Source organism: Apium graveolens, chromosome 2, assembly GCF_009905375.1.
Source record: "Apium graveolens cultivar Ventura chromosome 2, ASM990537v1, whole genome shotgun sequence".
NCBI lineage: Eukaryota > Viridiplantae > Streptophyta > Magnoliopsida > Apiales > Apiaceae > Apium > Apium graveolens.
In genome coordinates, this window is record NC_133648.1 from 86,353,664 (window position 1) to 86,425,752 (window position 72,089).

Consider the following 72,089-nt stretch of genomic DNA (forward strand, 5'->3'; position numbering starts at 1 on the left):
ATCAAGTGTTAGCAGGGTCTCCAAACATGGCTTAACGTGATGTAATTAAAGAAAAAAATTGAAAATGCCGAACGAGATTCCATGTTCCTCTTTTAACAAAAACGGGATTTGAAACTTGGTTATAGAGTGACATTTGGGGTCATCTTTTTAGAAAGTGACATTGAGAGCCATTTGTATCAATAAAATGACATCCGGGACCTTTTTTTGAAAGCATAAAGCAGTACCCTTGGATGTCGTTGCCCCCACGTTTCTCCTCCATTGACATGAGATCATTAAAATCTCCAATTATACACCAAGGCAAAGATGATGATACAGATAAATCTCGAATCATATTCCAAGCTTCACACCTTCTCCCTCCCCGTGGAAACCCATAATAGCCTGTATATCTCCACCTGCCCATAGTTTCATGCACACATTCAAAGTCAATAAAATTACTACAACTATTGACAATACTGATTCCTCCTTCATTTTTTTAAAGAAGTGCAAGCCCTCAACCATGTCACTGGGCCTCAACAACCAAACATCCCGCAAAACCTAATTTTTTCTCATTATTTCTACTTTATTTTTTTATCCAAAGTCTCGCTTAAAAAATTACATTGAACCTAAGTTAGATTGTGATTTTATTAAGAAATCTAACTATTCATGGGTTGGCCAGCCCACGACAGTTCCAAACTAGAATACTCATACTCCTTGGCGGCCTGGTTTCCAAGACTTGCCACTAACAAATTTTTTGGCCCAACTTGATGTTGGTTGTTCAAATTCTCCCCACTTACCCGACCATATTCTGCTCCCATTATATCCTCATCAACCCGCTTTCTTTTAGGATCAATAAATGTATTTCCTTTTACACTCTCCTTATTTTGTACACTCACAATCTCTTTCTTTTGCCCAATCAATACATCATCCCAACCACCTACTAACTTCCCCATATCTTCACGTGATTTGACTCTAATCTCGTCCAAGTCCTCCGAAATTATCGCATTATACCATCAATTTCCATAAACCTCTCTACCCCCTATGTGCCACCCTGCACGGTGGTTGCTGCCCTCCTTGATGAATTTTGCTTTCCCCACATGCCACTTCCCTCACCTGCATTCCTAAGCCACCTAACACCTGTGTAATTCTTCACATTTCGAGGTGGTGCTCGGAGCCAGACCCTATAAGCCTTCTCTACCACCTTTTCCGGATTGGCATACACAATATTACAATCTCTTTCAGAGTGCCCAATGATTCCATAAACAAAATAAAAGGTTCCTACGCGTTCATTCTTAAACTTTAATCAACTCCAATTATCTCCCTCTATCTTAATTTTCATCCACCGTCTTAGTGGCTTTTCCACATTCATCGATACTCTAATGCTTACATAAGGTTTCCAACCTCCCTCAACCGTTGCCGGATCCGATTCTATATATCTGCCAAGAGATGAGCCAACGCTTTTAAGAATGCTCTCAGACAAGAATCCCCTTGAAATATCATAAATTTGCACCCACATTTCAACTTCATGCAGTTTAACTATAACTGGATCCTCCCATTCATCCATTTGAGGATAAATCAAGATCGCCTGCTCAAAAGACCAAGGCCTTCAATCTATTACCTTATGCATATCCATTTTATGGAAGAAAACAAACGAATATCCGACACCCCCATATCATACACCTCCACCCTCTCATTTGGTCTCCACAATCCAGTCATTACATTTTGCATAGCATTGTAGTTAATATTTTTCTTCGTAAAAAACTTACCTACTAACATATACGTCTGTTTTGGAACCACCACCTCATTGTCTTCCACCAGTATACCTCCCTCTTCTTCATCTTGTATCACCAGATTAACATATATATCGGCGAGATCAGATTCAAGTCCTGCCATTTTCTATATCCCAGTGTTCCGGACTATTCAATGCTACAATGATGCAATCTATACATTAGATGACTAATTGTAATTGAAAGAAAAATAATTAAAATTGGAAGAAAAACTGTCACATAAACAGAGAGAATGAACTTTCAATCATGATAGACTGCTTGCTGAGTTTGTACTTCTTTTGAGGGCTACATATTTAAATTCTTAGGTCATCTGCAATTGTGCCTTTAAAAGCACCTTTATCTTTGTTTTTGAAGTTAAAATCTAGAAAATCATCTCCAATAATGATCAAGTCTATCTTTATATTTGAAATAATTCACTGTGCAATTTCAAATTTGAAACAATACAATAGTGATAAAATAATATTAAACAAAGAAGCTTCTACTTGAAAGAGGAAGACATCTTATTATTTACCAATATGCTTTTACAAATTTCTAGACTATTACGTGTATATGTTTGTGTGTGGAAGCACATATGTAACTAATGTTTGGAGTAAAATTTGAAGAAATAATTAAAGTAATGATTGAAAATGTAAGAGTGATATGAAGTAAAAAAAGGAGAAAATTTGAAAATAAATTTGATATAAAACAGAGTTGTGATAGGAGATAGGCCTTAATCATTGAAGTCATTTTAACCATAAACCCTAGCCAAAACCCTAGTCAAAACCCTGGGGTATTGACCCTTTTTATCACAATTTTATAATAAATGACCCAAAATCTCACAATCCGGGAAAATGACCCTTTTTATCACTTGAAAATGCATATTTTATTTACGTTTCTATAAAACACATTTTTTTATTTACGTTTATATAAATTTTAGAATATAAAAGAAATTTTATAAAAGTTAAAAAAAAAATATTATGGGGAGGGTAAGATGTACGTAGCCTTCCCCTCTTCCCGAAGAATGAAGATGCTGTTTCCCAAAAGACCCCCGGCTTGTGTGTGCATGTCAAAAATACGAAAAAGTGAAAAAAATAATATAACATATACGCAAAAATCAATACTTATTTCAAACAAACAAAAAATCTGATCACTTAAATTGAAAAGAGTCGAAACAAACCTTAGCCCATGGTATAATATACACGGGACTTACCAAATTATTTATTGCTTGTTGTTTGATCTTGTAATAAGTAGTGCATGAAAAGTTGAGGAAAAGTTAAAGATGATGATGGCAGTTATGTGAGACGAGAGAGATAGTTTCCCCGTATATTTGAATTTTGAATCTTCACCCAATTGTTGCATATGTTAATCGTGGCTCAACAAATTTAAACCGATCCCGATGAATAGAAAAATAATGGGGCTGGGGCAATCCCGTAAACGTTGAATTCTGAAACAAATAGTGGAAATATATTCTTTAATTTTCTTTTGTTTTCTGTGCACAAAATGTTTTGAAACACAGTGTAAAGCCTATGGATCTGGGTATAAAAAATAAATTTTAAAAAAATTAAAAAAAAATATTCTGAAAAAGCATTTGAAAAATGCGTTTATGGTTCAAATGCATAAAAAACATGCGTTTTCATGCTAATAACGCATGAGAAAGGACGTTGCTTTACTTTTTTCGAGGCCCAACTTGAGGCCCAACAACAAGAACACTATTTTTCAGTTTGATTATTTGCATTTATGTGTGATATTAAAGGCCATTTTTTCGGTTTGTGATATTTTGGATCATTTGTTACTGAATTGTGAGATTTTGGTTCATTTTTCAAACCATGTTGTCCACCCAAACCTATAAATAATGCAAAATTAAAAAACACATTGGCGCCATTTCTCTCCAATGTTTTCAATGCCAAAACATACTCAACTCAAAACCCTCACTAAAACAACCTTCCTCTCTTTCTCCACATCTACTCTCACCACCACAAAATCATCACTCACTGCCAAACTAACCCATCAACAACACATTGTCCGAGGCCTCGCAAACTCAGACCCCATCACCATCATCTCAATCTATACCCATTCAAACTCACGCGATTACGCAATTAAAGTTCTCGAACGAGTCACCCCATCTTCGTCTGCTGTGTACTGGTGGAATGAGCTTATTAAAATACGCCTGCCCTTTATGCCGAATGAGTCAATTGAGATGTTTGTGAGGATGTTGAGGCTTGGGTGGGAGCCCGATGGGTATACGTTTCCGTTTGTTCTTAAGGCTTGTGGGGAGGTTAGGGGGAATGGGTTGGTGGGGTTTTGTGTTCATGCGGTTGTGGTTAAGAAAGGGTTTGTGGAGTGTAATGTGTTTGTTTGCAATGCGCTTGTGATGATGTATTTTAAGAGTGGGGTTTTGAGGGATGCACGGAAGGTGTTTGATGAAATGTGTGAGAGAGGGGTTGAGGATGTTGTTTCGTGGAATTCGATTGTGGCTGCGTATGTGCAGAGTGGGGATGTGAAGGGTGCGTTGAGGTTGTTTCAGAGGATGGGGAGAAGGGGGGAGTTTGGGGTGAGGGCGGATGCGATTAGTCTTGTTAATGTTCTTCCTGCTTGTGGGGTTGGGAAAGCATGGAGGAGAGGGAAGGAGGTTCATGGGTATGCGGTTAGGAGTGGGCTTTCTGAGGATGTGTTTGTGGGGAATGCTATTGTGGATATGTATGCCAAGTGTGAGTTGATGGATGAAGCGAGTAAAGTGTTTGAGAGGATGAAGGTTAAGGATGTTGTTTCTTGGAATGCGATGGTTACAGGGTATTCTCAGGTTGGGAGGTTTGAAGATGCTTTGAGCTTGTTTGAGCGGATGAAAATGGAGAAAATTGATTTGAATGTGGTTACGTGGAGTGCCGTGATTGGTGCTTATGCACAGAGGGGACTTGGTTATGAAGCTCTTGATGTGTTTAGGCAAATGCAGCTCTCTGGATCGGAACCGAATATTATTACCCTTTTGTCCCTGTTGTCAGGTTGTGCATCAGTGGGAGCTTTACTTCAAGGGAAAGAGACTCATTGTTATGCCATGAAAGAAGTTTTAAATGTCTCTACAAACGATCCGGGTGATAATATGATGGTGATAAATGGTATTATCGATATGTATGCCAAGTGCAAAAGTGCCAATATTGCTCGTGCGATATTTGATTCTATTGACCTAGAGGATAGAAATGTTGTGACATGGACTGTCATGATTGGCGGATATGCACAGCATGGTGAAGCCAATGATGCTTTACAACTTTTTGGGGAAATGCTAGCACAAAATAAGTATGTTATGCCAAATGCATTTACTATTTCTTGTGCCTTGATGGCTTGTGCTCGTTTGGCTGCTCTTAGATTTGGAAGACAAATCCATGCTTATGTAATCCGTAATCATTTTGAATCATCTACATTTTTTGTTGCCAACTGTCTCATTGACATGTATGTCAAATCTGGGGATGTTGATACAGCTAGAGTTATCTTTGATAATATGGACAATAAAAACTCTGTCTCTTGGACATCTCTAATGACGGGTTACGGCATGCATGGTCGTGGTGAGGAAGCTATCAGGGTTTTTGACAGGATGAGAAGAGCAGGTATGCCTATTGATGGGGTAACTTTTGTTGTTGTGCTTTATGCATGTAGCCACTCAGGGATGGTTGACCAGGGAATGGAATATTTCAATAGAATGGAAAGGGAATATAGTGTTATACCCGGGGTTGAACATTATGCTTGCATGGTTGACCTGTTAGGTCGTGCAGGTCGCTTGAATGAATCAGTGAATTTCATTAAAGAAATGCCTATGGATCCCAGCCCAATCGTGTGGGTGGCATTGCTTAGCGCGTGCAGACTTCATACAAATGTGGAGCTTGGGGAATTTGCTGCTGCTGAGTTGTTAAAACTAGAGGCTGAGAATGATGGATCTTACACTCTTCTTTCAAACATATATGCAAATGCCAGGCGTTGGAAAGATGTTGCTAGAATAAGATCTTTGATGAAATATTCAGGTATCAGGAAAAGACCCGGCTGCAGTTGGGTCCAAGGAAAGAAGGGTACAGCAACTTTTTTCGTGGGGGACAAAACTCATCCAAGGTCTCAGGAGATATATGATCTACTCGCAGATCTAATTCATCGAATTACAGCTCTTGGTTACGTTCCAGATACTAGATTTGCACTTCATGATGTAGATGATGAGGAGAAAGGTGGTCTTCTTTTCGAGCACAGTGAGAAGTTGGCTCTTGCATATGGAATCCTCACATCACCTCCAGGGATGCCCATCAGGATCACAAAAAATTTACGGGTGTGTGGTGATTGCCACACTGCCATTGCTTACATTTCTAAGATAATTGATCATGAAGTTATAATACGGGACTCAAGTCGCTTCCATCAGTTTAAAAATGGATCTTGCTCTTGCAAAGGTTTTTGGTGAAGAACAATTCAAGCACGGGGATAGTGGATGGTGAGAATCAGGCAGACTGCAGAAGAGCAAAAGGTTGTAGTTTAATCATTCATGCAGAACTAGGGTCCTTTTCGGCCTCTTCATCTGCCATACTCACATGGTCGTCAAATGATGTGGATGAGGATAATCTTTGCAGGGGGATCTAAACTCTGAGCTGCAGGAGAGAGCACCAGAGTCAAATTTACACTCTTCCCTCTTGCAGACTCCCTTATCAAACCAATGCAGTCAAAACCTAATACTAATACTTGCAGAAACAAAACAAAGAAGCAACAAAAGGCTGAAGCATTATACCATCTACCAATTACTATATTCTGAATATCACCATCAAGATTACGTCTAATTGGGACTGAATTCCCATTAGAACTCTCCTTATAAACTCGAATTCGACCAAGGCACACAACTATCTGCCTCGCCGAAACAATGAAAAGTAACACAAGGACCAGTGTCAAGTTGATGCAGATTGATGATAGTTCCAGTAGAGGCAAACTTTCAATAGTCTCAAAAAGGTTGGTATTCGTCAAAAACTCTCTGTTCTTGGATGATATATCGGCTATTGTATTAAGCAAAAGACTGATACCCATCATAGATACCAATCCTTATGTGAATGAACTGAATGATATTCGTAAGTTGGTTCGGTACATATATAATATGGTTCAAGCAAGAAAGATCTAATCTTATGAGAGCATTTCAACATCTGTGTACTTGATTACATATACGGTGACAAACAACTAGGGACACTAGTGAAAAGATAATCTGCAAAAAAAACATAAGCAAACAAAAACCAAAATTTCATTAACAATTCAAAAAAAGTAGAATAATACTAATACAGATTGAAAAAACTGCAAAACCCATGTCTCTGTTTTCATCCTGTCTCCATAATATCATCACAGTACACAAGTGACAAACAATGATTGTATAAAATCAAAATCTAAAAGGAACACATTACATAAAATCCAAAAAAACTGACCTGGGTTTATATTGCTTTTTCCTGGGAAAATCGTTTAGTGGGCCATGTAGAATGCTGAGGCAAATAATGAGACACAAGTAAAGAAGACACACGAGTGTAATGTAAAATAGTAGTAATAGTATGGACAAAGAGATGCGTACAGTGAAAACCTTGGACCCTACTTGTACCCTCGCATGGTCGTCAACTGATGTGGATGAATATAATCTTTGCAGGGGGATCTAAGCTTGTTCAATCAGGGAGAGCACTGAGTCCTGAACCCAGAGGAAGACAAAACCTTCCAAGATCTGACCAATTTGTGAAAATATTTAATTGGGTGCCATGCCCATTACTGAGAAGGCCAGCAGTTACTGATTGTTTTTGAAGTATTTTATGGTTCTGTATTTGTACAGATTATGAGAATTACTTTTAAGATGGGATTTTGATTGTGCAAGTGAAAATATGCAGGTATTACGACCAGCCCTCTCCCAGTGTATCTACCAAGCTTGAGGTGCATGTAACATAATTGGTCTTTTGTTTCTCATTTTATATAGTTGATTTGTGGAATGGAATGCTGTTTGTCAATTCCAAGACGTGGCAGATATTTTTGGAGAATAAGATAATTGAAGCTTGGAGGAGCACAATGTATGGCAGAAGCACAAGATTTATTATTGTTTCCTCTGCAGACAACGCAACTGGAAGCTGGTTACCAATACTTGTTGGGAGGTAAGTTATGTACTTTTGTCCTAAAAAACATTTCTGATCAATGTTATTGGGATTTACTTAAAAGTTGGTTTTAGTCTACGAAAACAAGGCCTATAAAATTTAGCATATCTTCCTAGGAAAGCAAAATTTGCTTGTAAATATAAAATATAAAGAGAAGGTAAGATCGGAAAGTTGCATTCTATTAACTGATAGTATGAAGGGTCAAGACAGTTGAAAGTTTAGAATACATTATAAAATAGAGCTTGATTCTTGTATTTCTCGATTGACATTATGTAAGGAAATGTACAACATTATTTGCAAGAAGAATGGTCCCTTACTAGATATATCAGCTTCAACTTAAAAATCTTAACCCTCTAGATTAAAGAGTATTGGAAAATAAAAAAATAGTAAATCTACATATAATCGAACAACTAAATAGATGAACATCTAAATGCATTGTCCTTCTCGTTACAGAAGGCCATTTACAGGTGAGGTGCTGAAAATTGGCTTGTCTTTGTTAGCTGCATTTCCAGCACTATTGCTACTACTTTTTCTCCTAGGTTTTGCCTCTCCAAGCATTGTTATAACATCTCTCATGGAAGGTCTGTCCTTGGGAAGCTTTGCTGTACAAAGGATAGCAATTCTGAGCACTAAAAGCATCTCTTCTTGAACATGTTGGCAGTTTCCTACGCTAGGGTCTAGTGCTTCTTCTAAAGCTTTGTTATCTAGCCTCTTCCTTCGTATCCATTCAACTATGTCAACAGATTCACCAAATCCTGGATCTAATGGCCGTTTTCCAGTTAGAAGTTCCATCAGAACCACTCCGTAGCTGTAGATATCGCTCTTCTCATCCACTTTCAATGTGTACCCATATTCTACAGTTATTCACGTCATACAAAAACATTATTGTTTATTCTGTAAATAATCTTGAACTAGGTATGCTACTATGCCTACATTATCTATTGCCGATCTGACATCATGGTATGTAGTGCTTCAGTTCAATTTATATTTGTGATATATATTCCTTAACTGTTGTATTTCAGTATTACTTTTTCCTTTCCTGTACTCATTTGGATAGACACACATGCATGCGCCGCACACAACCAGACACGGGTATTGTGACCGATTCTTACTTGATTCTCATGGGAGATAAAACATTGAAATTATTGGAGTTAATATTGGTGGTGATAGAAGCTTACCAGGTGCTATGTATCCATAAGATCCTGCAACCATTGACACTGTCTCATTCTTCTTAGGCATAAGCTTTGCTAATCCAAAATCTGCAATTCTGGCTTCCAAATTCGCATCCAGTAGTATGTTATTTGACTTGACATCTCGGTGAATTACCAAGGGGTGACAGTCATGGTGTAGGTAAGCAAGTCCTTGAGCAACCCCAACAGCTATATTATAGCGCAAAACCCAGTCCACAAGCAATGTCCCTGCTTCTTTTCCATGTAAAGCTTCTCCAAGACTTCCATTCTGCATGTACTCATATATAATCATGGCATTGTCGTTGTTATGAAGAAACCCTAATAACCTAACAATATTTCGATGCCTCAACCTTCCAAGCAAATTCACTTCTCCTACAAGATCATCACTACCTCCCATTTCAATATCTGCTGTACTTTTCCAAAGTTTTTTAACTGCAACAACAGTGTTCAGCCTTTGCATTTCGGCCTTATATACTATACCTGTCGCCCCCATCCCAACCACATTTGATTCCGTTATGGATGCTAAAATGTCAGTGCTTGTGAAACCAAGCCTCTGAAAGGCCATTAATCTCCATGGCCATTGTCCTTTGCCCATTTCATATCTCTCTTCAAAGCAACTCCCATTTGTGTACCATTTGTTGTAAAGAGTTTTTGCGCCTAAAGCTGCTATAACAAGAGCTAGTAGTGCTGCAATTCCAATGACCCATCCGCCAATGATGTGTTTCGCGTGAAATCTTCCTTGCCCGGATGTATATGCCATGTTATGTGAGCATGGAGGTAGTATGCTACCGCAAAGACCAGCATTGCCCACAAGATCATTTGGATTGGCCGTTTTAAGGATTCCATTTACTGGAACAGGACCCTCTAGCTTATTGTAGGATACATTTAGCACTTCTAAAGCCGGAGAATTTCCAAAATTTCCAGGTATCTCACCAGTCAGTGAATTGTTAGAAAGATCAAGAATTGCCAATGTTGGCATCATTGCAATTGCTTTAGGAATTGGTCCAGTTAATTGATTGTTTCCAAGATCAAGAGTAACTAGTTTCTCACATGAAGCAATACTAGCTGGAATGCTTCCAGTAAAATGATTTGATGACAGGTCGAGTTTTGAAAGTGAAGGAGAGTCCTGGAATTGATCAGGGATTTCGCCTACCAATTCATTGTCAGATACCAGGAAATTTTGAAGATTGGGTATTGAGAGAATGGAGGAAGGAAGAGAGTTTTGAAGATGGTTGTGTGACAAGTCGATGGAAGAAATAGATGTTGAAGAAACAATATCATTTGGGATTTGTCCGGTGAGACTATTATTAGCTAATTCCAGCCTTTGAAACTTAGGAAGTTTCCCAAATCCCACTGGTATTGTTCCAGAGAGGTTATTATTTTGCATTCGAAGACGAACCAAGGACATACAACTTGATAAACCTGCAGGAATTGAACCGGAGAATCCGTTGTTGAAAAGAATGAGCTTAGTAAGATTACCATTATAGCACAAACTTTCTGGAATTGGTCCTGTAAACGAATTAGACGAAATGTCTAACCACTGTAATGGCGGATTCCTGCCAAGATCATTTGGCAAAGGACCTGAAATTGAGTTGTTCCATAACTCGAGAACTTCTAAAGCAGGCAATCCTTCTAGTCCAGAAGGGACTGAGCCAGACAAGTGGTTGCACATCAGGTTCAAGAGCTGCAACTTCTTCAAACCAGCTATCTCTGCTGGAATTTCTCCTGATAACAGGTTATCAGAGAGATCTAAGAACGTCAGTGTTGAAATGTTGCCTATTTCAGGTGGAATCTTTCCTTCAAGATTGTTGTTATACAGGTAAACTGTATCAAGTAGCTGCAGCCTCCCCAATTCGGGTGGAATTGAACCTTTAAGATTACCAACAGCCAAGTCAAGGTACTTGAGATTAGTGAGATTCCCAAACTCTGCTGGGATTTCGCCTATAAGATCATTGTATCCAAGGATAATACTCTCTAATGAAGAAAGTTGGCCTAGCTCTGGAGGTAAATTGCCAGAGATATTATTACCTGAAAGGCCGAGAAACTTTAGTTTACCCAAGTTCTTGAAAGACTTTGGAATGGAACCTTCAAAAAAGTTTCCTCTGAGATCAAGACTCTCAAGGAAAGTTGCATTTCCAAGATCCTCTGGAAGGTAGCCTGAGAAGTTATTACCAGACGCATTCAGTGCGGTCAAGCCAACATTTCCGAGCCCCAGAGGAAAGCTTTCAACAAAACTGTTCTGGCTGAGATCAATGATCTTAAGTGCATTGAAATCTGAGAAAGATCTTGGCAATGGTGATGAGAACGCATTGCAGCTAAAGTCAAGAAAAGTAAGACTCTGCAGTTTCTGAATGTCACTTGATACAATGCCACTGAGATTCTTGTTAGAAAGATCAAGCTTTTCAACAGCACCAAGAGAGTTGCAGCCCACTCCAGTCCACTTACAGTGGACATAATTGTGCTGTATATTATTGTCTGGTGATGTCCAATCTTTCAGCTGATCCAATGGATCAATCAACTTCTCTTTTATCGACAGTAAAACCGACACTTCATTATCAACCTCAATCTTCCCAACCACCTTAGCATGACTATAATTGTTGCTTAAATTGTAACAGCAGAATAACAAGAAGAAACAATGGAATTGCCACTTCATATTGCCAATTTATTCAAATATTTTGCTTAATTCTTGTATGATTAACCAGTCTCTTACCATTTCTCAGAAGAAGGGGTTTTTTTTTTGGGGGGGGGGTTAGTAGTGTAGTAAGTACTGAGTTGAAAAAGAAGTATGACGTGAAGATTGGTGAGTGAGTTGTTAATATACTTGTGTGAGTGTGTCTCTATGGTTTCTGTTTGATTTGATTAATGATTATGGGAGTTATTTTATCGAGTAGAAGCTGGTGAGATCTTGGGTTTTGCAGTAGCTGTTAATGTGTAAGTGATGCTGGAAGGTTTGGACATATTCAAATGACTTCCGACATCAAACATGGAGAGAATGTGTTCTTACATACTGGTACATTGTTCCTTCTCCTTTAAATAGTCAATTTGATTAATTTATAATAATTAAATTCTTGTTTATCCTTCTTTAGTTAATAGCTAAGCAACCTTTCTATATGTATATATTGGCCATTTAGCTAGCGAACTGTTACCCATTTGTTAAAAGTGTGTGTCTGTGGTAAATTCTATACATAGAAGTAGTTCTAAAAGGACACCTATAGAAACTAGAAAGCACAATAGTTCTAGTAGATTGAATCAGTGCATGTATTCGTAAAAGGTAATGCATAGTACACTTTTAGTACTCAAAAGCTGCATGATCTAAACATAGTTGTTAAAATATCCTAGATTTATAATCCTTATCGTAGCCCAAATTAGTGTAACTTCCAAGTATGACAAAGATGTTTGGTTTATGAGTTAAGACTACTCAATGTTAATCTTTTTGGTCCACAATCAAGCATATATTATGCTCGTATTAATGTATAATTAGTTTAGTACTCAGATTAAAAATGTTAAACTTTTGTCTTTTCATTAGTTTAGTAATTACTCTGATAATTGTAGAAACACAGTAATTCCTCAAGAGTGAAAAGAGGAGGCAGAAAAACATAATGCAGGCAGTTTTTGACTTATTCCAGGTGATTCAAAAACTGTGCTTTTTGCCTCTACACATGACACTCATTTGTATGCAAAAAGCATCACTAGGATTTTCTTCTCTGGCGTACAAGAATTTGGAGTCGATAGGTTTCGGATTGCATTCATATCCGGTGCACACACTTCAGAATCAATAGGATGGGGAGAATATTCAACCAATGAAACATCACCCAAGGTCAGTAAGCTGATAAATTTTGAATATTGTATTCTGGTTCAAAATTTACCCTGTTATTATTTCGTTATCAACACATATTAAAGACAGAGATAGATATAAACTCTTCTGATTGATGTATTAAAGATATACCAACAGATCGATATCTTTCTTGGCTATAATCTATTGATATTTTGACAAAATAAATAACAATTCATATGTATTAATAGCTATGGTTGAGCTAAGAAAATGGTAGCATCTTTACATGTTACAATTAGTAGCAAAACTATTTGTAAGCTTTGTTGTTCACATAATGCTAACTATAAAAGGATTATATTAGCATAGAAAGTTAAACTTCCAGTCATCTTCTTCTTATTATGTTTATTCTTGGATAGAATTATTGTTATGACAGAGGATAATTGTGTAAAAAAAACCAAATAAGAAGCTGCACTTTTTCACATGTTTCCATGTGAAGAAATTAAAAAATAAAAATGGTGCTGTGTTGTGTTGTGGATGGATGGATGGAGAGCATGTGAATCCGCAGCTTCATAGGGAAGCTCCTCTCCCCTCTCTGCCTTCTGCCTTGCTATAATTAAGAGAGAACAACATTATCACTATGGACTAGTATATGCCACATACATACTTGCCAAATTATTCATTGGGCTGGTTGTGGCTGGTGAGAGTTACCTACTGTGATTGTAGCATATGATTATGAATGGTGTATATTTTTCAACAATGGCCGGGGATAAGTTCCCTGCATACATATGTCACGCTGTAATAGAAAATTCGATATTGAAATTTAAATTGGATAATTTAGGGGAAGCAATGGGCATGAATGATGAATGATTAGGTGCTGCACATGGGGATTTTGTAGGGAATCTGGAATCATACTTGCAGTGATTGCACATGCGCCACTTGGGGCACACATTTCCAAGTAGGCCCCACATAAGCATGTATCTTAAAGTTTTTTGTAGTGCAAATTAAAAGTTACTAGTAGGGGTGTACACGGATCGGGTTGGGCGGGTTGGGAGAATTTAGCAACCCAACCCAATTAGTTCGGGTTTTCAAAATTTCAACCCAACCCAAACCGTTTAAATTTGTAACCCAAACCAATTTGTATACTTCGGTTTGGTTCGGTTTGGATCGGTTTGATCGGTTTATTAAATATACAAAATTAAGATAAAAAATTATAATAAAACATAAGGTTTCAAAGTTTAAAACACTTGAAAATAGTTCAAAACAATATTACAATCCTCCATATTGAATAGCCTTAAGCATCTAATTTTCGACATCAAAAGTACTAATAATATTGCTTACGTTTTAAATATTGGAATGAATCATTAATGCAAAAAATATAACACTAATCAAATATCTATTGTTGTTACGAAATGAACTATGAACATAGAGGTTATAAGTTACATTTAGAGTTAGAGATATATGGATGTATGTAAATGACCTAAATATAATTTTGAATTAACTTATTAGCATGTACATATATATTTTAATCGGGTTGGGTTGGATTGGTTTAAAATTATCGAAAACCATATCCAACCCAATTAAATCGGGTTGACATTTTTTCAACCCAACTATATATCGGGTTGAAAAAAATCGGTTTGGTTCGGCCGAAATAGGGTCGGTTCGGTTTAGATTGGTCGGGTTGGCCAAACCGTGTACACCCCTAATTACTAGTCATTTTGAACATAGAACCACCTTAGGTATAATCAAGAGCAAGATAATTGAATTAGTACCCTGATAAAAAAAAACTAATTTTTTTATCCCAAAATACTAGTAAATTGTATAAAATTAAGTTTAAAAATTCTAAAAAAAAATACAACATGAGTTTAAGCTTTTAACTAATCAGCCTTGACGTCTTTAGCTCAGGCACTTTTTCTTCAGATAATATGAAATTTGTTCGAAATTTAGTTAAGGGCTTGTTTGACAGTCCACTTATAAGTCACTTATGACCTGTAAGCTCGTAACAACTTATCGACGAATGTTTGTCGACCCAACTTATAAGCTAGCTGAATTTACAACTTATAAGCTTATAAGCTGATAAGTTGAATGTTAGTAACTACGTACTTTTTCTCAACTTATTTTAATTTTTCGTTAATTTATTAACCTCAATTTTAAAATTTATACTTTTAATTGTTAATCTAACTTAAAATTCAAGAATTAAGATAATTATATTTAATAATTATATATTTTCGTTCATTTAAGAGAAAAAAAATTCTAACTTATAAATAAAATTATCTAAACACTTATTTAACTTATAAGTATTATTTTACTTATCACTTATAATTCACTTATTTATTTTAAATCATAAATTATTATTTTCAGAATGCTCTGAAAAGAGAGCCCAACTAATCTGTGTTGATGGGCTAGCTACTTTTATGAAATGCCTGGCTCTCTCTCTCTCTGTATTCAAGAATCACCCTAACATGTACTAGCAGTTATATTATTATTTTTTTATAGATTTTCGTACACATTTTCTGACCATAAATACATTATTTGTTTTATATAAATTCTTAAATTTTAAATGATAAAATAAGTCGAATACAGCGATACTGTAGGAGTAACATGGCCCAAATATTTGCTTTGGTTGCATGATTTTTGGTAGCATTCTTCTGGTGATCAATTTGCAAGTACAGGCAGTATTGCACACGATGTATAACAAGAGTTTAAGTTTTACACTAATCAGCCTTAAATTCCTCAATTTTTTTAGCTTAGACTTTAACTTTTTAGGAGAGACCCACTGAGAAATTTGTATCATCTGATTCATGCCAGCCTAAGATCATATGCACCCATTCAGACCATCAGTTCATCAATTCATTAATTCAATCAACGGAGTCAATTACTATATATAATAAATTAACCTTTTTTCTTAATTTTAATATACCCATAAAACTCTATCAATTCATCAATTACTATTCATCCCATAATATTTATATAATATTAATTATCTTTCTTACTGATATAAATTAAATATTATATATTTAAGTTCAGCTATATTATTTAATGATTGTACAAATAATATTATTTAAAATAATGATAGATTGTTAATAATTTTTTTTAATTTTATATGCATATATATTAGAGAATATGCAAGAAATATGAGTGTGTAAAATTTTGTGTGGCAAATTGTTATGGATTATAAACTAAGATATATAATTGTTATATTTATTACTAAGGAACGTGAGTTTCGAGGCTCGATTTGACTACTCTTGTGTTTCGTGACTCAATCTGCCTTGACAAGATGCCTACGTACCTTGCTGATTGCCAATGATCAAGTCAAAAAACGTATATCTAATTTGTGGGGTGAGGCCCCTTATATAAATGTTGGGAGTCCTCGAATTGGACTTGGTATAGGAGACTTGGTGGTCAAGTCTCTGAATTAGAATGGACTTTGGAGTCCTAGGAAGTAGGAAGCTGATTCCTTATCCCACCAGGTTCCTTGGAGGCCAATCTACAGGGATTTATTTCCTTATTGGGACTCTTCTCAATAGCTGATTTATCCCTTATTAATTAATTACGAAATTAATTAATAATCAGGGTTTTGGGCCTTTTTTGTTCCATCAGGCCTGATCTGGTCCATCAGGCCTGATCAATGTGTTAACCTTTTTGGTCTGAATATCATACATCTTCCTATTGGGCCTTGCAGCCCAAATCATGTGTCATTAATACAACATTTACTACGTAATCAGGATTTATTTATTCCCTATCATTTGCCCCCCAACTTTTGGGAAACAGTGACTAGGTTTCGTAGAAGTTAAGTTCATTTGTTCCCTTTCAGGGTATCGTTTTTGCGTAAAGTGTAGAGCGACCTACACATTTACAACGATTTTCTTTCATTCCTTTTATTCAGGAATTATCTTAATTTTCAGGAATTTTTCCCTTAACTCTGGGATTTTTCCTCAATTTCCAGGAATTTTTCCCTTAATTCTGGGATTTTTCCTTAACTTCCAGAAATTTTTCCCTTAATTCTGGGATCTTTCCTTAATTTCCAGGATTTTTTCCCTTAATTATGGGATTTTTCCTTAATTTCCAGGATTTTTTTCCTTAATTTTTAGGAATTTTCCCCTTAATTCTGGGATTTTTCCTTAATTTTCAGGAATTTTTCCCTTAATTCTGGGATTTTTCCTTAATTTCCAAGATTTATTCCTAATTTTCTGAAAAATATTTACATTTTCATAAAATATTTTTAAGGAATCTCCTTTAATTATCACTTTTTTCCAGAATTTTTCTTCCTTCTTTTTCTTTTTTCTTCCTTTTTCTTTTTTTTTAATACCTGGTTCGACCAGGAATCCTGTTCGACCAGGATCCTGGTCGAATTAGGCCTCTCATTTCCCTGGTCGAAAGAATTTTGAGGAGGAGGGGTTCGAGTAGGAATCCTGGTCGAATTTCGGCCAAGATTTTTTCCTTTTTTTTTTGATTTTCGAGCAGGAAATTTTTCGACTAGGATTTTTCTTCCCTTTTCGGTCAGGATTCCCGTTTTTGACCGAATTAGCCATCTTTTTAAGCCCTGGTCGACAGAAATTCGGGCTCAAGGATTTCGATCAGGAATTCTTCATAGTTCCTGGTCGAATGTTGTTAGGTCACACACACACTGTAGAGGGAGGTGAATACAGTGTATAGTACAATCAAATCGAACTTTAATAACTCAAGTAAACTTTATTGAAACAATAAACTCTGTTACAGTATGGAACTGTTCTCTCTTAGTGATGAACAAATATCACGAGAGCTGCTAGGGTTACAAATGAATAATCTTCTCGATTGTGATAACACTTATAGTGTAAACCCTATGTCTGTGTTTATATACTACACATTTACAAGATAATCGCTAATTGATATGGAATATAATTCTGCTTCCTAAAATATATCAATCAGATATCTTTTCTTCCAGGTATTCTATTCTTCATAGAATTCCTTCTTCATGCATATCTCTTTTTATGTTTGTCTCGATCTTCTTTCCTTTAACCAGCTGCCTTCCTTATCTGAACGTCCTTCAGTACTTAAGTTCTGATATCCATCTTCTGATGATTATCTCATGATAATATAAGTACTGATATCCTTAAGTCCTGACTTCCAGTAAGTACTGATTTATCCTGTTTAAGTAAGATCTGAAAACTAAACATAAATCACATTAGCCATGACATTATCAAATATATCTAACAAACGTGTCTTAATTCTGGTCGAATTAAGCCTGTTATTCAGCCCTAATCGACAGGATTTCGATCTCAGGAATTTCGATCAGGAATATGATGCAGGTCGTGGTCGAATTGGGTCAAGAATATATTGCTTTTTTGCATATATATTTTTTTGTAATTTCACATATTTGGATTTGGGCCCTTAAACCTGAGCTGGATTTTTTCATGGGTACATATTATTGACCCTGGGCCTTTTCTGAACTGGGTCTGGATTCTCTTGGGCCAACCCTTTAGTGGGTTTTAATCTTGGGCCCATTTCTTAAATCTGGGCTTTTCCTTTTGGGCCTTTGATTTTCAACTAATTGGGCTCTTTTCTGGGCTTACCTCTTATTGGGCTGATTTTTGCCCTAAACCTGGGCTGGTTTTATTGGGCTTTTACTTTGGGCCCATGGCTTTTAACCGAGCTTCTCTTCCACACCTCTTTCTTCTTTTTTTTTTTTAAAAGTTTAAGCTTGGCCCTGAGCTGGGCTTGTTTTATCAATAGGATTTGGGTTGGGCCTCCAAAACCAAGAATTTTCTGGGGTTTTCCAGAATGTTCTAGAGTCCCCTTAATTCTTTTATTTTATATTTTTAATATATATATTCCCTCTCCAGAATTCTCTAGATCTTCTAGAATATTCTAAATTTGGGCCTAATGGGCTTTTTTCAGGCCCATTTAAGGGATAATAGTGGCTATAAAAGGAGAGGGGAAGTGAGGTGAAGTCTCATACTTCACTTTCACATTTCTCACCTCTCTCCAAAAGTTTCCTTCTCCAAAAGTCTCGGATATCCATATCTTCAATAGGAAGAACCTGCCCCCCAACTCCATCTGCCCTCAAAGAGGCTACATAACAGCTTCTAGCCATTTTTTGATCTCCTCTCTCTTCTCCAATCCCATTTCGGGTGGGAAACTTCATAACTGAATGGTAGGAAAAAGGGACTGCCTTGAAGGCATGTATCCCTGTTCTCCCCATGATAGCATTATAAGTTGAACTCGCCTTTACCACCACAAAGTCCAACATCTGCGTTGCTTGCCTTGGTTCCTAACCTATGGTGGTTAGCAACTTGATTATCCCTTCCACGAGGCACTCTACTCCCGCAAATCCATATATCGGCATGTCGGTTGGGGTCAATTGGGAGTCGTTATATCCCATCCTTAGAAAGGCGTCATAGAGCAAGATATCCACTGAAGCACCATTATCCACAAGGACTCTCTTGACCGGGCTATTTCCTATTATTGGTGTTATGACCAGCGGGTCGTCATGAGGAAATTTCACACCCTCTAGGTCAGAATCATCAAAATCCAATGTTACTTCTGTCCTGGCCATCTTCGGGGCTTCTCCAACAATATGCATAACCTCTCTAGTATATGCTTTCCTGGAGTTCCTGGATAATCCAGCAATAGTTGGTCCTCCAAAGATTGTGTTTATCACAGGCCCTCGAGGTCGCGACCCTCCAAAAATTGTATTTATAACCGGTCCTCTAGGCTGGGGATTCTGCCCCTGATCGTCTTGGTTCCTCCTACGATCTTCAAAGTTTTTCCTTCCATTATTAATACTATCCCCTCCTTCTCCAGTATATTTGTTCAATCTTCCTTTTCGAATGAGGAACTCAATTTCATCTTCCAGCTGCCTACACTTATCGGTGTCATGACCAACATCTTTGTGAAATCTGCAATACTTGCTCTTATCTAGCTTGGCAGGATCAGCCTTCAAGGGCTTAGGCCAACGAATATCTCCATCTTTCTCGATTTCCATCAAGATCTGGCTTCTAGGGGCATTCAGCTTAGCGTATTCGGTGAACTTTTGCCCAGGCCCTCCCTTCTTGGGGGTTGAATCAGGGTTTTGCTCGGTTCTAGGATACTTGTTGTAAGTCATATGTCATAGCCTATTTGTATATTCGAGAATTCAACTCAACTCAAATAAGAATGTAATAAGTAAATAGTGGATCTACCGTCAAAGAGATCTCGCAAAGTAATATCTGTCAAAGGATTCAGAAACAAGGTTCATCTACAGACTTGAGGAGTTAATTCACTGGAAGAAGTTCAAGAAGTTGATCATGCCTCAGTGATATAAATCAAGATCGCAGATTTAATCAAGTGACAGAGATCTCGTCAGAGTATCATTAATTACAAGGATTTAATCTGAAGAAAATCAAAGTGTCAAAGTCAAGACATGAAGAAACGTCACGGAAGTTAGTCACTCATGAACCAGACAGTACATCGAGTGTCAACATTGAAGTGGTGGAATTGATTCATAATTTCAGTGATTTTCAGAAGATATTCAGAAGATTGGTTGTTGCTCAGGATTAGTATTAATTATCTATTAATTAATTAAGTCATATAATTTAATTAAGAAAATAAATTACATCTGCAAAGATTAATTTATTGATTAATTAAATTAATTGATTAATTAATTTTGAATTAATATTTAGAATTTTCAGAATTTTTAATTGGTTAAAATCTGTTTTAATTCCAAAAAGACAACTGATTGTATTAGTATGACAATCGGTATGACAATCAATAGTCATACCGAAAGTCATGCTAATTCAGTTGATTGTCTTACCAGAATTATTATTAGATTAAAATCACTTATTAATTCAGCAAAAACAATCTGCTTGAACTACTATGACAATCGGTATGACAATTGATTGTCATACCGAAAGTCTTGCTAGTTCATTCTGATTGTCTTGCTAGTTCTAAGGATAGTCCTACCGATTGTCTTGCTGAGCTCAGGATTGTCTTGCCAGGTCAATTCTATTCTGTTGATTAAAAAGAAGCAGACAAACAGCAGTTCACTACAACTCAATCATCCAAAAAACAAAAAACAAGAACACAACAGCCGCAGCAAATATTTCATTTTTCATCTGCTTATTTCAAAGATCAATTTCTAGATTGCAAAGTTAAATCCAATCAACTAGAAATCTTTATCTTGTTCTTGTGTAACAATCTAGCGGATCAAAATCCCTAGAACTTAATATCAAATCGCGTTTAGCATTTGATTCTAATTATTGCAAAAATAGAAAAAGTTCATGTCGAATTTATTCTAAATTTGTGATAATTAATTTGAGATTAATTCCTTGTAATCGATACAGTTGTTGTAACACCTTTCAAGTTTAATAATATTCTTATTTAACTTGAATTTTGTTTCAATTTTTTATTCCGCATTTATCGATTATTTGGTGCTGTTTGTATTCAACCCCCCCTTCTACAAACACATTGGGACCTAACAATTGGTATCAGAGCCTTCTGATTAACGTACAAATCAAGATCCTAGACTTTTGTGATTTTTCAACTCCTTGAATTTTTATTTATTCAAAAATTCATAATGACTTCACAAAAAGTTGGAACCGTTAAAATTCCACTATTTGATAAAGAAAATTATATCATGTGGAAGAAGAAGATGCTATTATTTTTACAAGTTGCAAATCCCAAATATTCAAGCTTGTTAAAGAAGGGTATAAAAACTCCGATGGTTATTGAACCGGAGGTAATAATAGATGGTGCGGTGACTACTAAAGCTAGAACCTATCCAAAAGAGCCCGAAGACTTCTCTCCTGCTGAAATAGAAGAAGCTTCCCTGTATGCTAGCCTTCAATTAATCTTAGTAGATTCCCTTAATCCCCTGATGAATAGACATGTGATGAATTGTAAAGATTCCAAACATATCTGGGAAACTATTGAGATTATTAATGAAGGCACAGAGGAAGTTAGGGAGAACAAACTAGAAATCCTAACCTCTGAGTATGAATACTTTAAATCCAATCCAGGAGAAGGAATCACTGAAGTGTTTGAGAGGTACAATGCATTGATCAACAACCTGAACATTAATGGTAAATACTATTCCATCAAGGAGGTCAACAAAAAGTTCCTTTTAACACTGCCAACTCATCTCGAACATAGAATCACTGCCATAAGAGAAGCAAGAGATCTGAGTGAGATTTCTTTGGAAAGGCTCTATGGTGTGTTAAAGACTTATGAGTTGGAGCAGATTCAGCAGAAGGAAGTTTACGGGAAAGGAAGAGTGGTCAGCACGTCTACTGCTCTAGTAGCTGATGAACAACAACAACAACCACAATATCAACAACAATCTCAACAGTCAGAAAGAATGGTACAGTCTTCCAAGGTTGAAGATAATGTGATAGTAGCAGAATTTGATTCTCCTACTACAAATCAATCAGGAGATGATTATTATTCCTTGGAAGAACTGGAGCAATTGGAGGATGAGTCAATGGCCCTGATTGTCAAGAGATTCTCAAATGTCAGATTCAAAAGGAATCCCAAGTTCAAGTACAAGTCCAACTACAACAGATTTCTGAAAGGTGGATCTTCATCCTCTAACACCAGCAGTGGTGGGTATAAAACAGGGATGGTTGATCGAAGCACCATTCGATGCTTCAACTGTAATGAGTTGGGACACTTTGCCACAGAATGCAGGAAGCCAAAACAAGCTAGGAAGAACTCTTACGATTCTAATCAGAAGAGTAAATCTGAAAGGGCGTACCTGGCAAAGGGAAGAAGCTGGGATGATACTGACAGTGAAGATGAAGAAGTTGGGAATCTTGCTCTCATGGCTAGTAATGCAAGCACCTCATCGTCAAGAAAAGAGGTAAAATTTACTGATGCTGAATTAGTTTATCATCTAGGAGATTCCTTAGATTGTGCTCGTCGTGATAATGAATTGTTAAATCAACAAATCAAGACCTTGAGGAAGAGGTCAATGAATTAAGACTTGTGCACATTAATCAAGATAAACTAAAAGAACAAGTATCTTTTCTAGAGAATAGAGTTGACTGTTATAGACAACTCGAAACTATTCTCAAAGACAAGATCACCGGTCTTGAGGCTAAGGTTAAAGCTTACTTTAATTCTTGTTCGAAGTCCAAAGAGTTTTACAATAAGCAAGCTGTTAATCAAACACATGGAATAGGTTATGATTACAATGCTGCTATTGGAAAATTAGGCATAAACTCCCCTCCTCATGTATGTGCTAAAGGCAGGGAAGTACCACATGTGCTTAAGGGTGTTGATGAACCCCTCTATAAAGAATCAATTGCTGAACCATTTGATGAGACCTCTTTTATTATTCAAGAAGAAATCCGTGCTGAAGATAATGCTAATGGGAAATATGTCTCCAAGTCAAGTGTGTCAAAAGTTCCAGTCAAGGTTGTGAAAGCAACTGAGACTAACTCAGACACACATGAGTTGGATAACACAAATGCCATGTCTACCATGCATAAGTTGCCTATTGTTAATCCTTCTCATAAAGCATGTGGTGTTCCTGATTGTATGTCTTGTGCTTTTAATCTGTTGTTTGCTTATTTTAATGGTAAGCATGTTTCTAATGATAAGACTACTCCTCGTCAGCATGTGAATAATAGAAAGCATGATAGGTCTATGACTGCTAGTCCTCCTAAAGCTAGAAAGGAGACATTTATGCCTAAGCCTAAACAGAAATTTGTCAAGGCTGTTCACAAGGTCAAATGTTCAGTCATTGAGAACGTTGAGAATATTGAAATTAAGAATGTTGTTTTGCCTGATAAAGGCCAATTTTACAAGTATGCCGGACCCAGCCAAGCTTGGGTTCCGAAGAAGGTCTAATCCATTTGTATTGCAGGGCATTAAACAGGTACAACCGGTAGTGTGGATTCTTGACAGCGGATCGTCAAGACATATGACCGGAGATAGAGCCCTGCTATCAAATGTGGATTGAGAAAGCTGGCCCCCTGGTTACCTTTGGAGATAACAGCAAAGGTTTATCTGAGGGATATGGCTGTTTGCAAGCTGGATATGTTATCAGTGAAATTTTGTATATTGTGCTAGGTTATTATCAGGAAGCAGTATCTAACATATAGCACCAGTAACGAGACTTGAGAATATTACGACATATCAGGCACCTGCTGCACATTACACTTGGAATTGGACTCTAGTAAGATGTGTACAAGTGTACTCCTGATTGGTGAGTCAAAAGAGGAAGTCAGTGCACCACAGTTCATGGACTTTGCAGCTGCAGATCTATTGGACTATGCAATCTCTTCTTCACAATCTCACTTCAGGTTGGTATGAACTAGTGTACTACTCAAGCAATCGTCAAGAACATGGTATGGCACTCTAACTGAAGTTATTGTTTAATATGAACTAGTAGAGTCGTCATATTTTTAACTCTCTTATCATTAGGCACAATCATATTGTTTTATATGTGCAGTGATATATTGTTTATGCAACATAACAATTAGTATCTAAAGTACTTGACAAGTATCGGTCAATGATATGTTGTTAACATTATGTTACAGATATTTATAAGCTTTTGACATGAATTAGAATTACTTAGACTTTACCCTAAGTGATCAATGTTTTATCAAAAACTCATTCATATTAAAAAAAAAACAAAATCAAACTTCTTTCTACATTAGTGATTTCTTATTTCATGTAAAATCCTTTGAAATCACTATTGTACATCATTACTCTCAAAAGATTAAATGTATAATTTTCATTCATTATACATCTTAAATACATTTTATCTCTATAGTGCCATATATTCTGTGTTACAGGTTCAGTCTCCAATGACTTTCTTTCGTTGACAGTCATGAGGTTGAAAACCCACAACATCTATCCAGATTGTAAAGACAAACACAGAAACAGAACCAACCAACACTCTCTTACCACTAAATGTAGTATGAATGAGCGTGAGGGAGATAGTGCCTTAGTGCACCACATAAGGAAGGTTCTGTAGTCAACCCAGTAGCTCTGTCTCCTACATAGATGAGTAGTATTTAAACCGAGACAACTGCTAGCCCCCATACATCTTCTCAAAAAGATGTAATGGCTGAAAAGGCACAAAAACAGTTACTAGATTCATTCTCTCAACAGGGTGCGTCTATTGAATTTTGCCTGTCAGCCAAGGCATCCGATGTAGTGTCACCACTTCAAACATAAACAATTCTTGATGCACAAGGAGAGGTTACACACACAAAGGATGAGTTGACGGAAACAAGAGTTTCGACCATTTTAAGGTCAGATTCGATTGTTTAAGGTTCGTTAATGGACCAATTGCCTTTACAGGTGTTAGGAGAGGATACTGATCCAAAAGCCATATGTCAGTGGTCAGTGTCTACCTCCCCAGGCTTAAATCCCCTGGATGCATCTACGGATAGTGGATCTGACATAGGTGCAGATCGGCAACTTGTTGACAATTATTCAGATATTACCTGATGAGTCACAAGGAAATGTCTTCACAGACATTAGAAGGGAACTTTGATCTTTATGCTAAATTCGTTGGATCATTGTTTACCTTCCCAGAATTCAAATCTAGAACCCTAAAAGGGAAACTAGCAACTTGTAGATTATGACTCAGATTCATCTGACGAGTTTAACAAGGATGGGGATTTGTGAACTCCCATTGCACCACCTGTGACCTCCTTAAGGATGGCTAAGGTGATTTTCCTTGCAGGTACAGCTGGATTATGGAGCTATGAGAGAAGAGTGATACACTTGTGAGAATGAGTGTAAACACGAGTGGAGAGAAGAGCGAAACACATGTGAGGTACACTAAACAGAAGCACACACTCACAGTGAGGAAGAAAGAGAAACTACTTGTTATTTCTTTTCCAACCAAGTGATATATGAGAACTCCTTCAGACGACGGCATACATTCCTTCTTTAAGGGGGAGATAAAAGCTTAAGTAATAGTTTGGAGGATTCCTCAACTAAGGGGGAGAAATAGCAGGGAGTAAGAAAAAGATCCTACATGTACACTACACCACACCATTGTTGTTTGTAACTACGGATCCTATTGTACGGGAGAGGTGGTAAACACAAGGTGATTTTCTAGTAAGGGAAGAAGCTGTTTTCAAAAGGGGAGTACCATTGGTTTTTATCTGCGGATCCTATTGTATGGAAGAGGTGGTAAACGAAGGTAATCTTCTTTAATCAGTTGATTCTCATAGGGGGAGAAGCAAGAGAGATATGGGCTTCTCAACAGGAAATGTGGTTGTACAAATGAAGATGGAACTACTTGAAGATATGTTCAGTCTAGAGGAACATCTACTTGGAATCTGGAAAATGTTAAATCTAGTACAGAACTTTTCTACTATTTACTTTGCATTTCTTTTTATATCTTTTTCTTATTTGTTAGTTGAGTTATCCTCTAGGTATTTGTGTGTTATTGTCTAACAAACAAATAGGGGGAGATTGTAAGTCATATGTCATAGCCTATTTGTATATTCGAGGATTCAACTCAACTCAAATAAGAATGTAATAAGTAAATAGTGGATCTACCGTCAAAGAGATCTCGCAAAGTAATATCTGTCAAAGGATTCAGAAACAAGGTTCATCTACAGACTTGAGGAGTTAATTCACTGGAAGAAGTTCAAGAAGTTGATCATGCCTCAGTGATATAAATCAAGATCGCAGATTTAATCAAGTGACAGAGATCTCGTCAGAGTATCATTAATTACAAGGATTTAATCTGAAGAAAATCAAAGTGTCAAAGTCAAGACATGAAGAAACGTCACGGAAGTTAGTCACTCATGAACCAGACAGTACATCGAGTGTCAACATTGAAGTGGTGGAATTGATTCATAATTTCGGTGATTTTCAGAAGATATTCAGAAGATTGGTTGTTGCTCAGGATTAGTATTAATTCTCTATTAATTAATTAAGTCATATAATTTAATTAAGAAAATAAATTACATCTGCAAAGATTAATTTATTGATTAATTAAATTAATTGATTAATTAATTTTGAATTAATATTTAGAATTTTCAGAATTTTTAATTGGTTAAAATCTGTTTTAATTCCAAAAAGACAACTGATTGTATTAGTATGACAATCGGTATGACAATCAATAGTCATACCGAAAGTCATGCTAATTCAGTTGATTGTCTTACCAGAATTATTATTAGATTAAAATCACTTATTAATTCAGCAAAAACAATCTGCTTGAACTACTATGACAATCGGTATGACAATTGATTGTCATACCGAAAGTCTTGCTAGTTCATTCTGATTGTCTTGCTAGTTCTAAGGATAGTCCTACCGATTGTCTTGCTGAGCTCAGGATTGTCTTGCCAGGTCAATTCTATTCTGTTGATTAAAAAGAAGCAGACAAACAGCAGTTCACTACAACTCAATCATCCAAAAAACAAAAAACAAGAACACAGCAGCCGCAGCAAATATTTCATTTTTCATCTGCTTATTTCAAAGATCAATTTCTAGATTGCAAAGTTAAATCCAATCAGCTAGAAATCTTTATCTTGTTCTTGTGTAACAATCTAGCGGATCAAAATCCCTAGAACTTAATATCAAATCGCGTTTAGCATTTGATTCTAATTATTGCAAAAATAGAAAAAGTTCATGTCGAATTTATTCTAAATTTGTGATAATTAATTTGAGATTAATTCCTTGTAATCGATACAGTTGTTGTAACACCTTTCAAGTTTAATAATATTCTTATTTAACTTGAATTTTGTTTCAATTTTTTATTCCGCATTTATCGATTATTTGGTGCTGTTTGTATTCAACCCCCCTTCTACAAACACATTGGGACCTAACACTTGTCCTTAGCGATATACTCCAGATCAGTTTTTCCCTTCTTGCCTCCAGTGGGCTCATTACTCACTACGGTCTTCCTCATGCTCTCTTCCACCTTGATGTACTTCCCTGCCCTATCCTGGAGCTGCAACATGATTTCAGGGGGGCGTTGGGCCAAGGACATCTTGAAAAACTCATCCCTAGTTCCTTTTTGCAGTGCTATCATGGCTACCTTATCATCAAGGTCTGGGACTTTTAAAGCCTCCTTTGTGAAACGATTCAGGTAGTCTCTCAAGGATTCCTTTGTTCCCTGCACAATGCTCATAAGAGATGCTGAACTTTTCTCATGCACTCTCCCGCTGATGAATTGCTTAATAAAAACCTGACTTAATTCTCTGAACGACCCAATAGAGTTTGGGGCAAACGACTATACCACCTCTGAGCCATACCCGACAGGGTTTGAGGAAAGGCCTGACACTTAATAGCATCATTCACGGGCTGCAACAACAGTGCGTTAGAGAATGTCCTAACATGATTCGCGGGATCTCCCGTGCCATCATAAGCTTTGATAGTTGGCATCTTGAACTTCCTTGAGATATGGGCATTCATTATTTCTTCAGTGAAGGGCGGAGTAGGATCATCAGAATCTCCAAGGGGAAGAAGATTGCTTGGATCAGCCCTTGGGACAACAACCCTTCTCTGTATTGGACCATCCAGGTCTATGATAGGAGGAGGATTTCTCCCCCTAGGAGGTACTGGGGGTCTGGTGGTCTGGTGCGCCTCCAAGTCGCGCCTCAGCCTTTGAATCTCAGCCTCGTGAGCCCTGATCCTTTCCTGCACTTGTTGGGGATTCGTCCCTTGGGTGCTTTGAGGACGTTGGCTACCATCAGCCATCAGCTCTTAGCCAGCACGTCTCCTTCTTGGGGCTACTTCATCATCCGAAGATTCAGAGTCTCTCTTAGTGTAAGGACTAGAAAATTCCTGATCCTCAGGGATATGAGCCAAACCTCGTATGTATGGGGGCGATCGCCCTCGTGCTTCACTCTGTCCAATATGTCCACTTCCTCCAACCTCGGGGTAAAGGGACATCCCATATGGGGGTTAGTAGTCACAACAGTCGAATATTCGTACTCGATAGGTCGAGAATTCACAGGTGCGTGTAGTTGTTGAACTTGGGGATTCGTACCTTGAATAGCCGAGGGAATCGTCCCTTGTGGCTGAGGCTGAGGTTGAGTTGCCCCTATCTGGGCTTCTCCTTGGGTGGCTGCATAAATTGAATGGGGGGGGGGTATCTCCACGGTTGACGAGATCACTTGGGTTGTCCCCGATGGTGTTCCTTCCTCAAGAGCTCTAATTATTCTCCATGTTCTCGCCATGGTTGTTGTTCGTTTCCCACAGACGGCGCCAAATGTTATGGATTATAAACTAAGATATATAATTGCTGTATTTATTACTAAGGAACGTGAGTTTCGAGGCTCGATTTGACTGCTCTTGTATTTCGTGACTCAATCTGCCTTAACAAGATGTCTACGTACCTTGCTGATTGCCAAGAATTAAGTCAAAAAACGTAGTTCTAATTTGTGGGGTGAGGCCCCTTATATAGATGTTGGGAGTCCTCGAATTGGACTTGGTATAGGAGACTTGGTGGTCAAGTCTCTGAATTAGAATGGACTTTGGAGTCCTAGGAAGTAGGAAGCTGATTTCTTATCCCACCGGGTTTCTTGGAGGCCAATCTACAAGGATTTATTTCCTTATTGGGACTCTTCTCAATAGCTGATTTTTCCCTTATTAATTAATTACGAAATTAATTAATAATCAGGGTTTTGGGCCTTCTTTGTTCCATCAGGCCTGATCTGGTCCATCAGGCCTGGTCAATGTGTTAACCTTTTTGGTCTGAATATCATACATCTTCTTATTGGGTCTTGCATCCTAAATTATGTGTAATTAATACAACATTTACTACGTAATCATGATTTATTTATTCCCTATCACAAATTAATACTGAAAAATTGTAATTTATGAAAAATTATAATTTATGAACAGATGAAAAAATAACTGTATGAACCTAAAACTAAAACTTTAAAATTTATAAAATTTAGCTTTAAGAATTATTATATATTGTTTAGCAGAAGAACAACACCAAATATAGTATAAAATTTGGTACAATTGTGTAAAGTCCATCAATTGATGGTCATCGACAACTCCTTTGAAAATCAACGGACACCTTGATGAATTGATGATCCATCAGAAATTGATGGACTAAAATATGGACCGCTGCATTCACTTTTCACTGTCCAGCATCAATAGAGTTGATGAATCAATGAAAATATGCACCCAGTGCATATGCTCTAATAATCTCGAATCTAGTCTAACATATGAAGATACATAGCCCTATTAATCTTTGTTAACGGAGTCGTGGACTAACTATAATTAAGAAGCGTTGGTCTAAGTGGTCCGCTTGAAAAATCCAATTTGAGGTGAAATCTTATTCAAAATAAGCCTAATATGTACCACCAGTTATTTCTTTATTTTACTCTCATATCCCAATTTATCTAGTTTGTTTGTTTGATTGTTTAGGATGAAACTGATTCAACTTTGACTCTAAACTAAAATTCTTCTTCTCTCGTTATTTTGGAAAACTATAAACACATAGTAAAATAGACTAGCACGTAACCCGTGTGATACACGATTATTTTAAATAATTATTATTTTAATTTATTTTATTTTTTATTAAAAATTTATGCCTTCGGTATACCCGAATATATTTTTATTAAAATATCTATTTATGATTATTAGTCACAAAAATATAGGTAAATAATTTTTAAAACAATTGAGACTATTAAATTAGCTTTTAAAATACATAGGTTCATAACTTGGTCCAAGTCAATAGCTTTCGAAAATATAAACCAGTCCAAGACGACACAAGGTCATGTGTTTTAGTTAGAATACTTTCACTGACAAACAATTAGGTTGGTGGGATTTCATTTTAATAAAATAATACAGATATTAAATGTTGGGAAAAAACAATAGTAAATTACTACTATACTAACACAATGAGGCAGTTATATAACCAATAACAAGAACAAGGCAATAGCACCAACAACGAAAACAAAACACGAAGATCGTAAATAAAAAATAATCAACAACTGTAAAAGAAAAATAAGAGGAGAAAGAAAGCTTAGCATAATGAAGCTTTCAATCACAGTTGAATCACCAATCCCTCGAGAGGAAGAGGCTGTTCTTGAAGAGTTTATTGCCCTCACTTACTGTGTTCAGAGACTGCAATAACCCTCCCAGGATAAAACAACAACAACACACCGGTTCACAGCAACTCGATCTACAAACAACGATCAGACCTCAGTCGCCAAAACCTATGCTAACCTGTATAATTTTGGAGGAGAGACAAAGAGGAAGATGATAGCTAGGGTTTTACGTATGTATATTTCAACGTATTTCAACCTACTTATTCCAAAATGTTTTGTTCAGTATATATAATACATCCCAAAACATAACTGAATCTGTTATATTAATTAAATAAATATTTTGACTTAAATGCATTTAATGAATACTTTCAGAATCAAAAACAGCCCATCCCCGGTGGATAATGCTTAGTACACCGATGGATAATCCATACATTGTACACCGATGGATAATGCTCACTTAGTACCGCGACGGATAATGTACATTTTGTACCTCGGTGGATAATGCACACTTTGTACCCCGACGGATAATGCACACTTTGTACCCCGACGGATAATGTACACTTTGTACCCCGACGGATAATGTACACTTTGTACCCCGACGGATAATGTACACTTTGTACTCCGACGGATAATCAGTTCAGTGCATTTTGTACCCCGGTGGATAATCAATTCAGTGCATTTTGTCCAAATCCTGATATTCAGATTCAATATTCATATTAAAAAAATATAATAAGTCAGTAAATATTATAATTAAACATCAAGTAAACTTCTTCGCTTATTTAATCAATGTGGGACAAACCCACAGAACCCTTTTCAAGCTACTAACTTCAACTCAATTTCTTTATGGATTACACTAAGAAAATGACTTAGATCCAAACATGAAAGTTTAAGTCCTCATTACAAAGAACAACCTCCAACAATTAGATTTAGGAAATTACATTAAGAACATGTCTAAAACATGCCTCAAACTTTCTATTTTCTAACAATCCCCCACAAATCCATACAGAAATGCATATCAGATTTTATCATGACTTGTTTTTCAGAGTCGGTACCCTCCCGGGTTTGAACCCTCCTAAGTCCTCTACTTCGATGGCTACCGGATATAGATGGAATATTTCACCTTGAATCTTTATCCGTGAAGTGTAACCACACTCCATAGACGACGACAAGTCAAAGGCTATGGTCAGATCTACGACTTTGAGACATTATGGTCGTGTCTCGATCCTGTTCGTTGAATGCTTCGAGGAATAACCCTTTCCTCTAATTGCGACCTCACAATAACATTCGTTTAGTTGGGCATCTCCAAAGTTGTACTGCTTACATCTCGTCTTACGACTTGACCCCATTCAGAGTTATAAAACTCTTGCTATACTTGCAGTTTCAGCACCTTTTGAGGTTTCCAGGGGATAGACTCAGATTCGTAAGTATCAGTTTATATAAAGTAAAGGTACTACCGATTCATCCTTACAACTTGTTATTACCATATTGAATACACTTCGAGGGATCTCCTCTCAGGTGTATTGGGTTCCCGCTGTAGATGAACCATGATGGGTTATCAGTCCCATCCCAACCTCGACTTAAGGACCACAGCATGCTCAAGCCCCTTAGTCAAAGGATCAGCTATATTATCCCGAGTTCCTATGAATTCTATAGCAACAATCCTATCAGACACAAGACTCCTTATAGACTTAAGCCTAACTTGGATGTGTCTCTTTATTTTAGCATTATACTTAACACTTCTGACTTTGTCGATAGTTGTACGGCTATCACAATGAACATAAATGGCAGGAAGCGGCTTGTTTACTACAGGTAACATACTCATGAGTCCATGTAACCATTCAGCCTCTGTCCCCGTGACATCAAGGCACACAACTTAGCCTCAAAAGTAGACCGAGTAATCAAAGTCTATCTAGAAGACTTCCAGGACACTGCTCCACCCGCAAGGGTAAACACATATCCAGTCACTCCATTGGAACCAGATTTCTTAGCTATCCAACTTGCATCACTGTACCCCTCGAGTACCCCAGAAATCTCCGATAATGCAAGCCAAGAGAAATTGTTCCCTTGAGATATCTAAGAACTCTATCTAGTGCCTCCCAATGAGTCTTGTTCGGACAGCTTGTATATCTAGCTAACTTAGACACAGAATAAGAAATATCTGGTCAAGTCACATTAGCAAGATATTGCAAACTCCCAATAATCTGAGAATACCTTAACTGAGACACAGGAATACCTGAACTATTCTTGATAATGCCAACTTTAGGATCGAATGGAGTACTAGCGATTCTACAATTTGAATAACCATACTTCTCAAGTATAGATTTCTCTATATAATGAGACTGTGACAAGGTTATTCCATCGGTTGATCGAGTCAACTTGATCCCAAGAATCACACTAGCTTCACCCATATCCTTCATCTCAAAATGCCTTTTTAAGAAACTCTTTATCTCGTTAATAATCTCAATATTGGTTCCAAACAACAAAATATCATCCACATATAGGCACACAATCACATATTCATTTCCTCTAACCTTATAGTAGACGCACTTGTTACTTTCATTAACTAAAAACTCAAAGCTTAAAACAGTTTCATCAAACTTCTTGTGCCAGTCTATAGGAGCTTGGTTTAGGCCATAAATGGATTTGATTAAGTTACATACTTTCCTCTCGTTACCAGAAGCAACAAATCTCTCAGGCTAATCCATATAAATCTCTTCTTCAAGGTCACCATGAAGAAAAGCTGTTTTTATATCCATCTGATGGATGATAAGACCATGTACGGAAGCTAATGCAATAAGCAATCTGATTGTTGTCATTCTAGCTACAGGAGAGTATGTATCAAAATAGTCAATTCCTTCTCTTTGCCTAAAGCCCTTAGCAACTAGCCTAGCCTTGTACTTATCTATTGAACCATCAGGGTTTAACTTCCTCTTGAAAATCCACTTACATCCTATAGTAGAACACCCAGGAGGGAGATCGACTAACTCCCATGTTCCGTTAGAAACAATGGAGTCCATCTCACTCTTCACAACGCCTTGACTCCGAAGCATCCATGGCCTGATGAAAAGTTAAAGGTTTGTCCTCAACATTGTAGGTGATGTAATCACTTCCAAAGTCCTTGACTAGCCTTGCACGCTTACTCCTTCTAGGTTCCTCTACTTCGTTAGGAGTAGAGCTACTACGAGGATCCGCCCCCACATTCGTCATCCTTTCCACATGATCGGGAATGGAACTCGATGTGCGAGTGGGATCATCATCAAAAGTACCTTGTGGTATACCAGTCTTCATAGGGAACACATCCTCAAAAAATGTTGCATCACGAAACTCAACTATCGTATTCACCACAATACCATCTATATCAGATTTTAAAACCAAAAATCTCATAGCAATTGTGGTTTCAAGATAGCCCAGAAAGACACAATCAACAGTTTTCGGTCCTAGTTTCTTTCTCTTGTGTTCAGGGACAAGCACCTTGGCGAGGCACCCCCACACACGAAGATAACTCAAACTAGTATTACGCTTTCTCCATAATTCATAAGGAGTCTTATCCATGTATTTCAGAGGGACTCTGTTCAGAATATGGCAAGCCGTATTCAGAGCCTCTCCCCACATGTACTTAGGCAACCCCGAATTAATCAGCATACTGTTAATTATATCTTTAAAAGTTCTGTTCTTTCGCTCTGCCACCCCATTAGACTCAGGTGTGTATGGAGGAGTCACCTCATGAACTATACCATTGCTTGCGCAAAATTCATTAAATGAGGTACTCGTATACTCACCACCTCTATCCGACCTCAACCTTTTAAGTACTTTGCCAGTTTGTGTTTCAGCTTCATTTTTAAACATAATGAATTTATCTAGTGCTTCATCTTTATGTTTAAGTAAATAAACATAACAATATCTACTACAATTATCTATAAAGGTAATGAAATATCTACAATGATCCTTAGTCAACACACCACCAAATTCACATATGTCTGTGTGTACTAAATCTAACAAGTCAGAATCCCTAACAACATTATGAAATGGTTTCCTTGTTAATTTAGCAGTCACACATACTTGACATTTAGTTTTCTTATCAATGGCATGTTTTGGAATCAACTCTAAATTCATCATATTCTTTAGAGCACCAAAATTTAAATGACCAAGTCGTAAGTGCCACAAATCAGATGATTCTACACAATTAACAGAAGGTGCAACACTATCATTAATAAAACTGCCCAAAATAGGCTCCACATTTATTAAAAATAAACCGTCAGACAAGTAACCCTTGCCATAAAAAGTACAAGTATGAGTAATAACTACTTTATTACATTTGAGAGAAAGTTCAAAGCCATTTTTAACTAAACTGCTTCCACTAATAATGTTTCTACGAATAGAGGGAACATGATGTACTCTAGTGAGAGATAGAATCCGCCCAGAAGCAAACTTGAGGTCCACGTTTCCTATTCCAAGCACTTGAGCAGCACTAGCATTCCCCATCGTCACTGTCACTCCATGAGCTGTTGATAAAATACAAACAGAGTAATATCAGCACAAATATGCACATTAGCTCCAATATCAATCAACCATTCATTAGACAGATAAGTGGAAAGTAGTTCAGGGTTGTAGTTAACATACCCGTCGTTGGCGTCGGAGGAAACAACCTCACCAACAACCATGTTAGCCACAGGCCCACTAGTGGTTGCAAGTCCAAGCACAGTGTTTGCTTGAGCTACCACTCCAGCTTTCTTTGCTTTCTTCACAGGACAGTCTTTACTCCAATGACCAGCCTATCCACAAGACCAACAAGATTTATTTGCCTTTGGTTTCTTAGCCTTGTTCTTGTCATTTTTCGGTTTAGTGTTATCCTTCTTACTGACATATTTCCTTTTCTGCCCAACAGTCAGTACGTTCACCTTCGAACTACTCCCATGTTCAACAGGCATCACATGTCCTTGTTTGGACTTGTGCCGTTCCTGCACAGAGATGTCCAGCATAAGGTTTGTCCATGTGATATCTCCTTTCTGTCTTTTTATGGAGAGAGCAAACTCCTCCCAAGACTTAGGGAGCTTTTCAATCACAGCCATCACCTTAAACTTCTCAGGTAAGTCCATTCCAGACTCACCCAAAGCATGCACCAACATCTCAAACTCATGTACTTGCTCAGTCATGGATTTGGTATCCACCAGCTTGTAATCAAGAAACCTCGCCACAGAATACTTCTCAAGACCTTGAGAATCAGTATTATGGGTTTGGTCCAGCTTCTCCCACAACTGCTTAGCACTATAAGCATCCGATGAATAAACATCAAACAGAGTGTTCGCTAAAGCAGCCAGAATGGCAGCCCTAGCCACCCCATCCTTCTCAGCCCATAGCGCATAAACAATCATAGTTTCAGACTTTTCTTGATCCACAACGGGTTGATCATACTGTACCACCGGCCATAGACCCTTAACAGTTAACCAGAGCTTCATCTTTTTCTGCCAGCGAGAACAAGAAGCCCCCCACTGAATTTATCAGGTATGCCCGATAAATCAATAGGTTGTGGAAATCTGTACGTGGTCCAATCTATGGTGGACGCAGTAACTCTAGAACCAGAACCAACAACAACAGGAGTCTCACCAACAGGAGTATCAGTTTCGTTAACCATATCGTTAAATAGCTATATAACAAAATTAAACTCTTCAAGATTGTTGGGAAAAAACAATAGTAAATTACTACTATACTAACATAATGAGGCAATTATATAACTAATAACAAGAACAAGGAAATAGCACCAATAACGAAAACAAAACACGAAGGTCGTAAATAAAAAATAATCAGCAACTGTAAAAGAAAAATAAGAGGAGAAAGAAAGCTTAGCGTAATGAAGCTTTCAATCACAGCCGAGTCACCAATCCCTCGAGAGGAAGAGGCTGTTCTTGAAGAGTTTATTACCCTCACTTACTGTGTTCAGAGACTGCAATAACCCTCCCAGGATAAAACATCAACAACACACCGGTTCACAGCAACTCGATGTACAAATAGCGATCAGACCTCAGTCGCCAAAACCCTATGCTAATCTGTATAATTTTGGAGGAGAGACAAAGAGGAAGATGATATCTAGGGTTTTACGTATGTATATTTCAACGTATTTCAACCTACTTATTCCAAAAATTTTTGTTCAGTATATATAATACATCCCAAAACATAACTGAATATGTTTTATTAATTAAATAAATATTCTGACTTAAATGCATTTAATGAATACTTTCGGAATCAAAAACATCCCATCCCCGGTGGATAATGCTTAGTACACCGATGGATAATCCATACATTGTACACCGATGGATAATGCTCACTTAGTACCCCGACGGATAATGTACACTTTGTACCCCGGTGGATAATGCATACTTTGTACCCCGACGGATAATGTACACTTTGTACCCTGACGGATAATGTACACTTTGTACCCCGACGGATAATGTACAATTTGTACTCCAACGGATAATCAGTTCAGTGCATTTTGTACCCCGGTGGATAATCAATTCAGTGCATTTTGTCCAAATCCTGATATTCAGATTCAATATTCATATTAAAAAAAATATAATAAGTCAGTAAATATTATAATTAAACATTAAGTAAACTTTTTCGCTTACTTAATCAATGTGGGACAAACTCACACAACCCTTTTCAAGCTACTAACTTCAACTCAATTTCTTTATTGATTACACTAAGAAAATGACTTAGATCCAAACATGAAAGTTTAAGTCCTCATTACAAAGAATAACCTCCAACAATTAGATTTATGAAATTACATTAAGAACATGTCTAAAACATGCCTCAAACTTTCCATTTTCTAACATTAAAGGCATAAGAAAAACCCATTATATCAACCAGCTTTAAGTAATTATATTTAGTTTATTGTAAATTTAGTTTTAGATTGGGTTGAACATTATTTTGTTTTAGCTCGGATGAGTTATATATATTATTTTGTGTTAGTTCAATGTCATTATATCAATCAATAAATTATCTAATAAATTTTAACTTTCTTTAACTCGGTTCAATAATATAATTTTCTTAAAACTGCATTAATTTTTTTAATATATATTATTTTATTTAAAAAATACCCAAAATACATTATTTTTCAGCTTTAAATGCCCCAAATGTATATATTATTTTATACATTTTTCCAAAAAAATGAGATAAAAAAATCTGATAAGTATTTAAAAAAAAAATTCCAAACTTAAATAAAAAACTTTCCTTACTTTTACTCCATCTCACTTTTTCACCTTTCATAAGATCTGACATCACAACTTTGTATCTAAAATCAAAGATTCAGGTGTAACTTGTAAGTACTATTTTTTAAAATTAAATTATTTTCTATCATTAGAATTAACTTATTTGTCAGGCTAGGGGCAGGACTCCCCGCGTGCTAGTATTGGGGGTTTTAAGAGGATAACAATTAAAGAACCCGATCGCATACAAATTTAAATTCAATTTTGTGAAAATTGTATTTATAAAAATATAAGTAAAGATAATTAAGTAAATTATATATGTATCAAAAAACAGGTACCCATGTAAAAATGGCTTGTCGATATTAATGAAATCTTTATATACATTTTGACTTGTCGATATTTCTGAGATCTCTAACAAGAAATTGACTTTTCGATATCTCTAATCTTCATATTTTCATTTTGACTTGTCGATATCTCTGAGTTCTTTATATGAAGAAATGATTTGTCGATATCTCATATATTCATATTTTCATTTGACTTGCCGATATCTCTTAAACTTCTCAATAAGCCATTTTGAACTTCTCGATAAGTCATTCTGGAGTTCTCGAATAACTTCAAACTTCTTCACCTTTTCTCTGTAACTATAATTAATATAATATTAAAAAAATAATAATCAAATAATAATTATTTAAAACAACCGTGCATCGCACGGGTTTTAGGCTAGTATCTATACTATACTATAATAATCAGGATGTGGTATAATTTGATTCAACGGTTATTCCCCCAATTTTGGTTATTAAAAAAATATAAGCAAATATGATTATATTTTAATTAAATTTTATTTTAGTTAAGATTAAATAATATATGATTGATAAGATTTGATTTATGAAACTTGTTAATATATTTATAACTAATAATATGAAATTTGTTGTTGTCGGAATTCGAACATGAAAACTTGAGTTGTGTATAAATAATAATATAATATTCGCTCTTGCCCGGATTCGAACCTTGAAATTTGAATAATGTAAATTGTTTTAGTATTTGAATTTAACGATTCTGATTATTTAATAAAAAAAATCTGACAATTATGATTGAGGATAATCAAACCAACCAAAAAAGGAGATATCAAATTATAACTCATTACAATTATTATAATTTAGTGTAGATACGTGTAATCATAAATACATTATATATTTACTTTTATATAAGTTCTTATATTATATTTGACAAAGTAAGTCGAAAACAATATTTCTGTACCGTAGTCCGTAGGAGGAGCATGGCTAAAATATTTGATTTGGTTCTCCTTTTGATTATTGGTAGCCATTCTTCCGAAAGATCAATTTGGTAGCAGCACTCTGCTCCCCAACTTATCAGCCCTTCCACCAATCAATATGGACTCCCAACTGGTAACAACACATGTACCAAAGAAAAATAGCTGATATGGACCAAATTACGGGTCTGTTTGAGATTTCTTGAAAAATGTAATTTATGAATTTAAATTGAAAAGTTCATATAAATAATATGAACATCGTAATTTATAAGTTATTTAGTCGTTTGGATAATTTTATCTATAATTTACTTATAAGTTGTTGATGTGTTTGGTAATCATAACTTGTAACTTATAATTTTTTTAGAAAATCAAAATATTTTTAATATGATAATTTAATACATGTATATAAAATTTAAAATAAAAATGTTAACAAAATAAGGGTATAATCTGCGTACGTCTTATCATCCTCATACACTAGTCTAAACGGTATATACTGCATATATATGTTCGGTTTGGTTTGTTATATAAAACTTAAAACAAAAATATTAAAATAAAAATTACTAAAAATATAAAAGTAAAATAAAAACTACAATCTTAACATAATATGAGCGGCAAAAGTAAATCAAAATAGATATACGAGATAATAAAGTTAAAATAAATGAATAAAGTGAGGGTTTAAAAATCATGTGCATTAATTTAATGTAAATTACAAGTATTTTAAATAAATAATGACTATCAAAATAAACTAAAATAATAAAAAGGTACAAAATTAAGACAAGGAAAAGTAAAACTAGGATGTAGAAGAATGGACAAACGAAGAAAGGTAAAGTTAGTTTTTATAACTTTCAAAGTTTACAACATATATGTAATTAAATGATCATTTGTGTATGAAACACCAAACAATCCGTCCAAATTGATAACGGGCCTTCCGTCCATATATGACGAAATATGGGGATGGCAAACATGTGCATGAAACACCAAACAATCCGTCCAAGTTGATAACGGGCTTTCCGTCCATATATGACGAAATATGGGGATGGCAAACAGGCACTATCTCAGTGCAACATGTGAGTGAGTAAACAGATGTGAATATATTTTTTTTCTACTAAGTCAAGTTGAAAAAATAATCCGCGAATCGTCAAAGAATCGGTCATTTTAAATTTTTAAGGTAATAGAGAAATTCTTTTTTCAGAATATTTTTGAGACTCTTTTTAAGATATTATTGGGATATTAGTTTATTTTCGTGTCCATAATAAATTGTGAAAATGTTTTGGTGACAGGAAGCCATTTGAGGATATTTTTTAGACGCTTTTAGGATATTTTTGAAATATTAATTTATCTTTCATGCTCCACAATAAATTGTGAGAATGTTAGAGTGATAGAGAACTGAGTCCCCCAACCAGAATTCTGATCGGAATAAGTCCCTCTAAAATCTCAACATCATCTTTTATATTAGTAGGACGTCAAGTCAATGTAAATACAAAGTGAATCACCTGGATCTTTTCCTCTCTCACGTAAGTTCGAGCCCTGTACACGTAACGGATGATGTGGCGCTAACCTGCTATATAGGAGACTCTGCAAAACAAAACTGGAGGGGGGATGTGTCCCCGCGGCAACTCCGGTGTGAGAATAAGAATGGGGAGAAGGAGGAGAAGAAGGAGAAGAAGGAGAAGAAGGAGAAGGAGAAGGAGAAGGAGGAGAAGGGGAGAGGAAGGAGGAGGAGGAGAAGGAGAGGAGCAGAGAAGGAGCAGGAAAGGAAGGACAGGAGAAGGAGGAGGAGAATGAGGAGGAGCAGGACGAGGGAGCAAAGGAGAGGAGCATTAGGATAGAAGAGGAGAGGAGAAGAAGGAGAAGTGGAGAATAGAGAAAGAAGAAAGAAGGAAATAAAAGGAGAAGAAGAAGGAGAGAGAAGAGAAGAAGTGAGAAAAGGGAGGAAGACGGAGAAGAAGGAGAAAGAGCAGAAAAGGAGAAGGAGAAGAAGGAAGGAGAAGGAGAAGAAGCAGAAGGAGAAGCAGAAAAAGGAGAAGGAGAAGAAGGAGAAGGAGAAGGAGCAGAAGAAGGAGAAGAAGAAGAAGAAGAAGAAGAAGAAGAAGAAGAAGAAGAAGAAGAAGGAGAAGAAGAAGAAGAAGGAGAAGAAGAAGAAGGAGAAGAAGGAGAAGAAGAAGAAGAAGGAGAAGAAGAAGAGGAAAAAGAAGAAGGAGAAGAAGAAGAAGAAGCAGGAGAAGAAGAAGGAGAAGAAGGAGAAGAAGGAGGAGAAGAAGAAGAAGGAGAAGAAGAAGGAGGAGCAGAAGGAGGAGGAGAAGACATTACGGTTACATTACGGTTACATTAATATTTTACAATGGCCAGGTGAATCATTTTTCTTACATTAACCAATTTAAAGTTTTTCAGAGGTATAAGTAAAAGAGTTATAATATTACTGCAGTGTTATAGAAATCGACAATTTTGCCGATAAATTGCTAGAAAACAACCAAACAATATTATAGAGCAAAATCGGAGCATGCAACATTTTTGCCATTTTCGATCAAAATCGGCAATTTTCCGGTCAAAATTTGACGAATCAAACACACGATTTGAGGCTATGAAGAGAATAAAAGGAAGAAGAAATATACTCGGCATCGAGTTGGTGAAGAATGACGTTTTTAAATGAAGAAACCAGGAGGCTGCCGAATAGAAACTAAAAAGATAAGGGAAAAAGAAGAGATATGCGTAAAGATGATTAAGACTCTTATTACTTTAATAAATAATGCACACAAAATAATGTTATAACTTAGAATGGATGTACAAATACAATTTTACACATCTCAAATATAATTATTTTACTTATATATTTTAAAAAGAATATAAAAATATGTAAATTTTTGATTTTTGACGGTAGTTCAACCGATGTAGTCCATTTTTCAATTTCCATAACCATTGATTACTGACCTATCTATTAATATATTTATCATAAAAAATGATATATATTGAAAAATGTATTTATATTATCAATTATACAATATTATATTTAATATGTCGGCTTTCATATCCAATAATTACATTTTCTAATATGTAAATTAAGAATTATCTCATATTTATTGTAGTTTGTATCACTAATTATACCATGTAAACAAATATAGTAATTCTTTAATTAACTTTGCAATATTTCATTCATTGTAATTAATTTCATGAGATATGTGTGCTGTCATTTGTATAATATTTTGATAGTATATTTCGATTTCATTGTCGTATATTCAATTCATTTTGAGAAAAAACACGTTAAGTACGACATCGATCTCAATTCCATAAAAAGAGATATTTAGTTAATCGATCCATCATGAAACAACATGAATATATATTCGATAATTACAATCAAAATAATATCAATTCACGAATTAGAGAACATACCCGTGCATAAAAATTAATATAACAAAAAGAAAACATGTTGGAACTGATAGGGGCACGTGTGATTCTATACATAAATGCAGTATTCTTAAATGGAAGATTCAAGCATAAAGATTGATCAAGTTACTCACAAAACGTAGCTAAATAGTATCCCGACCACAAAATTTGATTTGAAAATCAGAAAAAATATAGGCAAAGGGACAATTGTTTTTTAAAATTTTATTTTCGTGAATTAAACTATTTGTTATCTGTTTTTATTTACAAAAAATTCCAACAAATAGTAATATTTTTAAATACTCGATCGGAAAATATATGTTATGGTTCTTCTTGTTGTTTTGATTACAGGTAGCCTTTCCTCTGATGAATTTGGTAGCAGCCATTCTGCTGAGGTAACTGGAGGACTCCCTACAGGAAACAACATATGTACTAAAGTAATCCACACTGTTCATTGTAGTGAGAGTAATTGCATCAGCTCCTGCCAAAGTGAATATGGATCAAACTATGTCAGTGCAACTTGTTCATGGATTAAAGGATGTGATTGTTCTTTCCTATGCTAGATCCAACATAATATGTCATCTGCAACACCTAGTTCCTAGTTGTTGATCTCTGCTCTGTGTGTTTTTTGGTCTTAATTACTTTTTATATTTTATATTTTAAATCCAAGTCTATGTAAACACTATCGATATATTAGTTTTTATATATATATTTTTTTTGATTTATTTTTGGGCACCAAAAAAATTCTACCCCGGGACTTTATTATATATTCAGAAATGAGTAAACAAAATCCAAGCATCTAAGGCGAAATACACTCATTTTACGCTAAAATATCACATTTTCAACTTTCCATTTTTCAAAATTTTGGCCCGAAATATCCATTCAGACACGAAATATCGTCTATAATATAGGGTGATACGCAATTTCCTCTACTGTATCGGCCCTACTACGCATGTGTAAGTTGCGTATTAGACCCGAATATGTATGGAAAAATGTGTATCAGCCCTTGTCCAAAAAGTAAAAAGAAATTGATATGCCGCACGAAACTCAGTATCCGGTGGGCAGATGAGGGTCATCTGTTTTGAAAATGTGATATTTTGGTGATTGTTTCTATTTAATTTAATGCAGGGGTGGAGAAAGTGTAGTCCAAGAAACTGAAGTACAGCAGCTCGACAAGCTTTAAACGAATCAGGCCAATCAGCCTTCTGTGCATCTTGCTTTTGACCAAATTTGTAATATCAACCTCTCCTAAGTATTGGTTACTAGAAAGTTTATAGAAATGATCACAACTCAAATTCTGTTACATGAACACAGCTCATAGTTGCGAGAATCGATGATTGTAGTTGTAGGTAGCTTACTTGAGTATAGTGCACTGAATAGTTGATTAAAAACATCTCAACACTCAAGTAATTCAGTAAATTTATTCCAACTCTCAATTTATCTAAGCACACAGCATAGCAATGACTAGGTTCTTAGAACTGTGTCTGCCAGTACATGAAACTAAATCCTTACATGGTTCGAATTCGATCATTATGAAAAATTGAGAGCATCCAACAACTCCTGGTCTCTTTCCAAAGCACTCATGGTATGGGGAATCAGGCACAAATCTACATCAATGCTTCCTCCACCTTGTTTCCCAGGATACAGAGTCCCCTTGCCATCGAACTTGTTGTCATGTCCACTCAGCACCGCCACCGCTTTTCCCAATCCAAATTCGTTTCCATACATATCAAACCGTGGGGAGCTCCCAAACATAACCAGCCCAGGTCTAACTATTTGCTTAAATTGGTATATAACAGGATTTTGCAACCATTTCATAAGGGCCTCTCTCACAGCCTTGTCGTCGTGTTTAGCTATAGCTTCAGTTAACTGTGCAGCAGCCCAGCCTAAATCATTCTCCAGCAGCTCACTAGCTGTAGTTACTGCTCCAACTGACTGTATGCAGTTGCCAAAATAATTTTGTGGCAAGGGTGGATTTAACCTTGATCTGATATTCACTGATGTTCTAAAAATGCTAATATCATTTTGTTGCAACCCGCGAACACGCGTCACACATCTCCAGATTAAGGCAGATAAGGCTTGTAAACTTGATACAGTTATGCCTCTATCTTTACAGAGATCATTCGCTTTTGCTTTAATTCTTGCTAATGCAGCAAACGAGAAGTGAAATATTCTTTCTTTGAGCTCGGGACCTTCATACCTGTCAATGAATTGATCATGATGAGTAAAAGGAAGGTTGTAAAAGGGGCCATATGCATCAGGAAACCAACATCCTTGAACAGGTGGACGCGAGATTTGTATTGCCTCGTTGCCTATATTTTCTTGAAACACTTCTGATAAAGTGTTGATAAATTGCCAATAAGAAGTACCATCAGCCACACAATGGTTGGCCGAAAACCCAATGAAGATACCATCACTTAGCTCAGTCACTTGTACCGTTAGCAACGACAAGCTGTGACCATCATGGTTAACAGCCTTGTAATGGTCAAAAAAATGCTCAACAACAGAAGGTACATAGGGTGGTGATAAAATATCAGACACTGTTAAATTCAGTCTGGAATGGACAAATCTGGCTCCAGGACTGTTACCGCAATCTATATACACCACGTACGAATGTGGATCATCGGTTGTTTGGGTAGCCAGGCGACCTGCAAGCGGGTAAAAATGAGCAAGAGTGATAGAGAGGGAATTCTTAAGTCTGTCAAGAAAACCTTGAATGGAGTTTTCTTGATCATCGGAAAGTGGATGTTTTCGAAAAAGAAGGCCTTTCTGAATGTAATGACCATTGAGCATGCAAAGATCCCATGGTGTTCTATGAAGTACTGCTTTATTTCCCTCTATATTCGATGGTTTGATAAAGCACTCACAAATCAGTTTAACACTTTGAGGATACATTGTACTAATATTGCTCAAGGATGACAGGATTGACTAAAATACAGTTCAACAGACTCCAACAACTGATCTACAATTGTAAATATTTTGTTGCAAGAATATTTTGTACTAGTGTGCGCAGTAGGTGTAATCACTAAAGGTTTGGATAGAAAGACGCTAACAAGTTAATTGAAATATAATACTATAATGAAATTATTTATCAAAATCATGATTTTGGGTTTGGTTGGTATGTTGTGTGGCTAGTAACTAGTAAGACCAAAATCAAATACGACTCCTTGACAGTAACCGGTGCCCGTTTTTTTCTTTTACATCTATATATATATACTATATATACACTATAATAGATTGGTTGCGGAGGCCAAAGAACAAATATTTGGGAGTTTAAGATCACGTTTGTGTGTCTTGTCATTTGACATGTGAGGTTCTCTTAAGTAAATGTCACTTTTTCGTATTTTGTTTTAACCTGCCTCCAATTATTAGCCTTATTTCTTTTTTCATATCCATTTCTCTGGATTATTACAATCTTGAGCATGGACAAACCAAAAATCAGTCTGCAAGAAATGAAAGAAGTCTTTACGTCAATACAAATTGAAGACGAAGAAGAGAGGGGCCTTAACTATAAGAATGACGCTGAGGATCTTAGTGAAATAAATTTACGTTGGTACCTTGTGGGAAAGTTCTTGACGGATTCCACTATTCACTTTCAAGCTATGCAATACAAAATGGCTGCCTTGTGGAGGCTTGGGAAAGGTGTGTATATTAAGCAGTTGGATTCAAACAAATTTCTGTTCCAGTTCTATCATGAACTTGATATCAAAAGGGTAATAGAGGGGAGTCCATGGACGTTTCATCGTTTCTATTTGGTCCTGCATCGAATTAAAGAAGGTGACAATCCCAGGATGGTTGAAATTAAGAACATTGAATTATGCGTCCAACTTCATGATATGATTGCAGGTTTCATGTCCCAACAAGTGGCAAAAGATATTGGCAATTATATTGGCACTTATATTGATGGGGATCCTAATAATTTTACTGGAGTTTGGAGAGAGTTCTTGCGTATACGTGTGTCCATACCGTTAGATATCCCGATTAAGCGAAGAATGAAGCTCAGGAAGTCAGAATAAGAATGGTGTTGGGTGAACTTTAAGTATGAAACTATACCTACATTCTGCGTTATTTGTGGAATGATAGGGCATGGAGAGAGATTTTGTGATCGTATTTTCGAAACACCTCTGGAGAGTATTGAAAAGCCATATGGAACGTGGCTTCGTGCTGATCCAAGAAGGAGGACACATACTATGGGTGCTAAGTGGTTGCGTAGTGGTGGGAGAACTTAGGCGAGATATTCCGGCGAGAAAGAAGGAAATGATGAAGATAAGGCAAGTCCTGAAATTGTGGCACAAAAGCAACAACTTAGCAATATTTCGGAGATTGTGACTCATTCCACTAGTAATGCTAAGGGCAAAATTTCAGGGATTATTACTGGAAGTAAACAGAATGATAAGTATCAACCAAGTGATAATAATTCAAATCTGCTCAAGGAGGGAGAATTTGGTGGGCTGGATAGCCTTCTTATTTCGGACCCTAAAAGACGTAGAATTACATTGGCAACATTGGCCCAGGACCAAAATTCATGCATAGCCCAGAACCAGTTTACTGATATGGAAACACAAGGGGGAGAGGCACATAGTTCAAAAAACGAGTTATCGGCGGGTGTTGCACTGCAACCCCGCCATTCATTATGTTAGATATATTTGAGATGTCATGTCTAATGTATTTTATGTTTAGTTTTCAGATCTTAACAAATAGGAAATATCAGTACTTACTGAAATCAGCACTTACTGGAAGTCAGAACTTAAGGATATCAGTACTTAAATTATCAGGAGATAATTATCAGAAGATGGATATCAGAACTTAAGTACGGGAGGACGAACAATTAAGGAAAGGCTGATTGAAAGGAAAGAAGACCAAGACTAAATAAAGAAGAGATATGCATGGAGAAGATTTCTATGGAAAATAGAAGACTTGGAAAAGAATATATCTAATTGATATATTTTAGGATACAGAATCATATTCAATATCAATTAGAGATTATCTTGTAACTGTGTAGTATATAAATACAGACATAGGGTTTACACTATATGTGTTATTATAATCGAAGTTATTATTTATTGTAACCCTAGCAGCTCTCGTGATAATTTGTTCATCACCGAGAGAGGACAGTTCCATATTTTAACAGAGTTTATTGTGTTGAATAAAATCTGTTTTCTGTTACTTGAGTTCTTTAATTCGATTTGATTGTGATAAACACTGTATTCAACCCACTTCTATAGTGTGTGTGACCTAACAAGTGGTATCAGAGCAATCTGTTAACACACAAATAGTTTAAGATCCAAAAACAATCATGTCTGAAGAAGAACAAACTTCAACCAAGCCCACCAAAACTGAAGAACCTCCAAAGACTCAAATCCATAGTCGATATGAGACTATTAGAGTTCCCATACTGAAACTATCTGAATACCCCATATGGAAGGTGAGGATGTCTATGTTTCTGGAAGCTACTGATCTAGAATACCTTGATAGAATCAATGAAGGACCACACAAGCCAACCAAACTCTCTGTTGTAGTTGCAGGTGAACCAACAAAGTCTGTACCAAAGGAGAAGAGTGATTACACTGCTGAAGATATCTCATCAATTGCTAAGGATGCTAAGACACTTGCTGCATAGTGCCATTGATAATGTAATGTCAAACATGATAATTAACTGCAAGACTGCAAAGGAGATATGGGATGCCTTGGAGACAAGGTGCCATGGAACTGATTCAATTAAGAAAAACAGGAAGACTATACTCACTCAAGAGTATGAACACTTTGACTCAAAGCCCAATGAGTCATTAACTGGTTTATATGACAGATTTGTCAAACTCTTGAATGATTTGTCACTAGTTGACAAGGAATATGATCTTGAAGATTCCAATCTTAAATTCCTGTTAACTCTTCCTGAATGTTGGGATTTGAAGGCACCACTATAAGTGACAACTATGCTCTTGAAGAAACAACTTTTGATGAAATTTATGGGATGCTCAAGACTCATGAACTTGAGATGGAACAAAGAAGCAAGAGGAATGAAAGAAAGTCAAGGACAGTTGCTCTTAAGGCTGAGGAGGAATCCCCCAAAGCAGCTGCCTCAAGGAAAGGCAAGGGAAAAACTCTCATCACAAAGTCTGATACTGAATCATCAAGTTCTGATACTGATGATGACTCAGAAACTGAAAGCTTACCTGAGATGGATCATGATGAAGAGATGATGAAGCTGTGTGCTCTTATGGTGAAAGGAATCACAAGGATTGCATACAGGAAATTCAGAAAGGGAAAGAAGTTTTCCAGGAAAGGTGCAAGTTCTGATAAGAAGAGTTTCAGAAAATCTGAAGGCAAAGGAGGAAAGTCTGACAGAGGAGATTACACAAATGTCAAATGCTACAACTGTGGTGAGAAAGGCCACATATCTCTTGATTGCAAGAAAGTGAAGAGTGACAAAGGCAAGGCTCTTGTCACAATGAAGAAAAGCTGGACAGACACTTCAGATTCTGAAAGTAAGGTGTGTTGGATTTTAATCACAGCGGGGCATGGCAAAACACTTTTTACACATATAAAATCCAAATAAAAGCATATAAATCGTGGTAAAAACATAGGGATCGAATCTAACCTTTAAAATAATTCGGAGACAACGATCAGAGATCCTTAGCAGTTGCTCCTCAAGTGTGAAGCACTCCACCGGTATCCACCAAGAAAACGATATTAAGGAGGAGGAAGGAGGTGGAGAGAATTGGGTTTTCCAAACTTTTTGGGTTTTGGGGTTCGAATAAAATATAGGGTCTATAATAGTATATTTATAGGCAAAATTTTCAGCTGAAATTTTCCCATAAATATTATTATTATTATCCCATTTATTATTCTCATTAATAATTAAAACACCTTTTAATTATTAATCCTTTTTCTAAACACTTTAGAAATAATTCTCTCTCTTGATTTAATTTCCAAAAATTAAATCCTTAATTAATAATATTAAGAACTTTTCTTAATTAATTTATAATCAATTAAATCTCATTTAATCAATTATTAAATTTGCCAATTAATTATTTATTTCACAAATAAATAATTATTAGCCATTATTAATTAATTCCTCCACCATTAAATCATTCTCTTTTTATGGTGTGACCCTGTAGGTTCAATATTAAGCCGGTAGTAGAAATAAATAATAATAAAACTATTTTATCATTATTTATATAAATTCTCTAATTTATTAAATATGATTAATTAATTAATCACATTTATTCTACATCGTGAGGGATACTTCTCAGCATATCGCGACTATCCGGATAATATGAATTCACTGCTTAGAATACCAAGAACCTATTCAGTGAATAGTTACCGTACAATAAACTCCTTCTACCCTACAATGTCCCGATTAAATACAAGGCATGGATCTCGTGTCAAGCCTATCTAATTTAATCACTTACTTACCATTTACTATGCGTAGTTCTATGCAAATTAGAAACTCCTTTCTAATTTCATTCACTCTGGCCAGAGATTCCTGAACTAGCATAAGTGGATCAGCCTTGAATATTCGCTTCCTTCACTGGAAGGGGTAGATCCTTTATTGATCATACACTATCTTCGTGTACAAATTCCTATACCCAGTAGAGCCCAAATAATTGTCCCTGGAGACTAAGAACTAAACCAAAGCATAGTTCAGTGTACACAAGATGACTATGATGACCTCAAGTCTAAGGATACTTGTACAACTATCACTATATGAACAACTGCTGACACGTGAGTGAACTCCATCAGTTGTTCAGCTGTGCGAGTCATGTTCAGTGAACTTATTCTATAATAAGCACCTACATACTAGTTATAGTGTCACCACACAAATGTCTATGAGAACAGACATCCTTCATAATGAAGCAAGCATAGTATGTACCGATCTTTGCGGATTATTAATTACCAGTTAGTAATCCTACGACCAGGAACTATTTAAGTTTAGAGTTATCATCTTTTAGGTCTCACTATTATGATCTCATCATAATCCATAGAAAGCTTTACTCTAAACTATGGTATATCTTATTTAAACACTTAAATAGATAAAGCCCGTAATAAAAACAAAACAAGTCTTTTATTAATATCAATGAAATCAAAACAGATTACATAAAAGTTATTCCTAAATCCTAATTCATGATTGGACTTAGGACATATTCCTTTCAATCTCCCACTTGTACTAAAGCCAATCACTCTGGTATCTAATACCCATCTTGTCTTTATGACGATCAAAGTGACATTCATAAAGTAGCTTTGTGAGTGGGTCTGCTATGTTGTTATGTGTGTCAACTCTAATTCAATACAATATAAGAAATGTTACCGCGCTCCCACTCACCCTTTTGTAAACGCATGGTTCATCTATGTTTTTGATAAAATCAAACTCTTTGATTGTCTCATCAAAACGAATGTTCCATCTTTCAAGAAGCTTGCTTTAAACCACATATGGTTCACAGTAGCTTACACACTAGGCTTTCATTTCCCTTGGAAAAAAACCATCTGGCTATATGCCAGATCTCATAGTCGTAGTAAGCAGCAATCGCAAGCAAAATCCGAACTGATTTTAACAGGGCTACAGGTAAAAAGTTTCATCAAAGTCAATCCATTGACTTTGTTTGAATCCTTTTGCCACAAGTCTGTGAAAGGTATATGTCCTAAGTCCAATCATGTATAAGGATTTAGGAATAACTTTTATGTAATCTGTTTTGATTTCATTGATATTAATAAAAGAGTTGTTTTGTTTTTATTACGGGCTTTATCTATTTAAGTGTTTAAATAAGATATACCATAGTTTAGAGTAAAGCTTTTTATGGATTATGATGAGATCATAATAGTGAGACCTAAAAAGATGATAACTCTAAACTTAAATAGTTCCTGGTCAGAGGATTACTAACTGGTAATTAATAATCCGCTAAGATCGGTACATACTATGCTTGTTTCATTATGAAGGATGTCTGTTCTCATAGACATTTGTGTGGTGACACTATAGCTAGTATATAGGTGCTTATTATAGAATAAGTTCACTGAACATGACTCGTACAGCTGAACAACTGATGGAGTTCACTCACGTGTCAGCAGTTATTCACATAGTGATAGTTGTACAAGTATCCTTAGACTTGAGGTCATCATAGTCATCTTGTGTACACTGAACTATGCTTTGGTTTAGTTCTTAGTCTCCAGGGACAATTATTAGGGCTCTTCTGGGTATAGAAATTTGTACACGAAGATAGTGTATGATCAATAAAGGATCTACCCCTTCCAGTGAAGGAAGCGAATGTTCAAGGGTGATCCACTTATGCTAGTTCAGGAATCTCTGGCCAGAGTGAATGAAATTAGAAAGGAGTTTCTAATTTGCATAGAACTTCGCATAGTAAATGGTAAGCAAGTGATTGAATTAGATAGGCTTGACACGAGATCCATGCCTTGTATTTAATCGGGACATTGTAGGGTAGAAGGAGTTTATTGTACGGTAACTATTCACTGAATAGGTTCTTGGTATTCTAGGCAGTGAATTCATATTATCCGGATAGTCGCGATATGCTGAGAAGTATCCCTCACGATGTAGAATAAATGTGATTAATTAATTAATCATATTTAATAAATTAGAGAATTTATATAAATAATGATAAAATAGTTTTATTATTATTTATTTCTACTACCGGCTTAATATTGAACCTACAGGGTCACACCATAAAAGAGAATGATTTAATGGTGGAGGAATTAATTAATAATGGCTAATAATTATTTATTTATGAAATAAATAATTAATTGGCAAATTTAACAATTGATTAAATGAGATTTAATTGATTATAAATTAATTAAGAAAAGTTCTTAATATTATTAATTAAGGATTTAATTTTTGGAAAATAAATCAAGAGAGAGAATTATTTCTAAAGTGTTTAGAAAAAGGATTAATAATTAAAAGGTGTTTTAATTATTAATGAGAATAATAAATGGGATAATAATAATATTATTTATGGAAAAATTCCAACTGAAAATTTTGCATATAAATACACTATTATAGACCCTATTTTATTCTAACCCACATCAAACCCGAAAACCCAAAAAGTTTGGAAAACCCAATTCTCTCCACCTTCTTCCTCCTCCTTAACATCGTTTTCTTGGTGGATACCGGTGGAGTGCTTCACACTTGAGGAGCAACTGCTAAGGATCTCTGATCGTTGTCTCCGAATTATTTTAAAAGGTTAGATTCGATCCCTCAAATTTTTATTCACGATTTATATGCTTTTATTTGGATTTTGTATGTGTAAAAGTGTTTTGCCATGCCCCCGCTACATTAAAAATCCAACAATGGTATCAGAGCATAGGTTGTATGCATATAGATCTGTGGTAAAAATTTCGGAATTTTATGTGCTTGTATGAATTAATTATGATTTTTACAAGTTATATCATGGATTAATTTTGTCTGATGAGAAATCGTTTCTCAGAATAATTTTGAATGTTGATCTGGGTTCTACAAGTGTTGTAGATCGTCTTGGTATTTTTTTCATAATTTTAGGATGTATAGATTTTTTATTATGAATTTTTGAAGTTGTTATAATTAAAATTCGTAATTAAATAAATCATATATATATATATATTATTTGTAAGTATATATATATATGTACATCTGTAAGTCTTCTGTACTGCTGCTGTGTTGTCTGTGCTGCACGGGGAAGAGACAGAGAAGTCAGGCGCACAGAATTCCGTGCGGGAGCTTGTCAGGCGGCTGCTGAAAAACAAAAAAACAAAAAATAGGGGTGTAACGCATTCCGGGAATGCGTTACACACCTGTGGCGCATTCATGGAATGCGTTACACCCTTTAATGGCTTAAAAGGGGTGTAACGCATCACCGGAATGCGTTACAGGGCTTGTAATGCGTTCCTGTAATGCGTTACAGCCTGTCTGTTGACATTAAAATTGATTTTCGGGGAGTTTCGTAACTCTGTTTTGGGCGTACAATATACCGTTGGATTCATTTTTACGAGACGGATCTAATGGAGTGATCAATTTTAGTTTATATAATAGTTTTGAACTGTTTATATTCCATGAAGTGTTTTAAAGCTATTTTTGATCGTTTGAATTGATTTTAAATGCTTCTTGTGATACATAGAGATGTATATTGCGTGTTCTAATGTGCTAGATGATATAACATGCCTACCTTGATGTTTATTCATGTTGATATATGTGATATATGCTTAGTTTATCATGCGATGATAGATTTAGGTGAACTTAAATAAACATAAGGCGTTTGTTAGACAACCTAGTATAGTGAAATTGTTTCATAACCTTAATAATAATATTATGAATACAATCATGAGATTCTTGTGTTTATGAAACACGTAATTGAATATGAATTTTCGATATGAGAGAAAGGATGATTCTGTCAACAACAGATTTCTATCTGTAAGAAAGGGTTATTAAGTGACGCCTCTTGACAATGCTCCACCCGATCTGGGAATCATCTGATTATTGATTATTGATTTGAAATATTTAATTTAAAAGGAAGAATCTCTTTATAATATGATTATGATTGTAACGTAATATAATTCCTCTAAAATTAAATAATATCAAGTAGTAATTGGCCAATGACACAACGGGCTTGTGTCAGTCATAGCCTTCCAACATGGTAGAAAGTAGTTTTTATTTTTGAATCATTGTCGTTTCGTGCCACAGCCGAGGGCTTTGATTTCGAAATAAGAAATACTTGTCTATTACATAGAGATGTGTACATTGAATAAGAATCTAAAGGTCGTTACGTGCCACAACCGTGGGCCTTTGGGGACTGATTCAATTGTACGGAATGTTGGGTTAGACTTGACTTAGAATATTGAGTTTGTCGTGCCACAGCCGTGACTCAATTATTCAAGAGGCTAAAGTTTGATTAGGGAATAACATTAGATGTAATTGACAAGAGTTGTCTGCCTATTGAATATTACATGGCGTTTCGTGCCACAGCCGGGGTTGTGTAATGGAATGTAGGATCCCTATTCCCACTAGCATTATGAATGCTTAATTTTTCATGTAGGGGGTTGAATAAATTAGGAAAACTAGTGGGAGCCACTTATGAATAAAGACCCGATTCATATAGTATTTTGAAATGAAATCGAATATTTGCTAAGTGTTGTTATGTGTTTATCATTTACAGATTTACTTTGTACATTATGTCTTCTGCACTATCACTCAGGAGCATACTAGATGCTCACAAATTGACTGGTCCTAATTATGCTGACTGGCTTCGAAACTTGAAAATTGTTCTTAGGATTGAGAAGCTGGAATACGTGATTGACTCACCTAAGCCTACTGAACCTGCTAGTGATGCACATAATGATGAACATGTTGTGTATCGTAAGTGGATAGATGATGCAAATGTTGCTCAATGCATCATGCTAGCTTCCATGAACATTGAGCTACCGAAGCAACATGAGCATATGGATGCTCACACTATCCTTATGCATTTACAAGAGTTGTATGATGTGGCAGGGAGGACAGCTCGATATGAGATATCAAAGGAGTTGTTCGGTTGTAGGATGTCTGAGGGATCATCTGTGAATGACCATGTACTTAAGATGATCAATTTGATTGAACGTCTTGGACAACTTGGTTTTGTCATGGATGGGGAGCTGAGCCAAGACCTGGTCTTGCAATCGCTTCCGAGTTCGTTCTCGCAGTTTGTTGTGAACTTTCACATGAATAAGTTGGATGTCAGCCTGCCTGAACTCCACAACATGTTGAAGACTGCGGAATCGAATTTTCCCCCTAAGAAGAGTTCTGTTCTTCTAATTGGTGAAGGTTCCAATCCTAAGAAAAGGAAGAGGAACCCTTCCAAGAAGAAGAAAGTAGGTGAGAAAATGCCGGTTCCACCAAAAGCTGAAGACCCCAAGAGCAAAGTTGTTTGCTTTCACTGTAACAAGGCGGGGCACTGGAAGAGGAACTGTAAGGTTTACCTTGCAGAATTGAAGAAGAAGAAGGGTAGTGAGACTACCGCTTCTGATTCAGGTATGTTCATGATAGAAATGAATATGTCATTAAATCAAATTTCTACTTGGGTATTAGATACCGCCTGTGGTTCTCAAATCTGCAATTTGTTGCAGGGACCAAGGAGAAGTAGGACTCTTGAGGAAGAGGAGGTGATTCTACTGATGCAAATGGAGCAAGAATTGCTTCTGAAGATGTAGAATCATTTCATTTATATAGGCCTACGGGCAAGACTATTGTTTGAAATAATTGTTATTTTGTTCCCTCGATTGTGAGGAATATTATTCCCATGTTAGACTTGGCTGGATTTTCATTTATTATTGAGAATAATGAATGTTCTATTCTTAGAGATAATATTCTTTATGGACTTGGTACTTTAAATAATGGTCTGTTTATATGTGACATAATTTACTTCAGATTGAACAAACTAATAAAAGAAAAAGGATGATGAAAATCTCACTTTATATTGGCACTGCAGCCTCCATTTAGTAGACATGGAGAGGGGACTGCAAATTTGCTAGGAATGGTACACACAGATGTATGTGGACCAATGTCTACGCAAGCCATGGGTGGATTTTCATACTTCATTACTTTCATAGATGATAGATCTGGATTTGGATATGTGTTTGATGAAACACAAGTCTGAGGCCTTTGAAAAGTTCAAAGAATATAAGTATGAAGTGGAGAAACAACCAAACATAGTATTATAACTCTTCGATTAGATCGAGGTGGTGAATACTTGAACGGAGAGTTTCTGGATTATCTCAAAGTAAATGGTATAGTCTCCCAGTGGACTCCTCCAGATTAGTATCTGAAAGGAGAAATCGAACTTTGTTAGACATAGTTCGGTCCATGATGAGCTATGTAAATCTTCCAGTATTCCTATGGGGTTATGCATTGGAAACCTCAACATATTTAATGAATAAGGTGCCTTCCAAAATCTGTTCCTCAAAATTCGTATGAGATATGGAAAGAAAGGAAACCGAGTCTTAAACACGTTAAGATTTGGGGATGTCCAGCTTATGTCAAGAAAGTTGACCCAGATAAGCTGGAATATCGATCCGAAAAATATAGTTTTGTGGTATATCCTAAAGAGACTTTAGGGTATTACTTTTGCACCGATCATCGGGTGTTTGTCTCCAGACATGCTACCTTCTTGGAAAAGGAGTTTATCCTTGAAGGAAACAGTGGGAGCAAAATTGAACTTGATGAAGTTCAAGAAGCACAAACTACTACGGATCAAGTGGAAACACCTGTTCTGACTGAACAACCTTTTGTGGAATAGCCCATTCATAGATCAGGGAGAATGTATCGCCAACCTGAGAGGTAATATGGCCTTCTCATTGAGAATGACAATGAGTTGTCGATCATTAATAATGACGACCCTGTGACCTATAATGAGGCTATGAGTAGTGTTGACTCAGAGAAATGGCATAGTGCCATGAAATACAGAATGGAATCTATGTATACGGTATACAAAAGATAGATTATAGCAGATGGCCAGGTGGAGACCTTTAAGGCCAGGCTTTTGGGAAAAGGATTCAAACAAAGGCAATGGATTGACTTTGATGAAATCTTTTACCTGTTGCCCTGTTAAAATCAGTTCGGATTTTGCTTGCGAATGCTGCTTACTACGACTATGTGATCTGGCAAATAGCCAGATGGTTTTCTTTCCAAGGGAAATGAAAACCTAGTGTGTAAGCTGCTGCGAACCATATGTGGTTTAAAGCAAGCTTCTCGAAAGATGGAACATTCGTTTTGATGAGACAATCAAAGAGTTTGATTTTATCAAAAAATGTAGATGAACAATGCGTCTACAAAAGGGTTAGTGGGAGCGCGGTAACATTTCTTGTATTGTATTGAATTAGAGTTGACACACATAACAACATAGCAGACCCACTCACAAAGCTACTTTATGAAAGTCACTTTGATCGTCATAAAGACAAGATGGGTATTAGATACCAGAGTGATTGGCTTTAGTACAAGTGGGAGATTGAAAGGTATATGTCCTAAGTCCAATCATGTATAAGGATTTAGGAATAACTTTTATGTAACCTGTTTTGATTTCATTGATATTAATAAAAGACTTGTTTTGTTTTTATTACAGGCTTTATCTATTTAAGTGTTTAAATAAGATATACCATAGTTTAGAGTAAAGCTTTTTATGGATTATGATGAGAGCATAATAGTGAGACCTAAAAAGATGATAACTCTAAACTTAAATAGTTCCTAGTCATAGGATTACTAACTGGTAATTGATAATCTGCTAAGATCGGTATATACTATGCTTGCTTCATTATGAAGGATGTCTGTTCTCATAGACATTTGTGTGGTGACACTATAGCTAGTATGTAGGTGCTTATTATAGAATAAGTTCACTGAACATGACTCGCACAGCTGAACAACTGATGGAGTTCACTCACGTGTCAGCAGTTGTTCACATAGTGATAGTTGTACAAGTATCCTTAGACTTGAGGTCATCATAGTCATCTTGTGTACACTGAACTATGCTTTGGTTTAGTTCTTAGTCTCCAGGGACAATTATTAGGGCTCTTCTGGGTATAGGAATTTGTACACGAAGATAGTGTATGATCAATAAAGGATCTACCCCTTCCAGTGAAGGAAGCGAATGTTCAAGGCTGATCCACTTATGCTTGTTCAGGAATCTCTGGCCAGAGTGAATGAAATTAGAAAGGAGTTTCTAATTTGCATAGAACTACGGATAATAAATGGTAAGCAAGTGATTTAATTAGATAGGCTTGACACGGGATCCATGCCTTATATTTAATCGGGACATTGTAGGGTAGAAGGAGTTTATTGTACGGTAACTATTCACTGAATAGGTTCTTGGTATTCTAAGCAGTGAATTCATATTATCCGGATAGTCGCGATATGCTGAGAAGTATCCCTCACGATGTAGAATAAATGTGATTAATTAATTAATCATATTTAATAAATTAGAGAATTTATATAAATAATGATAAAATAGTTTTATTATTATTTATTTCTACTACCGGCTTAATATTGAACCTACAGGGTCACACCATAAAAGAGAATGATTTAATGGTGGATGAATTAATTAATAATGGCTAATAATTATTTATTTATGAAATAAATAATTAATTGGCAAATTTAACAATTGATTAAATGAGATTTAATTGATTATAAATTAATTAAGAAAAGTTCTTAATATTATTAACTAAGGATTTAATTTTTGGAAATTAAATCAAGAGAGAGAATTATTTCTAAAGTGTTTAGAAAAAGGATTAATAATTAAAAGGTGTTTTAATTATTAATGAGAATAATAAATGGGATAATAATAATATTATTTATGGGAAAATTCCAGCTGAAAATTTTGCCTATAAATACACTATTATAGACCCTATTTTATTCTAACCCACATCAAACCCGAAAACCCAAAAAGTTTGGAAAACCCAATTCTCTCCACCTTCTTCCTCCTCCTTAACATCGTTTTCTTGGTGGATACCGATGGAGTGCTTCACACTTGAGGAGCAACTGCTAAGGATCTCTGATCGTTGTCTCCGAATTATTTTAAAAGGTTAGATTCGATCCCTCGAATTTTTATTCACGATTTATATGCTTTTATTTGGATTTTGTATGTGTAAAAGTGTTTTGCCATGCCCCCGCTGCGTTAAAAATCCAACAACCTGGCCTTATAGGTCTCCACCTGGCCATCTGCTATAATCTATCTTTTGTATAACGTATACATAGATTCCATTCTGGATTTTATGGCATTATGCCATTTCTCTGAGTCAACACTACTCATAGCCTCATTATAGAACACAGGGTCGTCATCATCAATGATCAACAACTCATTGTCATTCTCAATGACAAGGCCATATTTCCTCTCAGGTTGGCGAGACACTCTCCCTGTTCTATGAATGGGCTATTCCACAAAAGGTTGTTCAGTCAGAACATGTGTTTCCACTTGATCCGTAGTAGTTTGTGTTTCTTAAACTTCATCAAGTTCAATTTTGCTCCCACTGTTTCCTTCAAGGATAAACTCCTTTTCCAAGAAGGTAGCATGTCTAGAGACAAACACCCGATGATCGGTGTAAAAGTAATACCCTAAAGTCTCTTTAGGATATCCCACAAAACTACATTTTATGGATCGATATTCCAGCTTATCTGGGTCAACTTACTTGACATAAGCTGGACATCCCCAAATCTTAACGTGTTTAAGACTCAGTTTCCTTACTTTCCATATCTCATACGGAGTTTGAGGAACAGATTTGGAAAGCACCTTATTCAGAAAATATGCTGAGGTTTCCAATGCATAACCCCATAGGAATACTGGAAGATTTGCATAGCTCATCATGGACCGAACTATGTCTAACAAAATTCGATTTCTCCTTTCAGATACCAATCTGGAGGAGTCCACTGGGAGACTATACCATTTACTTTGAGATAATCCAGAAACTCTCCGTTCAAGTATTCACCACCTCGATCTAATCGAAGAGTTATAATACTATGTTTGGTTGTTTCTCCACTTCATACTTATATTCTTTGAACTTTTCAAAGGCCTCATACTTGTGTTTCATCAAACACATATCTGAATCCAGATCTATCATCTATGAAAGTAATGAAGTATGAAAATCCACCCATGGCTTGCGTAGACATTGGTCCATATACATCTGTGTGTACCATTCCTAGAAAATTTGCAGTCCCCTCTCCATGTCTACTAAATGGAGGCTGCAGTGCCAATATAAAGTGAGATTTTCATCATCCCTTTTCTTTTATTAGTTTGTTCAATCTGAAGTAAATTATGTCACATATAAACAGACCATTATTTAAAGTACCAAGTCCATAAAGAATATTATCTCTAAGAATAGAACATTCATTATTCTCAATAATAAATAAAAATCCAGCCAAGTCTAACATGGGAATAATATTCCTCACAATCGAGGGAACAAAATAACAATTATTTAAAACAATAGTCTTGCCCATAGGCATATGTAAATGAAATGATTCTACATCTTCAGCAGCAACTCTTGCTCCATTTCCCATCAGTAGAATCACCTCCTCTTCCTCAAGAGTCCTACTTCTCCTTGGTCCCTGCAACAAATTGCAGATTTGAGAACCACAGGCGGTATCTAATACCCAAGTAGAAATTTGATTTAATGACATATTCACTTCTATCATGAACATACCTGAATCAGAAGCGGTAGTCTCACTACCCTTCTTCTTCTTCAATTCTGCAAGGTAAACCTTGCAGTTCCTCTTCCAATGCCCCACCTTGTTACAGTGAAAGCAAACAACTTTGCTCTTGGGGTCTTCAGCTTTTGGTGGAACCGGCTTTTCTTCACCTACTTTCTTCTTCTTGGAAGAGTTCCTCTTCCTTTTCTTAGGATTGGAACCTTCACCAATTAGAAGAACAGAACTCTTCTTAGGGGGAAAATTCGATTCCGCAGTCTTCAACATGTTGTGGAGTTCAGGCAGGCTGACATCCAACTTATTCATGTGAAAGTTCACAACAAACCGCGAGAACGAACTCGGAAGCGATTGCAAGACCAAGTCTTGGCTCAGCTCCCCATCCATGGCAAAACCAAGTTGTCCAAGACGTTCAATCAAATTGATCATCTTAAGTACATGGTCATTCACAGATGCTCCCTCAGACATCCTACAACCGAACAACTCCTTCGATATCTCATATCGAGCTGTCCTCCCCGCCACATCATACAACTCTTGTAGATGCATTAGAATAGTGTGAGCATCCATATGCTCATGTTGCTTCTGTAGCTCAATGTTCATGGAAGCTAGCATGATGCATTGAGCAACATTTGCATCATCTATCTACTTACGATACACAACATGTTCATCATTATGTGCATCACTAGCAGGTTCAGTAGGCTTAGGTGAGTCAATCACGTATTCCAGCTTCTCAATCCTAAGAACAATTCTCAAGTTTCGAAGCCAGTCAGTATAATTAGGACCAGTCAATTTGTGAGCATCTAGTATGCTCCTGAGTGATAGTGCAGAAGACATAACGTACAAAGTAAATCTGTAAATGATAAACACATAACAACACTTAGCAAATATTCAATTTCATTTCAAAACACTATATGAATCGGGTCTTTATTCATAAGTGGCTCCCACTAGTTTTCCTAATTTATTCAACCCCCTACATGAAAAATTAAGCATTCATAATGCTAGTGGGAATAGGGATCCTACATTCCATTACACAACCCCGGCTGTGGCACGAAACGCCATGTAATGTTCAATAGGCAGACAACTCTTGTCAATTACATCTAATGTTATTCCCTAATCAAACTTTAGCCTCTTGAATAATTGAGTCACGGCTGTGGCACGACAAACTCAATATTCTAAGTCAAGTCTAACCCAACATTCCGTACAATTGAATCAGTCCCCAAAGGCCCACGGCTGTGGCACGTAACGACCTTTAGATTCTTATTCAATGTACACATCTCTATGTAATAGACAAGTATTTCTTATTTCAAAATTAAAGCCCTCAGCTGTGGCACGAAACGACAATGATTCAAAAATAAGAACTACTTTTCTATTATGTTGGAAGGCTATGACCGACACAAGCCCGTTGTGTCATTGGCCAATTACTAGATATTATTTAATTTTTGAGGGATTATATTACGTTACAATCATGATCATATTATAAAGAAATTCTTCCTTTTAAATTAAATATTTCAAATCAATAATCAATAATCAGATGATTCCCAGATCGGGTGGAGCATTGTCAAGAGGCGTCACTTAATAACCCTTTCTTATAGATAGAAATCTGTTGTTGACAGAATCATCCTTTCTCTCATATCGAAAATTCATATTCAATTACGTGTTTCATAAATATAAGAATCTCATGATTGTATTCATAATATTATTATTATGGTTATGAAATAATTTCACTATACTAGGTTGTCTAACAAACGCCTTATGTTCATTTAAGTTCACCTAAATCTATCATCGCATGATAAACTAAGCATATATCACATATATCAACATGAATAAACATCAAGGTAGGCATGTTATATCATCTAGCACATTAGTCTAAGTATTATACATCTCTATGTATCACATGAAGCATTTAAAAGCAGTTAAAATAGTTAAAAACAGCTTTAAAACACTTCCGGAAATATAAACAGTTAAAAACTTTTATATAAACTAAAATTTATCACTCCATTAGATCCGTCTCGGAAAAACGAATCCAACGGTATATTGCACGCCCAAAACGGAGTTACGAAACTCCCAGAAAATCAATTTTAATGTGGACAGTCGGGCTGTAACGCATTACAGGAACGCGTTACAAGCCCTGTAACGCATTCCGGTGATGCGTTACAACCCTTTTAACCAATTAAAAGGTGTAACGCATTCCGTGAATGCCCACAGGGTGTAACGCATTCCCGGAATGCGCGACACCCCTTATTTATTTATTTTTTTTATTTTCTACAGCCGCCTGACATATTCTCTTTCTCGGTTGCCGTGCCTGACAACTGACCTGTACTTGTCTGTCTTGATGTTTTTCTCCGTGCAGCACAGAAACAAATATACAAACAACAGATGTATATACATACATACTAACAAATTATATATATATATATATATATGATTATTTGATTACAAATTTTAATTACAAGAACTTTAAAAATTCATAATAAAAAATCTATACATCCTAAAATTATGAAAAAAATACCCAGACGATCTACAACACTTGTAGAACCCAGATCAACATTCAAAATTATTATGAGAAACGATTTCTCATCAGACAAAATTAATCCATGATATAACTTGTAAAAATCATAATTAATTCATACAAGCACATAAAATTCTGAAATTTTTACCACAGATCTATATGCATACAACCTATGCTCTGATACCATTGTTGGATTTTAATCACAGCGGGGCATGCCAAAACACTTTTTACACATATAAAATCCAAATAAAAGCATATAAATCGTGGTAAAAACATAGGGATCGAATCTAACCTTTAAAATAATTCGGAGACAACGATCAGAGATCCTTAGCAGTTGCTCCTCAAGTGTGAAGCACTCCACCGGTATCCACCAAGAAAACGATATTAAGGAGGAGGAAGGAGGTGGAGAGAATTGGGTTTTCCAAACTTTTTGGGTTTTGGGGTTCGAATAAAATATAGGGTCTATAATAGTATATTTATAGGCAAAATTTTCAGCTGAAATTTTTCCATAAATATTATTATTATTATCCCATTTATTATTCTCATTAATAATTAAAACACCTTTTAATTATTAATCCTTTTTCTAAACACTTTAGAAATAATTCTCTCTCTTGATTTAATTTCCAAAAATTAAATTCTTAATTAATAATATTAAGAACTTTTCTTAATTAATTTATAATCAATTAAATCTCATTTAATCAATTATTAAATTTGCCAATTAATTATTTATTTCACAAATAAATAATTATTAGCCATTATTAATTAATTCCTCCACCATTAAATCATTCTCTTTTTATGGTGTGACCCTGTAGGTTCAATATTAAGCCGGTAGTAGAAATAAATAATAATAAAACTATTTTATCATTATTTATATAAATTATCTAATCTATTAAATATGATTAATTAATTAATCACATTTATTCTACATCGTGAGGGATACTTCTCAGCATATCGCGACTATCCGGATAATATGAATTCACTGCTTAGAATACCAAGAACCTATTCAGTGAATAGTTACCGTACAATAAACTCCTTCTACCCTGAAATGTCCCGATTAAATACAAGGCATGGATCTCGTGTCAAGCCTATCTAATTTAATCACTTACTTACCATTTACTATGCGTAGTTCTATGCAAATTAGAAACTCCTTTCTAATTTCATTCACTCTGGCCAGAGATTCCTGAACTAGCATAAGTGGATTAGCCTTGAACATTCGCTTCCTTCACTGGAAGGGGTAGATCCTTTATTGATCATACACTATCTTCGTGTATACCCAGTAGAGCCCTAATAATTGTCCCTGGAGACTAAGAACAAAACTAAAGCATAGTTCAGTGTACACAAGATGACTATGATGACCTCAAGTCTAAGGATACTTGTACAACTATCACTATATGAACAACTGCTGACACGTGAGTGAACTCCATCAGTTGTTCAGCTGTGCGAGTCATGTTCAGTGAACTTATTCTATAATAAGCACCTACATACTAGCTATAGTGTCACCACACAAATGTCTATGAGAACAGACATCCTTCATAATGAAGCAAGCATAGTATGTACCGATCTTTGTGGATTATTAATTACCAGTTAGTAATCCTATGACCAGGAACTATTTAAGTTTAGAGTTATCATCTTTTAGGTCTCACTATTATGATCTCATCATAATCCATAAAAAGCTTTACTCTAAACTATGGTATATCTTATTTAAACACTTAAATAGATAGAGCCCGTAATAAAAACAAAACAAGTCTTTTATTAATATCAATGAAATCAAAACATATTACAAAGGAAGTTATTCCTAAATCCTAATTCATGATTGGACTTAGGACATATTCCTTTCAAGGTGAACTATGTCTTGATGGCAAATGCTGATAGCAGTTCTGATGCTGCTGAGTTAAAGGTACCTCAAACTACTTATGCCTTTCATACCGATGATATTAATGAGTTGAGAAAATATCTTAAAACCATGTTCATTAGTTATAGAGATCAAACTTTAACTTGTGAAAGATTAACTTCTGAAAATCTTGCTTATAAAAAGAGGAATGATTATTTAGAAAAAGAGTTAGTCATGTTCCATCAAACTCAGAAAGATAGAGATGATGCTTTCTATGTTAGGGATGAAGTACTTAAAATGAATGAATCTCTAAAACCTGAGTTAGAAAAGGAAAGAGAGATTATCAGGACTTGGACTAACTCTGGTAAAGCAACTCAGGATATTCTTAGTAGTGGAAACTGGAAAGAGGGCTTAGGTTATGGAGATGATAAGAATGATAAGGGAACTGTAAAGATTGAGCCTATAGTTGTTAAACAAAAGTCAAAGGTAAATAATGTTAAGTTTGTAGCTGTAAAGTCTTATATTGATAAATCAGAAGTTAAAGAGAAATTAACTTCTGACAAACCAAAATAGGGTAAGCCAACTGAAGTAAAGATAGGCTTAATGACAAAGAAGCAGCTTAAGCATAAGCTGAAAGATGTTAAGAATGTAAACAAGGTAAAGCCACCTAGGAAAAATAGGAATGAAAAGGAAGGTGTGAACAAAAGTAATAATTATAAGCCTGTTCCTAATGCTCCTAGAAAAACATGTTATAACTGTGGAAATTCTAACCATCTGGCTTCTTTTTGTAGGAAAAATAAGAACATAAACTCCTTACCTTCAAATTCGGGAGTTAAGAGTCAGTCTGTTAGATATAGGCCAAAAAATCCCTGTTTTCATTGTGGTAGTTTATGGCATTCCATTTATACTTGTAAGGAATATCATAGTTTATACTATGATTATTATCAAATAAAACCTTCTTCAAAGAAAGTTAGCATTGTTCCTTATAGTGTAAGTTCTGATGCAAAGTCTGATAGTGTAAATGCTGATAAGAAAAATGTTAACATAAACTCTGATCCTAATTCTGCTGCAAATGTTAACAAACTTAATAAGGCCAAAGGATCCAAGCAAGTCAAGGTCCTTAAAACTAATCATTAGTGGTCTTTCTAAATGCAGGGCAACATGAAAAATATCCTAGTTCTAGACAGTGGATGTTCAGGACATATGACTGGAAATAAAGCCCTGCTATCAGACTTTGTGGAGAAAGCTGGCCCAAGTGTTTCTTATGGAGATGGCAATATGGGAAAAACTTTGGGATATGGCAATATTAATCTGGGGAATGTCATCATTGAAAAAGTAGCTCTGGTCTCAGGACTTAAACACAATCTGCTCAGTGTTAGTCAAATATGTGACAGAGGTTATCACGTGGATTTCTTTGAAGAACACTGTGAAGTTGTAAGCAAATCTACAGGCAAAGTTGTCCTGAAATGATACAGGCATGGTAACATTTATGAAGCCAAGCTTTCAACAAATACTGATGGTTCTGCAATCTGTCTGTTAAGTAGAGCATCAATTGAAGAAAGCTGGAATTGGCACAAGAAACTCTCTCATTTAAATTTCAACAATATAAATGAACTAGTCAAGAAAAATCTTGTGAGAGGTTTGCCAAAATCAATATTTGCTCCTGATGGTCTTTGTGATTCCTGTCAAAAGGCAAAACAAAGAAAATCTTCATTCAAGAGCAAGACTGAATCTTCAATTCTTGAGCCTTATCACCAACTACATGTTGATCTATTTGGTCCAGTGAATGTCATGTCTATTGCAAAGAAGAAATATGCTATGGTCATAGTGGATGAGTTCACCAGATACACATGGGTGTATTTCTTGCACACAAAAAGTGAAACTGCATCTATTTTGATTGATCATGTCAAGCAACTGAATAAATTGGTCAAAGATTTTGTGAAGATCATAAGAAGTGATAATGGCACTAAGTTCAAGAATTTGATCATGGAAGAGTTCTGCAAAGACCATGGAATAAAACATGAATTTTCTGCTCCTGGAACTCCACAACAAAATGGAGTTGTTGAAAGAAAGAATAGAACTCTTATTGAAGCTGCTCGAACTATGTTTGATGAAGCAAAGTTGCCAACCTACTTTTGGGCTGAAGCTGTACAGACTGCTTATTTTACTCAGAATGTAACATTCATTAACAAGCATGGAAAAATACCATATGAGATGGTGAAGAAAAAGAAGCCAAATCTGAAGTATTTTCATGTATTTGGATGCAAGTGTTTTGTTCTTAAGACTCATCCTGAACAGCTATCCAAATTTGATCTAAAAGCTGATGAAGGAATTTTTGTTAGATATCCACTTTCCATAAAAGCCTTCAGAGTCTACAATTTAAGAATAAGGGTTGTCATGAAATCTATCAATGTCTCTTTTGATGATAAGAAGATTACATGACTTCAAGATTTCAATGATCATGATCAGCTGAGATTTGAGAATGAAGTTTTAAATTCTGATATTGTAAATCTTGACGGTTTAAATCCTGACAGTCTAAATCCTGATACTGCAAACTCCGATGTTATTGAAACTTTGGTGACTACGCTAAAGGAAGATGCACCTGTGTAGGGGGAGCATACTGAAGATACAACCACATCTCAAGAAGCATCAGAACCTATAACAGGCTCTTCAAGTTCTGTTTCATCAAGTTCTGATGGGCCAAGTTCTGATAATTCTGAAAACTCAAATTCTGAAGGATCCAACTCAGAGAGCATAATTTCAGGGGGAGCATCAGAAAATGTTGATGAAGACAGCATGGATCATGTGAGAGCATCCAGTTCTAGAGAAAATGTTCCATCTGCAAGGAAGTGGACTAAAGCACATACACCTGACTTAATTATTGGAAATCCTGATGTAGGTGTTAAAACTAGAATAGCTACATCAAATGAATATCTTTATCACTCTTTTCTCTCTCAGACTGAACCAAAGAAAGTGGAATAAACTCTTCAAGATGCTGATTGGGTGCAAGCATTGCAGGAAGAGTTAAATGAATTTGAAAAATGGAATTTCAAAAGATGCATAAAATGAGCACAAAACAGTTGAGGTGGACTCATGCATGGACTCATTTTATAGTGGACTTCAGAATATTGACAGATTTTGAGCAAAGTTCTTAGTTATGCCTTATTTATAAGATGTACTGAAGTGAATCAGACTTTAATCTTTATCTGATATTTAGCTTACTGCACACACATACACTCCATATAAATGATGACAATTACCGTGGTGATAAATGTTATTTTAGATGAACAGTTTAAGTGTTAGTTGCATAAATTTTGAGGACAAGTTCTGATGGAGGTTCTGATGATTAAGTTCTGATGAAACGAAATCAGTATTTGTGTGAAGAATTACAGAAATAGACATTCACTTTTCGAGTTAAGGAGCCATGTTCTGATGACTGTTAAGTTCTGATATAAGTCTAAGTTCTGATTTTAAATCCTGATTCTTTACTTGACTTATTTGTGGTTAAATCTGAAACAGTCATATTTAAAATCAGAATATGTTTGGGTGAGCTATAAACAGTCAAAATAATTTGGGTTAGTGGTACTCGTATATGCACAGTAATTTTTACTTGTTTCGTGTGCTCATTAACTCCTGTTTTAAGCTTCTAATGGCTGTCATAATTACTCATCGGTCTAGGGAGACGAGGTTTTACTTCTTTTTGTTTTACATTCCCTGTATCCCTTTGTCTTCCCTTGTCTATATAACTGACCAATAATCCTTCAATAAAAACCAATTCTTTCTTCTCTCAAACAATGACTCAGTTTGGTTGGTTTTACTGCTATGGCTCAGACAAGGTGACTATTTGGAACAATGGAGTTCCAATTCATTATCCTATCAACAACATTCCTTCAAATATCTGGATTCAATTTCCAGAAATCATTAAAAATGATTTATTGACTGTTCATAGAGATCTTCATCTCCGTTCTCTTCGTCAGCAGGAGAGAATCAGTCATCTTGCTATTCTTTTTATTGAAGATAGGAAGAAGAATTAATTGCTATCCTCCTGTTTCTCTTCACTATCAGCTTTGTCAGTCTTTTAGACTAGGACTAAGGCTGTTGATGTTAGGGATTCTAGACTAGGGCAATCTTGTAATTTTCTGCATGTAATTTAAATTTCATGAAATGTATTCGTTTGATATATTAATGAAATTTTACTTTATTGCAAGATTTTGTCTCTGAGTCATTTCTTATTCTAATGACCCTTCACATTATGATAATAATCAAGTTGTGCAGCTCACGTGGTAGTGCTTATTTGCTTGGTTTATTTTTGGTTATTCTTAAATGGGATTATTTTATCAGAATAATTGTTTAAATGGGATTACTTGATTAATGGGATTACTTGGTTAGTGGGACGGTTTTTCTCCTTGAAAAACTGCATGTGATAAGTAATGATTACTGAATACCCGTGCCCATTAATTATTTTTTACTGCTACATGCCTGACAGGTGTCCAAAGACCTTTCATATTCGTCTCAACGGTTATCTTTTACCATGTATAAGTAAAAGAGAGAAAAGATTTTCAAATCTTTTATTCACTTTTTATACTCTATCTCTCTCTTGTTACTCTTATACTCTCACAATTTTCTGACGATTTATCACACAGGCATTTTCTCGAACACCTTTCAGTCACTCAAATTTTTCACTGATTTCTCAATGGAACCTAAAGATATTATCTTCAATGGAGCAAAGTTTGTTCCTAATAAATATATTGCCATTCTTTCCACGCAAGAAGCTCCGTCAGAACTTCACTTTGTTCAGGACTTCTTAGCTAATAGTGAAATCGGATACGCTTTGACTCAACCATCAAGTTTTTCTGGATCACAAGTGCTGACATTCTGGAGAACAGGGGTTTACGATGATGGTGGTAAGCGTGGATCTCCTAGTATTGTCTTTATAGTAAATGAGGAGAATTATGTTATTACTCCAACAGTGGTTCACAGGGCTCTCCATTTACCAGAAAATGTTCAATTTAGTGCTGCTGTTGAGGAACCACTGCTTCAGGAAATGATGGTTGATTTGGGCTATGAAGAAAGTTTAGCAAAAATGGGCCAACTCAAATGTGCACACATGCGCCGAGAATGGAGCTTTTTCTTTGACTGCATCACAAAGGCATTTGGTAATAAATGTACAAATTTTGATGCCATTCCAATCTTGTCTCAACAAATTGGGTATGCTCTTCTCCATCAGTCTTATTTTGATTTTTCTAGAACTGTGCTATGCTTTATTGGTGACAGAATGAAAGAGGATAGGAATATTGTCTATTTTGCTAGATTCTGTCAATTAATTTATAGTCACTGTACAGAAGATGAACCTATCTTAGCCAGTGATCTGTTAGAATCCTTTAAGCTAGCCAAAAGAGCTTTTACTGATTTACTAACTGCTGATAACAAAAAGGCAATTATGAGACCTCTTAGAATTCCCTTAGTTGTCAAACAAGCCCCGGTAAATGTTGATGTTGCCAAATACTCTGTAATTTATCCTGATGTACCACAACCACAACATCAACCACAACCTCAACCACAACTATCAGAACCTACTCCTATCCCTCCTCAAACACAAACATCAGAATATGCTCATTACCCATCAGCACATACTACAGTGCAGCCTTCTTCTGTTAGAGCAACAACATCAAGATTTAAGAAAGTTTCACAGCAGAAAAGAAGGAGAATCATCTTGAGAGATGAATCCATGATGAGGCACATGTTCAACCTACAGAACCTGTTGTTCCTGCAGCTGAGAAAGTTTCTTCTCAGAAAAATACAAAGACTGGGAGTTCTAGGTCCCTAAAAAGGCCTAGAACAATTAATTCTGATGATGCAGCTCCTACAGTCTCTTCAAAAGTAAAAAGATTTAAAACATTAGTAAAAAGGCCTGCAGATTCTGGTAAAGGAATGGAAGCAGCAGCTAAGGAAGGGGGTCAGGAAACTCTGATCTCACAAGACCCTGTTGAAGCTCACAATTCTCCAAGTGCTGATCCAGACCTTCGTGCAACTCATCACTCTCCATATCATGAGCCAGAAACAACTCATATTCCCAGACCTCCAGTATCTCCAGTACATGCTAATAACCAGGGGCCAAGTGATGAAATTGACATCCATAACTTGGAAGTGCCTCAGGTTTTGCATCTGAAAGCTCCACCAACTACACAACTTTCTCAGCACACTCCTCCTGCCACTCCAGTGCTAAATTCTGATGATCATGGAGATGGATCTCTAATTGCTTCTCATACAGTCATTTTATCAGAAGATGATGATAGTGAAGATTCTGCCACTTCTGTTGCACTGCCTGCTGCAAACTCTGATGAAGCTGATGTTAATGTAGATGCTGATGCAGCTGGTCCATCTGGACATGCTCCTCTACCACCAGCTTCTAAGGTTGCTTTTATCGAGAAGTTTGTAGAAAGGGCTCCTCCAGTTCCTTGGAGTGAGACTCAAAGAGGGCAAGAGTAGATCAAAGACTGGAATAATGTTGAATTTGTCCCTAATGCAACTGTTCTTTCTGAACATCTGACAAAAGCTGGTGAGATGTTTGCCAATGATGATTTCAAGACACATCTTGAAGTTACAGCACTGAGTACAAGGCACCTTCAAGGTCAACACTCAGCAACTCATGACCAGTTGGACAAAATTCAAAATAAATTGCAAGAGAAAGTGGAGAAGATCAAAGTAGAGAAGCAGAAGTTTTTCAAGCCTAACTTTGATCATTTAGCAAATATTGAAAAGTCTCAAGACAAGCAGCAAGCTCAAATTTCTGATCTTTTACAAAATCAAGCTGCTCAACAAATTCAGCTTAATGAACTTCAAAATTCTGTGGAATTCCTTGTCTCCCTGCTTCTTCCTGATGATGCCAAAAAGGGGGAGAAAGTAATTAAGTCCAAATGCAAGTCTACTAAATCACAGAAAGAAAAAGATGATGAAAATGAAGATCAGGGAAACTCTGAAAAGGGTGGAGGTCA

At 36.0% G+C, this 72,089-nt stretch overlaps 4 protein-coding genes across 8 annotated transcripts; 1 reads left to right on the plus strand and 3 right to left on the minus strand.

Annotated features, from left to right (window-relative positions):
* Positions 1 to 3,553: 3,553 nt before the first annotated feature.
* LOC141707616 (pentatricopeptide repeat-containing protein At5g16860) lies at positions 3,554 to 43,266 on the plus strand. 5 transcript variants are annotated; one of them, XM_074510866.1, is made up of 6 exons: positions 3,554 to 6,710; positions 7,384 to 7,615; positions 7,702 to 7,873; positions 11,955 to 12,073; positions 12,690 to 12,880; positions 42,970 to 43,266. In XM_074510866.1, exon 1 carries the CDS (start codon positions 3,634 to 3,636, stop codon positions 6,172 to 6,174), a length of 2,541 nt encoding a protein of 846 aa, XP_074366967.1. In that variant the 5' UTR covers positions 3,554 to 3,633; the 3' UTR covers positions 6,175 to 6,710; positions 7,384 to 7,615; positions 7,702 to 7,873; positions 11,955 to 12,073; positions 12,690 to 12,880; positions 42,970 to 43,266. The 5 variants fall into 5 exon arrangements, with proteins under 5 accessions (XP_074366967.1, XP_074366968.1, XP_074366966.1 ...); XM_074510867.1 differs by lacking the exon at positions 42,970 to 43,266 and adding an exon at positions 13,252 to 13,499; XM_074510865.1 differs by lacking the exon at positions 42,970 to 43,266 and having other exon boundaries at positions 12,690 to 13,047.
* LOC141707615 (uncharacterized) lies at positions 8,199 to 12,051 on the minus strand. The gene is made up of 2 exons (XM_074510863.1): positions 9,052 to 12,051; positions 8,199 to 8,727 (listed from the first exon to the last, which is right to left on the minus strand). Exons 1-2 carry the CDS (start codon positions 11,714 to 11,716, stop codon positions 8,321 to 8,323), a joined length of 3,072 nt encoding a protein of 1,023 aa, XP_074366964.1. The 5' UTR covers positions 11,717 to 12,051; the 3' UTR covers positions 8,199 to 8,320.
* On the minus strand, positions 35,262 to 36,227 carry LOC141691162 (uncharacterized). Its single transcript, XM_074495903.1, has 3 exons — positions 35,634 to 36,227; positions 35,418 to 35,543; positions 35,262 to 35,273 (listed from the first exon to the last, which is right to left on the minus strand). The coding sequence occupies exons 1-3, from the start codon at positions 36,225 to 36,227 to the stop codon at positions 35,262 to 35,264; spliced, it is 732 nt and encodes a 243-aa protein (XP_074352004.1).
* A 754-nt stretch (positions 43,267 to 44,020) lies between the features above and the next one.
* Positions 44,021 to 45,683, minus strand: LOC141707617 (putative acetyltransferase At3g50280). The gene has a single exon (XM_074510870.1). The coding sequence runs from the start codon at positions 45,511 to 45,513 to the stop codon at positions 44,149 to 44,151; it is 1,365 nt and encodes a 454-aa protein (XP_074366971.1). The 5' UTR covers positions 45,514 to 45,683; the 3' UTR covers positions 44,021 to 44,148.
* Between the last annotated feature and the right edge of the window lie 26,406 nt (positions 45,684 to 72,089).

Coding starts and splice junctions, on each gene's coding strand:
- LOC141707617 (XM_074510870.1), bottom strand. CDS start 45,513: ATGTATCCTCAAAGTGTTAAACTGATTTGTGAGTGCTTTATCAAACCA.
- LOC141691162 (XM_074495903.1), bottom strand. CDS start 36,227: ATGAAGCTCTGGTTAACTGTTAAGGGTCTATGGCCGGTGGTACAGTAT. Junction 35,544..35,633: donor TTGGGCAGAAAAGGAAATAT/GTCAGTAAGAAG, acceptor TCTTGTGGATAG/GCTGGTCATTGGAGTAAAGA.
- LOC141707616 (XM_074510866.1), top strand. CDS start 3,634: ATGTTTTCAATGCCAAAACATACTCAACTCAAAACCCTCACTAAAACA.
- LOC141707615 (XM_074510863.1), bottom strand. CDS start 11,716: ATGAAGTGGCAATTCCATTGTTTCTTCTTGTTATTCTGCTGTTACAAT. Junction 8,728..9,051: donor TTATGGATACATAGCACCTG/GTAAGCTTCTAT, acceptor GAATAACTGTAG/AATATGGGTACACATTGAAA.